General features: G+C 45.8%; 1 protein-coding gene across 2 annotated transcripts; it reads right to left on the bottom strand.

Moving 5' to 3' along the window:
- Positions 1–14061: 14061 nt before the first annotated feature.
- Positions 14062–18938, bottom strand: EOMES (eomesodermin). Of its 2 annotated transcripts, none has more exons than XM_039709094.1 (6): positions 18135–18938; positions 17465–17619; positions 17080–17201; positions 16506–16664; positions 16354–16415; positions 14062–15845 (listed from the first exon to the last, which is right to left on the bottom strand). In XM_039709094.1, exons 1-6 carry the CDS (start codon positions 18884–18886, stop codon positions 15110–15112), a joined length of 1986 nt encoding a protein of 661 aa, XP_039565028.1. In that variant the 5' UTR covers positions 18887–18938; the 3' UTR covers positions 14062–15109. The 2 variants fall into 2 exon arrangements, with proteins under 2 accessions (XP_039565028.1, XP_039565038.1); XM_039709104.1 differs by having other exon boundaries at positions 14062–15788.
- Between the last annotated feature and the right edge of the window lie 42010 nt (positions 18939–60948).

Raw genomic sequence — 60948 nt, 5'->3', positions numbered from 1 at the left:
AACCAAATTATTGCAATGAAAGGCAGTAGAATTTAAGGGTTTCCTATGGGGAATCAGGATTAAACCACATCAAGGAAGTGTTAGGCATGATAGTCCAGAAAGAGCTCGGGAAATCCTTAAAGCTGGAAGCTCTCAGGAGAGCTATCAATCCATAACTCTTACACTGTCTTAGCTGCTCCAGGGACAACGTGCTGCCCAAGGCAGACTCTTGGCCTAATGCCACATGACCTCTGTGTTCCTGTGCCCCACCCTGGCACACAGGAACCCCAACCACACTGATCCTGAGAGATGATCCAGCAAACCACACCAGGCCTTCAGCCTAGGTCACTACGCCTTCATCTAAACACTAACATCAAAGCACAAAACTTCCAAGCATCTTCCTGCTCTTAACATCTTTCCTGTCTCTCCTTTTATTTCTCTGTCCCACTTTTTCCATCCCTACATTACTGAAAAATCCCACAGCTCACCAGCTTGTCTTAGGCAAGGTTTCTTTATGCTGTCTTATCCTAGCAGACTCAGATTAAAAAGGCAGCTAAAAATCTATGACTTTAGCAACTGATATCAATTAAAATTTGCCAGGTCTCAGAACATCTAACAAATTCTTAATTTATTAGCAAGATAATTAGAAAGCCACCTAGTCATAACCCCTCTCTTTCCTGTTCTTTCTTCTTTCCTTTTACACTTCTGTCTTCTGCTGCTGCTGTGAAGCAGAGCTGGACAACAGAAAGCACAGCGAGTGCTCAGCAGACTTCACCTAATAACATGACATGTGATACCATCTTTATGCCATATAAAAATCAACCAAAAACCTCAACCACAAAACTGTCTTTGAAATAGAACTGCAGATTTTTTTTTTTTTTAGTTTAAATCCTCTGTGGATCTAATAAAAGGGAAGTAGGGGATATTGGTACAAACTTTCTTGATACTACAAACATTTATGTCCCTCCATATCTCTAGAGAATTCAAAGTACTCATTATTTGACATAGCATTTCACAGATCAGTATCTCTGTTCCCAAAATGTCAGTTAATGGTTACTTCTGCATGGTGACAGTGCCACATAAAGATTACGAGCTCTCAGAACCCTTTATTCCAATTTAAAAAATAACACAGTAGATGACATGGAATCAGATGAGAATTTTTAAAATTCTCAGCAAAGGCACAGCCATAACCCATATCTGGTGATCCACCCCTAGATTTCCTAGACTTTATCTCCCACCTTTTTGTGCCCAGACACAGCCATAAATTTCTCCTGCTTCCACAAAGATCACCTTTTGTGAATGGCAAAGTACTTTGCTGCACTCAGTGCTAGCATTATAGCACAGAAGACTTCCCTATCCCTGAACCACTGCAAACAATACATGTAAGGTTTGAAAAGCTGTTTGTGTACAGCCAGTTCTAACATTTGCTATTTACAAAGACAAAACAACTATAGCAAATTAATTCTACCAAGATCCTTTGCACTAACCACAGGAGCACTACAGGTGCATTTATAAAGCCAAAGGGCATAGCACTAAAACAGAATAATCCCTCGTGACATACAAAAGCAGTGTCTGATTTGCTTCTGTCATCCAAAGACATTTGCTTGTAGCCCTGCGCTACCTAAATCTAAGGTGTTAATGTACTAGCCTGACTTCAGAAATCTCAGGAGTTGCTCACCCCAGGCAAAAGATATGCATCTTTTTGGGGGGCCTACTATGGAATATAACACATGAAAGCTCTATTTCTAAGAGGAATAAGGCAGCACCTTACCTAACATCTAAAGGAATAGATTTTTTTTCTCCTTTTCTAGGCTAATTCTTCTCTTATTAGATTAGTAGGAAAAATATTCATGTTGTTCTTCCACCAACCATCCCCCACACCTAAAGAAAATCTGCCAGAACAAAAATCCCAAATCCCCTCAAACCAACAACTCTCAGAGCCAATGCAGCACTGGACCATCTCTGTTCACATCCATTTTAAAGAGCTACAATTTTGTGTTACTAACCTAGGGCCAAATTCAGCATGTTCTACTCATATTAACTTCAATAGTGATGCATGAATAAATAACATCCAGTGAGACTGGTAAGCACTACCTATCAACGTGCAGACTGCCTTATCCAGGCCTTTGTGACCCTGCCTCTCTTAGCTAGTCTGAAGGCACCCTACTTTAGGAAAGTCTCTAATTCCAGCCAACAATTTCAGAAACATTCCCACTTCTCTGGGAAAAGTTTTACTACTTGTATCCTACTTTATCTTTCTCCCAACTACGCTCCCTTGCCTTTTCCAAGCTGCATGTGAAAGACTGCATGCTAGATCATTATGTATGTACTCATCCTTTGCATATTTAGGAGCATGCTAAAAACATACCCCGTTTGCTGTGACAAGTGTTACATTTGCAGTCAGAAATGCTGGAGAGCTGCAAGCCCAGAGAACAGGTCTCTATGAATTACTGCATGGAAGCTGACACTATTATGTTTATGGAAGTTAGGCATATCCCTCAAGGCTGACACCTGGATCCTTCCTTCCTCCACGATGGGGAAGCCTTCCTCCTAGGGCTGTCCTGTTTTAACTGACGTGGTAGTTCTTACAATTCAGGAACAGCCCCACAATTTGGAGATTGCTACAATGCACCACAGAGCAGAACTCAAACCAAGTTAGAACATCTTCAGCAGTGAGAAACACCACGCACAGGTGCAGCAGCTCCTCATGGGTCTGGAAGTGTGCTGATGGGTCCAGCTCTAGTGCTGAAAGGAAGTCAGCTTCAGAGCAGACATGCACAAAAGGGATGTAATAGGGACTAAAACACTGCACGAGCAACAAGAATCTGTGTGCAACTCCTTCCCACTTCTTCCTGATGTGACTGTGCTGGGCTCCATGCTGCAGAACTGGACTTCGTTTTGTGGAAAGAAGCAAGAAGCTCCAACTTGGCATTTAAAAGGTACAGCTCAAGGGCTGTCCCTGGGAAGTGCTGACCACTTGATTTTTGCTGCAGTCAGTTCTTTTTTTCAATGCCCAACAGCCTACACCCTCTGCAGACCCACACTCCTCCTTAGGGATTTATGTCCAATTTTTCATCAGGAGCTCAGGCAGTGAAGATACCTGACTTACTCAGAAACAACTCTGAGAAAAGCATGAACTTCAGAGCTCAGCAGCTCATTGATTTTGTCTGATCCACAGAAAAAAGCAACAGATTGCCAGGACTGTACAAGAAACAAATAGGGAATTTCTCATTTGAAATGGAAGTGGTCAGAAGTGTCAGAATATGACATTATTACGTAGGAGCCAATGAGCCAGCTCCTACGGATCCATTTCAGTGAAAGTTTTGCCCTCATACAATGCTGCTCCTAATAAACAGCAGTGAACCCAAGATACTATTTGCTCCTGAGTGCTGTCAGAAGGCAGCTAGCTAAATATACTTTTGCAGTTGTAGGCTGAGGCCATAAAGCAAGACTGCCTCAAAAAATTTATAAGTAGTACAAAACATTCAAAATTATTTGATCTGAAGCATTTTGGACACTTTTGGAAAAAAAAATATGAGTGAAAACCGTCTGTTTAAATTCAGCCTGTCTAGTCCCATAAGAAAGGCTACTGTGTTCCAACATGGCAGCAGAGTATTTCCATTTAAAAGACAGCAGAACTCCTGCTTTATTCATTACATTGCATGGGATTTTGGAGCAACTGCTGCAGCACAGAAACTTCAATGGTATTTTCAGAACAAGTAGGACACTAAATACACTTATTTACCTGACAGATTGGCACCTCTCTTTAGAATTTTGACTCTTTTCAGCAATTTAAAGCACTGGCTCAAGAAGATATTTTCTTTATACTAATCTTCTGATACTACATCATAATACAACTGATGATGAGGCTGCAATAATTTATGGCATTCTGTGAGTTTCCCACACAGTTGCAAAATAGAAACTGAAGGTGCATTTCACTTATTAATAGTAATAGTAGCATCCAAAATTCATACTGCATCAAACACGCCTGTGACAGTGATAATTCTGTGACTGAGGGTTAAGCATGACTTCCTAGCAGTTACCAACACTTCACTTTTAAAACTGAAATACAGTGTTTATCAACACAATCCCATAAAATGGTAATTCTGGTTATAGGGCACTTACCATCAGATTTTAAAAGGTGAGAGAATCACATAATATAAATCACTAAGTTTCCATGAAATCATTTTTCTTGATGAAAACTCTTCAGCTAAGACTTGAAAGGTACATAAGAATCCTGGAGGGCGTCTGGAAAAAGCCTCTAAGATCACGAAGTCCAAGCCATTAACCATGCACCACTGTCATGTCCACCACCAAATACTATCCCCAAGAGCCATGTCTAAACATTTGGTGAACACTTCCAGGGACAATGATTCCACCACTTTCCCTGGGCAGCCTGTTCCAATGCCTGAGCACTCAGCAAAAACATTTATCCTAATATCCAATTTAAACCTCCTCTGGTGCAACTTGAAGCAGCTCCCCCTTGTCCCATTATGTGGGACATGAGATTGACCTCACACCTGGCTAGCTCTCCTTTCCGGCAATTGTAGAGAACAATAAGGTTTTCCTGAGCCTCCTTTTCTCCAGGCTAAACAGCCCCACCTCCCTCAGCTGCCCCTCATAACACTTGTGCTCCAGGCCCTTCATCAGCTTTGTTGTCCTTTTCTGGATATGCTCCAGCTCCATTCTTCCAGCAGGCTTTGTTTGACACTTATCACATCTTCACCCTGGCTCCACAACTGACCCTCCTCAGATCTTCATTCTGCACCTTCCTCCTCTGCTCCCAGTGCTCAGCAGTGCATGCCTGGCATGCCCTTCAGTGCTGATCCAGGTCTCCAAGTTCTCTCTTTCCCTTGTACACCCACCAGAGTCAGGCCTCCCTTCTGCTACTGACCCACCCCATCAGCTTCCAGCCTGCTGATCCAGGCTCCATCCTTGTGCAGGCTGCTGCTGAGGACATGGAACTGGGTCCCCACACCAGCAGCAGAAGCACCCTAAACCAGCACACCAATCATGAGAGCATCCATGCAGGATCCCACCGCCACTGCCAGGCCCTGCGAGGACTTACTCCATCTAGCACTGCCTCCAGAAAGGAAACTTCCCAGCACGGGATCTCAAGGTGATGTAGGGCTAAGGCTCGACACCTCAGGCAGGCTTCCCTCATGGCTCAGAGCAGGAACAAGCTCAAGGGCTGCTGGAGTATCCAGCTCCTACACTGCCACCAAACCAGCGCAGTGAGAAACTAAAATGCTTTTAGTACTCCCATTTACTTGATGAAAAGAGACAAGAACAAGGCATTGCTGAAAGAGGGCTGGGCACTGAGGTAGATACAGAAGGAGTGAGAAAAGGGCAGCTCCAAAAAGCAGCACTCACCCCTGAGGATCTGAAATCCCAGGGACTGTGACAAAAAAAAATCAAAGAGGAACATAAGAAAGTACCTGCAGTCTGAAAACAGATGAAAAAAGGAGATTGCTGGGTGGCATCTCACAGGGTTATAGGATCACAGTGGGACAGCTCACATGGCTGGATTGTTGCTAGGGATGAATACAAGCTCTTGAGAACAAACACACTGGGAAGGTGAGGAATATGGATGACTTAGAGTCCGTGCAAAGGGCTGGCTGCAAGACACACTGCTTTGCTTTGAACAAGTGACAAGTGAGTCCAGACATGGGTGAGGATCAGAGGGTGAAGTCCAACACTGATGACTTTGTACCAGGGGCCTGCTACCGACCTCCTGGTCAGGAGGGGGAGGAGGAGAAGCCTTTGTTTGAAAGCTGAAGGAAGCTCCATGAGCTGGTACTCCAGAGCTCTGGTCCCCATCAGTACTCAGGATGAGAACCACCCTGATATCTGCAGGCAGGGTAATGCACCTGGGCAGGCAAAATCCACATTTCCAGTCTGTGTTGATGGTAATTTCTCTGTGCACATGACTTGTGAGTCTTCTGGAATTCTTACAATGGGATGTAAAGGGCAGCTGTAAGATTGTGATTAAAGCTCTGAGAAGTGAGAAAGATAAATAATACAGTTACAAACTGACACTTCAGAGCAGAATTCAGCTTAATTCAGAGTTGTTCTTGGTTAGGATCCCGTGGAAGACTGCTGAGGGAGGGAAAGGAAAGCCTGTGAGAGCTGGCTGGTCTTCAGGAGCAACCACCTCAAAGCATGAGAAGCCCATTCCTGCCTGCAGGAAGTCTAGCAGGCATGGAGGAAGGCCAAAGGGATGAACAGAGAGCACCTTACTCTTGAGTTCAAACACAAGAATGAAGTATGTGTGTCATTCCTGAATCAACAGTTCTGCACGACCAAGTCAAGAACTAAGGATCTTTACTGCTTTTTGGGTTTTTTTAGGACTGAAGAATTACAGCCCCATGTTCCTGAATGCATGCATCATCTTTTTGAAATAAGACAAAGATTTGTCAAATTATCTGTGCCTGGACAGTGGCCACCACACAATTCTGCACTCTTCTCTTTCTCTCAGGTGCTGTTGGCTGGAATTTCCAAGTGTCCTGTGAGATGACAGCAAACATGATGCTGCCTATGCAGCACAACATGGACCACATCTTAATCAGCCAGTCCATAATAATGAACTTCTAGTTTTCCAAATTAGCACAGCCTGCTACTCATACACTGGATTTTAGCTTTCTCCAATTGTACCTTCCTCACAAAGATAAAGGAAACATTTTCCACTGCCAGAGCCTGATGCAGAAGTTGTGAACTCAGTGTATATCTCCTTGTTCATAAATTAGTCCCAGGAAATCTATCCCAACAGGGATGTCATTAATTGTAGCTAAATTTGGGAGATATACAGGGTCACCAGCCTGCACAAGGAAAGTCACACAATCAAGCAACATGTGCATTACTGTGTTCCCTGACATCTCCTCCTATCTGATCCCCACATTTCCTACAGCCATGGTACAGTGAGTGACTTTTCCCAGGACTTTGGCCTTTCTGGACACTCAAAAGGAACAGAAACGCATGAAACATTTATCCCAATCACCTGGGAAAACACCATTTAATCTGAAGGAGAGAATTTTGTCTTTTTGAATGATAAAGCTGCAATTTCACAATTCACAGTATCACAAAATAAACCAACATAAGGCCACACCAAAACCAGATCCTGCCCTCTCCTCTGCACTGCCTCTGCTCTTGTTGGGCCTCAGCCAGCTCGAGAACCCAACTCGAGAACCCCACAAGATGCAATTGTCCTTTTCTCCTGGATGCATTTTCTGCCAAATCTGTAAAATAAACCGACTCACAGAGAAACTGGATGAGCCCCACAGCTGGTGCAAGGCAAGAGATGGACCTGCAAGCCAAGCCTAAAAAGGAAAGACTACAGAGAGACAGTTCATATCTCTTTCTCACAGTCAATGAAACCATGAATGAGCTCAATCCCCCTCCCACAGATTCACTCTTCCTCTTCAGTAAAGACATTCCATAAGAGAGCTTTTAGTTTTAATGCCGAAGCTGAGAGCTTTGGCCTATTATGACAGGGAACGTTGAAAGACAAAAGAGAGCTAATCTACCTGCTGTCCACCAGGATTTTTTCTAGGTGTGGTTAGGGTCAATCTTTAAACTTTTCTATGGAGTGTTTTCATTCTATATGTCAGTGATCTTTAAACGCGATGGGCAGCCATTAGCACCTCTCAGCAGAACAATATGAAATATCAGCGTGGACAACGATGCAGATCAAGCGTGATGAATGTGAAGAGGGTGGAGGAACACAATTTGCCTGTTTCCTGCTGCTTGTGCTCTCTCTGTAACTCCTGGTTTGGAGAACATCCCACCAACGAGAAAATGGATCTGTGAGTTTGGGTTTTTTTGAATTTCCAGTCCTGAAGTAGGCTTTTTTTTTCCACCTCCAGTCCCAGGCTGGGTTGAGAAAACATTAACAAGGCACTGTGTCTCATTTTGTATCCTTCATGCTTCTCTACAGAGACTAAACACAAGTCAGAGCAGAGGGAGACACCTTAACCACTTACCAAAAACACCCACAATCCAGTCTAGCAGAAGTCAGTCATCACCCCAGACTTCAGAACAATCCTATCAATGGCTGTGGGATCTATTTTTTTAACTCTGTGGTGAAATACTACACTATTTTTTGCTTGTTCATTTCTTGTATAGTGTACTAGAACAAAACACACCCCTTGTTCCAAGCCAAATGTGAAATGAAAAGCAGCCTGCCACAGAGCATCCATCCTTCCTGCAGCTCCAGGAGACACTGCCCTGAAACTCCTAAAATTTCAGCCCATTTCCAGGGGAATGTATGGCACCTCCTCTAAGGTTTCTCAGTCAGTGGGAATGTCAGAAACAAGAACTTAACCCACATGTTAATCACAGTTTTTGGGAACAGAAACCACATTCTGGCTGTTACACATTCCATTATACTATGCAACAACTAAGCTTTTTGTGGTACAGCAAAAACAGGGAGCTCATGTTTGCTGATGCCTATGGGAATGGCTTTCTCTTCTTCTCTTCCCAGGGTTGGAGTGAGGAAATTGCTAGAAAGACCTAACCACAGTCAAGGAACCACAAAGTAAATGGTAGAACAAGTGCATGCCCATGGACAGCTGTTCTGGGGTATGAGAGGTGCTCTAAACCTGCATTTCACCATATGCCCACAGATACCTAAATGCTGTGATTGTACCACTGTGGCATCTCCACTCTATCCAAAAGTCCTCTCACCATTTTCCAGAGAAGAGTGTTTACACCAGCCTGCTTAAATGCTTTTGAAGGTCAGTGCCTAAACTGGCCAGGCCAGCACGCAGACATTCACTGTCACGTGCTGCAATTGAGTGGTGAGGGGTGGTATGGAAGAGGAAAAGAAAAACCATTACAAATACTGCTGCTTAAACTGCTGAAAGCAGTCACCAGCACCCCTGGCAGGAATATGCAAGTTTTTCATTCTTACATTCTGCTCCATTTCTTCTCTCTGCTCAGTGCCAGCATGAGCATTTCTGCTGCTGCACAGTGAAGTAGAGAATTGATGTGACTGAAAAAAAACCCCGTTGTTCTCTCCCCTATGCTGACAGCAGGCATTTCCAAAGTTTTGTTATGCACATATAACTAAAGCAGATGAAGTAGAGAAATATGCTGCATATTTGAAAGAGAGATGTACAATGCAGATTTATCTGCTATTCAGGATCATTACTGGCACAAACTTTAGAAACTTAATTTTTCCTCTGAGTAAAAGTAAGACCACTCAAATGTCACAGATTTTGCCAAAATCTTTCTTCTGGATCAAAGATATTTTCCCTCAAAACAAAAAATTTACCGGATAGATCTTTTCAAATAAGGAGACCTGCAAAGGAGCTGAAAGAAAGGCAGCAGAGCTGAATCCTGCCTTCACTGGAAGAAGTAACAGAAGAGTTGGGTTAACCATAATCTTGCAATATACAACACAAAGTTAATGGAAAATGAGCTAATCAAGGTATCAGAAGACACCAGGCTGCACAGGTGAAGCTTTGTCTGTCCTATCTGGAGCAAGAGATAGGATAAAATTTACATGCTATTGTGAATAGTTCCTGAAGAGATATCTTTGCACTGACATGCCCTCTGCAGTGTAAATTTAACAGGTCTGTTTGCTCAAATCATACCTTTATCAGGGCAGGAATATCATTTTAGAGTATTTCTACCTGGAATGAGAAGTGAGGAGAGGAAAGCAATAAAATTTCTGGTATTGAGAGCTTATCACTAAAAACAACAACACTCTAATGTATTACCAAACTATTTTGTTTCCTAATAAAGTTGTTTTCTTCTTCAAGGGAAGTATGCAACTATGCCAAGCAATTTACAAGAACTACATTGCTTTGTGGACAAATGAATAATAACTACTCCATGAAGTGTAATGATCAGTGCCCTACCCACACCACAGAAACCTAACCCTGCTCCAAGAAACCCAGGGATAACAGAACAGAGCCCTCTGCCCTCCTACTGTGTGCTGCCATATAAAACCACAGTACAGAGGAACCTTAACACGAAGTTTCATTTTCAAACCTGCTAAAATGATGCTTCTTTATGGGGCACATACTTTAGCAGTGCCTACTTCATCCACAAGAGTCCTTCTACAAACCAGTGAAACTGCAGAGCTCATACTTCAGCAGAAGAGAATATGGACACACATGGAGCTCCTAATACAGATTTGTTCATGGATGCCCCACTCCACATGTCCTTTCCTCATTTACAGACATCACACCCCACAGAAAAGAGAACTGACCTTTTTTTTTTTGGGGTGTGGGGAGGGGGTCTTTCTATGGAGAACACTCCAGGAAGAAGGAAATCACTTTGCTTTTTGCTTGAGCTCAAGCTCAGAGAGAGAACAAGTGACTTTGGAAAAACTCTAAAAACACCCGATCAGATTTGGGTCTCAGACACTCAAAGAAGTCTGACAGTGAGCAGATGAAGAATGCAGGCTCCTTTTCAAGCTGCAAACACCATCACTGTATGAATTTAGGTATTCATTGCTTTCATTCATTTTAGTGGTGTGAGCCAAAAAGTGGCACGTGCTCGGAAAACCCACGTGCTCAGTGCCTTCCCCAAAAGCAAGATGGATGAAGAGCAGTCAGCCAGGGTTTAGTGCTCTTACAGGAACCACATCCTCTGAAGCCCTGTCCCACTCATCTCCTCAGACCATCTTTTGAGGGGCACTGGTCAGAACAGGCTGGAAATTAACCCTTTTGCTAATAAACATCAGCAAGAAGGCAGTTCCCTGCAGCGGATAGAAACTGAATTGCACACAGCAGACAGAAAAATCAATTTTGCTCTGCAGTCTGGAACTAAACAGTCAAAGCCTGGGTAGGAGAAGCACTGTCCCTCCAGAAACAGAGACCTCCTGCACCTGACTAACATCACTCACAGGTGGAAGCCCTCTGCAGGCAGGTAGTGACTAAAAAGCTAGGCCTTTATTTTTACTCACCAGGATCAGAACTGCAGATTTACCCCCTTTCCACCCAGCACTCCCTGTGTTTATGCAGTCCTACAGGGCAGGCAAACCACACAGCATTCCATCATCTCTCCTGTATTTCTCCTTCCTCTCCTGCATTTTATCTGACTCTGAAATGAAAATGGGAGAGAGGTTAGAGGGAAACCTGCAGAGGATTCCTCCTTCCCAGATTAGGATTTAATTGTATTCCTAGTGAGTCCCTTCTGGTTGCACTCGGTCTTTCAGATGAATGTTTCATCAATATGATTAGGATCACATCCCTCAGTCTCCTCTATTTACACAATCGGTTCTGACAGCTCAGAGTATAGTACTCCCTAAAGGAAATATTAGATACCACCCTATCTTTTTATTCAAATCATATTTTGCACTCCACACTTTCCAGCTAATGCCATTCTCCCCTGGATTACATATCTGTGATACCCAGAAAGCACTAAAATCCTCCCAATAAGGATTTAGATTAATATTTATATTAGCCATACTCGTATCATTATGATCACGGCTGTGAAGATCTGGGGAAAAGGATGAGTGGGCTACAGAGCTCAGGGGGCTGGGGGATTCGGCTTGAATGTATAAAACAATGTAGGGCAGAAATAAATAATAATAATGATGATAATGATGATGATGATGATGATAATAATAATAAATACTACATAATTAAAGTCACAATTTCATGGGGTGGCGGACATGAGGGAAGTGCCAGCAGGCCCCGTCTTCTTCGCCTCATTCCCCCCGCCTCTACTTTCGACCCAGAGCCGAGACCCCCCAGCCGAACTCGGCCGGCACGGCAGGCCAATATTCCCGTCGGGAAGGGGAATTTCTGAAACATAACGGTACCGCAGGAGCCATCGGGGCCCTATTCCCACTTCGGCGGCCGCGGCCTCAGAGGCGACCCTGGGCGGGGGCTGTAAAAATCACCTTTCCCGGGAAAGGCCCCCTCCATTAACGCCGCGCTCCCCTCCGAGAGGAGGGGCTGGCAACACGCGAGCAGGTGTTAATAAGGCGGCGAGGAGGAAGGTGGGAGCGGAAATTCAGACCGAAAGTAAAACCCCATCCCATTGCTCGAAGAGAAAGCATACCGAAAAATATCTGCTCCTTCCTGCCCGGAGCGCGGAGCCGGCCGCCCTGAGGAGGAAGGAGCCCTTTCCCCAGAGAGGGTCGGGCCGGTGCCGTCGGAAGAAAGAGCTTCGGGGTCGTTTCCTTTCCCCGCCCGGGTGTGAAGCCAGGGCGATACGGTTTGGGGCGAGCAGCGAGGGATGAAGTTTCGTTGGAAAAAAATTACCAGAGGGTTGTTCTCGACGTGCCCGGTCTGCTTTAACGAAAACACCGCCAAAAACCAGAGACTTCGGCGAGGAACGGCCTCAAGCCTGTCTCCGCTGCCTCTATTGCCCCGCCGGGCGCTTTTGCTATTTAAAAATCAGAGCTACGCACCCAGAGCACCGCACCGCGCCCTGGGTTCAAGGGAGGGAATATCCCAGGGAACTGCTCACTCGGGGGGAGCGGACCCAGGGTGGGTAGCCCGGCTTCACGGCGCCGGAGGAAGGGGAAAGGAGCCGAGCCCCGAGACGGGCAGAGCCTTTGCCCCGCCGCGGGTCGGATTCCCCCCGACCTAGAACGAAGTTTTTCCCTCTCCATCGGGCAGGGCTCTCACTCCCCCTCCCGCCGCACGCCACCGCAGCGGTGCGAACTACTCCTTATTTCTTTATTTCGCTCTAGCCCCGCCGTGCCCGGGCAGCTCACGCTCCAAACTCGAAGGCAGCTCTCATGCGAGAGCGTCGGAAGTGGCGGGGCCGGGGCCGCTCCCCGCGGCCGAGGCGGTGCCGCATTTCCCGGCACACGCCCGCCCGGCCCGGGCGCTGCGGAGGAAGGGGCGCTCACCCTCAGGGTGTCCCCCTCCCTCCAAAGCCGCGAGAAAAAGCCCGGCGAGGCGAGGCGGAGCTCTCCGCCCGCAGCCCTTTGTTTGTGGCAGTAAATCACATTACGAAGCGAAGTGCAAGGGTAGTTAACTTTATCTTTTGTTAATGTAAACAAATAAAAAGCATTCAGTTCCTTGATCTTTATTTAAACCTGGCGTTGTTTATCAGTGTCGTCCTATGAAGATTAATTAGATACCTTTATTCACAATTTGGCGTCTGACACCCCATTTTAGGAATGCATTATAATCACAAGGTGTTAATTGGGGCCAGCCAGGCACTTACGTTTCTATTAAACAGTGTGAGGACTTTTCACAAGTATTAACTTATTTTTCACTGCGCGGTGCAAAAATATACAGCTTTTAATAACCCAGCGCGGCGGAACCGTGCTGTGTAATCGGTGGGGACGAGGGACAGCCCTGCCCGGGGGCTTTTCGGGAGGGGGTGGCCACAATGATTAATTAAAAAAAAATAAAAAAATTAGGAATAATATGCTCGGTCTTTAGTTTCTTAAAAACTGCCGCAAGCCCCCGTCCTGTTCCAGATGGGGTCCTGGGGCAGAGGAAGCTGACAGGACAGCTTGGCAGGGCGCAGAGGAGCAGCGCTGATCGGAATCCGCTCGGACACCCGCCGCGCCCCGCCCCGGAGCGGGGGAGCCCCTGCCGGTGCCCCCCGATAGCGCTGCCTCCCCCGGGGACAGCCCCGGCCTGAGCCCCGCGTTTATTTTGTTTGCAGCCGGGAATCGTTAACAGCTTAATCCCATTACTGCCTGCATATCCTCAGGAAAGGTCCCGCTGCCGCGGGAGCTGGGATTCAATCGCTCTGCCAGAAGCTTTCCCCTCAGATAAGCGGGCAGGGGAATTTCGTGCCTTGTTCCGGGAAGCGGAGGGGGTGGGAAAGGGGCTGGGCTCACACCTCGCCTGTCGCGGAGGAGAGGGATGGGGCATGCAAGGGGACAGGAGACCGTCGTATTTTGGAGCGAACAGGGGGCTCTCCCAGCTTCTGCAGAAGATGCAAAGCAAGAGCCAAGAGACTTTAAAAGAAAATTAAAGGAAAAAACCCACACACAGCGAGTAGAACAGATAAAGTGCCAGCACTGTAAAGGATGGTTAGATATAAAGACCCATCCCCTAGGATCGTGCTCCCTCCTCCCCTTTTGGGACACCCAGTGGAGGCAAAGATGAGGCAGAGCCGTATGGTCTTATGCCTGGCACCACCACATTTATTAAAAATTATTGCTATGTACATAAAAAAACCCCAAAAAAACAAACAAGTTTATTGTGAGGGAAAAAAGTTTGCGGGCCAGTTGCTCTGGGGCAGTTTAAAATGGCTGAAAGTATAGGCAAGAATGGGTAAAGTTACATCACTTCCAGTTTCATACAGGGCAGCTGAAAAAGTCACTTGACATACACATAAATAGAAATCTCCTTTTGCAATGTCATATGCTAAGTTTGATTAATCAAAAAATGCCTTTTGAACTTCGAACCACCACCGGATGTCCTTCCAACTGAACAGCTATAGGTCAACTATTTATACATTATTCCACAATATTCTACAGTGTACCTAGACAAAACACCAACTGTACACTTTGTTTTTGGCCGCCTCAGTAAAGGTTAGGCTTTTGGGATGGAGGCAGGGTTTTTTAATGCAAGTTCTAAGCTACGAAAAGTCAGATTTGTCATTGTAATCCCGTTGGCAACAGGACCTTCAAGTCAAAATCCTGCCTGGCAAGCAGGCCTTATTTTGGCATTTTCTGCCAAAAAAAAAAGCTGTAGCTGAGCAATATCCAGCTCAGCCAACTGTGTTGTGGATGGGCTGAAAAAACCAGCTCAGTCTAAAACAGAACATAGCATTTGTGCAGTTCCCTGCAACCCAGTTCCCTTTTATCAAAAGCAGGGAAGGACATGAAATTTGGGATCCCACCCCCTCTTTCCTTGCTCAGGAGTGCATAGATTTGATCAGGACTCTGATCCAACCCAAACTGTATACTTTAGTGTCTCCAATAAATATGCCACATACTTAGACACTAGAGTACTCCTTACAGCTTCTGCATATGGTTCCTTCTAATAAAGGGGAAGAATTCTCCCACGGTTTGCTCTTTCCCTACTTTGTTACCTGCAACAGTCAAAAAGCTTTGGCACCTTCTTTAGAATTGCACACAACAACTCAAGGTGGAAGGCAAGAGTCTTTTTGGCAATTGTAATGCAAAAAAAACCCAAGGCCACCCTGAAAAAAAAATAAAACCCAACAAAAACCAGCCAATTGTAATAAAAACAATGCTTTAAGAACTAGCATAGAATGCATAGTAGCCCATGCCTTTTGAAGTGTCTTTGTTGTAGTCCTCGGCATTAATGTCCTCACATTTCATTGTCGGGGAATTTTCGTTGCTGGAAGTGCTAGGGGAAAGCCGTCTTCTCTTACAGGCACCTGTGTAGACCCCAGAATCATTTGAATCTAGAGACTTTATAGAGGGTGGAGTCTCTACCCAGGACGAGCCAATTTCTTCTTTCACCTTGTCTTTGGAAAGCTGGTCTTCCGTGAATCCCGGAGGACTCGTTCTCGAGGGCCAAGTTAGTCCTGTGGACATTTTTCGCTGGTAAGAGCCCCTGTTCCCCCAGCCTGCCATGGACGGGAAGGTCGGGTCGGGGTAGTATCCCAGAGCGTGGGATGTCTGGAGCGGGAGGGATTTGATGCCATAAGGGAGCAAGGTGCTGTGAGAATACTCCGTCTCGTAGGAGTTCATGTCCAGTTTGTTGGCGCTGGGCTGCTGCACGGGCGTCACAAACCACCGCTGAGGAGAGCTGGCCACCTCCTCGTTCTGCTGCGGGGACAGCAGCCCGTTTGTCTGAGGGACAGTCCTCTCACCGTTGTAAAACCTGGCCGGGGGCAGGTTGTTGACAAACTGTTCCTGGAAGAATGGCTGCATGCTGTATCGGGCACCAGGGACGATCTGGTGGGATCTAGGAGAATCCGTGGGAGATGGAGTTAATCTGTCATTTTCGGAAGCTGTGTACATGCTACAACATAAAAGAGGAATACTGAGTGTTTTTTCTTTACAATTCCACTATCACAGTAACACAACACAAAAACACAAACACGAAGAAACTAGGTGTTTCTTAATTAGAATCATAACTACAATTAATTGGATTGCTATTTTAATCTGATTTAGACTGTAAATTTTCTACTATTGCTACAAGCAGTAATACAAGTGAAGGTGAAAAATTACTATTAGGCAAGTCTTCTGCCTAAAGAAGCTGTCTATGCTGTGGAGACACCCAATATAGTGCTGCCAGTAAAATCTGCAGGCCACCTAGGTTCTGCCAACACAAGTTTCCTACCAAAATTCAGAAGGCAGCAGAAAGACAGGTCATCTAGACAATACACTATTCAGACATTTTAACATAAGCAAAATCGCCAGTAGAAGTACTGGTGCTGAATAACAGAATTAATGACTACAGACATTTCAGGCCAGAATCATGCCTCCTTAACTGACACATCTGCAAAAGAAAATAGAAGTATACTTACGAGTCATAGTTGTCTCTGAAGCCTTTCGCAAAAGGATTATGGTCAATTTTGAGCTGTGTAATCTAAAAGTGAAAGCAGAATACATTAACATGAGATGGTGAACCCACAAGTAAATTTTGTTCTTAATTGCAATTTTATACACCCATACTTACATCAGTGTTTTGATATGCTGTAACTGCTATGAACTGCGTTTCAGGAAAAATAAAAGTTTGAGTTTTTGATGAATCATTCAGATCTTCAACACCATCTTCAGTCACTTCCACAATGTGAAGTCGGGGCTGGTACTTGTGTAGAGACTGAAGTACTATCATCTAAAAGAAACCATGAAAGAGACAATACCTTTAGACAAAGTGCATCTAACATTAAAAGACCTATTTTACAGCATGACATTTTTCCCTGTAAACTAATCTCTTGGTATAGAAAAGGAGCCGTTTCAACTGTTATCAGGAGCTGAGTCACAGCCCTGCTTTACTAAGAGCTATCAACTCCCCTCCCACTTTTTGAAAAACTCCAGGGGATCAATATAATAGCTAAAACAAAAGTAATTCGCACATCGTATCCCTACATTTTCAACTATTCATACGGCGAAACAAAGAAAACAAGCTCCATGACCCAGCCTCAAGCACGGCGATCTAGCGGCTCGATGACGTGATGTAAGAGCCCCAAAACCCAGGGCTGCCCCGCGGAGCCACCGAGAGCCCCTCAGGCCTCCCTCCCCCTCCTTACCTGGGCGTTGTTGTTGTTGGCACCTTTATTGTTCGTTAGCTTCAGCTTCCCGAAAGAAATCTCCTGCCTCATCCAGTGAGCCCCGGTGTTGGGCGACTCGGGGTGAACGTAGACCTTGTTGCCTGGGGAAGAGGAGCCAGTGAATCGCGGGCTGGGCGCGGGGCTTTGTTCCCCCTGGGCCCCCCAGGGCCGCCCTCCCACAGCCCCCGCACACCAAAAACGCCTCGCGGCCAAAGAGCCGCAAGGCGACCTCAGAAACGCCGCTCGTCCCTCAGCAGGACGCCGGGGGAGACCCTGAAGGGAGGGGGAGGCAAACTGGGAACCCTTTCCGAGAAACCGACCCGCGGGGAAAGGGGGCGAGGAGACCCGCGGAGCCCGCACCCACCTTGCATGTTGTTGTCGGCTTTGCCGCAGGTCACCCACTTGCCGCCCTGGAAACGCCAGTGGTTGGGGTCCGCCAACACCACCTCCACGAAGACATTGTAGTGGGCCGTGGGGTTGAGGCCGGTGATGTTGAAGCTCAGGAAGGGAAACATTCTCCTGGGGAAAGGAGGAAAACCACAAGGCATGCTGAGGCGGGCCGGGGGAGGGGGCGCGGGCTCCGGCGGATGCTGTAGGCGGCCGTGGAGTGCCCTGTCTGTCCCGGCACCACAGCGACTAAGGAAGCAAGGGGCGAGCCCCAGCCGACCCCCGCTTTACCTCCGGGCCTCCGTGTGTGGGGAAACAGGGGAGTAGTTTCTCGGGGGAAGACATCCCGGGGCACCACCGACGGACAGAGCATGCACCTCCCACCCGGGGGAGCGGGCAAGCGCCACCCGACGCGCGCCGTCCCCAGCCGACCCCCGCTTTACCTCCGGGCCTCCGTGTGTGGGGAAACAGGGGAGTAGTTTCTCGGGGGAAGACATCCCGGGGCACCACCGACGGACAGAGCATGCACCTCCCACCCGGGGGAGCGGGCAAGCGCCGCGCCCGGGGGTGCCACCTCCCCCCCTTCCCCCCATTCCCGACCACCACACCACTTCCTTCCATTTCCACCACCCCCTGCGCCCACTTACCGGCCCTGCTTGGTGATGATCATCTCCGTCTGATGCCGGTGGAACTTGAGCCAGAGGGGCCGGTTACAGAGGAAGACCTGCGCTCGCACGCCCGGGCCGGCGGCTGGCACCCCCAGCGCCCCGAGCCCGCCGCAGGAGCCCGACGCCGGCGGGTAGGGGCCGTAGAGAGGTCCGCCGCCCGCCGCCTGCCCGTACTGGTACCCGCCGCCGCCTCCGAACTGCGTCCGGCCGCCGGGCGGGCACACGGCACCCGCGAAGCCGCCCGGGGACAGCACGGAGCCGTAGGGGTAGCGCGGCCCGCCGGGAGGCTGGTAGACCGTGCCGTGCTGCGCCGCCGGCGGGTACGGGAACAGCGCGCAGGGCCCGCCCAGGTCGGCCGCGGGCGGCCCGGGGGACTGCAGGTAGTAGCGCTCGGGACTCAGGCTGTCCATGGAGTAGCGGGCGGCGGCGGCCGGGGGCAGCTCCTCGTCCCCGCATGGGGTGGCCTTGCGACCGTCCGGCTTGGGGGCGGCGAAGGGCGGCTCGACGGCCTCCGCCTCGCCCAGGATGTTGGGGTTCGTGCTAAACTTCTTGGGCATCTTGTCCAGGTCGAGGTGAGGTGGCGATCCCGAGCCAGGCGGCCCGCGGGAGCCGCCAGCAGCGCCGGTCCCAGCTCCAGCTGCCGCGGCTCCGGCGCGCCCGCCGCCCTCCAGCGGGTAGAAGGGGGCGCCCGGCAGTGCCCCCGCCGTCAGCAGCGGCTCACCCAGCTGCATCCTCGATGGGCGGTGCGTTCGAGCTCCCACTCAATCCTGTGCCGACCCGACCTGTGGCCGCGGAGACCTACTGCTTGGGCTCTGCTCCGCCGCGGCAATTTATACCGGGCTCCTCGGGCTGCCGGGGAGGGGCTTGCGCCGGGCTGCCTCGTCTGCGCCCTCCACCCCCGCCGGCCCATTGGCTGGGCCGCGTGATACTAATTTAATTAGACAGCTACTAATTGGAACAAGTCACCTGTGACTTTGGTGCGCGCCCCGTCCCCTTCCATGCCCCCTCCCCCTTCCCGCCGCCGGCTGCCCGAGGGGCTCTGGCCCGCTCCGCGCCCCCACGTCGCTCGGACTGAGGGGAGCTCCGCATCACCCCGCGGTGGCTGCGGTGGAGACCCTGGCTCCCCCTCTTCCAAAAAAAAAGAAAAAAAGAAAAAACCTTTTGCTGAGGTGGCACCGTCCTGCCGCTCGGGCGCATAAGGAAGAATCCTCGGCGCTGAACGAGAGATGGGGACGAAATGGAAAGGTTTGGGTGGGAATGCCGGCACCCGTCAGGTAGGGAGGGCGGCGATCAAGCGGGCCGCTGAGACGGGGCGGGGGACGCTGGCCTCCCGCAAGCTCCCCGCCGGCCGCCTCGCCGTTCAGACAGTTCGGCTTGTGTCTCTGCTGCGTCCCACAGCCTCCTTCCTCCCTCTCCCCTCCCTGAGCAGCATCCTTATCATGGGGTTAACGCGTTTCGCCTTATCTGTGGGAAGTGGCGGGTTCGGTTCGCAATTCCAGTTTTCAGAACTCGGCAATCGGTTTCTCACAACCCGCGTTCCCCTTAAGCATCTCCCACCGGGAAGGCAGATTTTGAATTGAGGCGGGTGCCAGATCTGTTTGGCGCTTTCTCTCAGTGCAAATCCCCGAGCCTTTAGCCTCAAAAGGCTAGGGAACAGCGCTTGGGAAGGGGTAGATGCCCGTGTGATTTTGTGGAGCGGGCAGAGCTGGCGTGAATGATTTGCAGCTACAAATCCGCAGCCCCTCGCCACCGGCCCTCTCGCGGGGAGCTCTGCAAGCACCTGCCAGAATTTTGAACCAGACCCGCTGAGCGGCCAGGATTTCGTTGCCTGGCGGCGGGATGCGGCCGGGCCGCGCCGCGCCGCGCCGGGCAGCGGGATGAATGGCGAGCAGCCGGCCGCGGCCGCCGAGAGGCGGATCGAGGCGCTGCCGGAGCCCCGCCGGGATGCGCATCCTGCGCAAGCCGGGCGGCGGCAGGTGCGGGCGGCGGGGCACTGCCGGTGGTGACCGCCGGGGACGGCAGGACTGAACCCCCACCCCGGTGGGAGCCGAGAGACGCGGGAAGCGGCCCCCGCCGTGCCCACCTCTGGCTGCGGCCACGCAGGTGGGAGCCTGGGCTAGGCTGCTCGCAGCCGGCAATGAAATACCAGCCCCAGCCCTAACCACGCTTCTCTCCGGGTCAATGTTTGCCTCAATTTTTTGGGTGGATCTCGTTCGACCGAATAAGACAACAAAAATGCGTCGGGAAAGTCCGACGCTCCAGCACGAAGCGGACCAGGCGCTGGAGGCGCGGGGTGCGGAGCGGAGCTCAGCCGAGCTGCCCTGCTCTGAAAGCAAAAGAAGCCGAGGAGCGAGCGTCCTGCCGGGCGCTGCCGAGGCCGAGCCTGCGCCCCTTGCCGCGGCCGGAGAGCCCGTGAGGCTGCTCTCGGAGCTCCGGCAGCCCTCCCTCGGGTCTGCCTCTCCCCGGCTAGGGCACGGACGGAAGATTTTATAAAACCACTATGTAGGTTTTAAGGGTTCATTTTACGGTTTTACAGACTGAAAGGGTCACATTATTTCAAACATTCCTTCGGGTGCCGCGTAGTTCAAGGCTATTGCGGGATCTTTTCCCCCCAAAACTCAGGTGATCTCGCGTTCATTTGGGCAAGGTAGTAAAGTTTTCGATGTTGCTTAGGTTTCTTGCGGATTGCACCCCAGAGGAGGGCATAAAACCTGTGGCTATCCCGGGAAAGGGAGACCCTTCCGTTTTGGTTCGAAATACGCCCGGGGTGAAGCTCTCCCTAACGAACGAAGGATTGGTAAATCCTTCTCAAACTTTGGGTTATTTTCAGTTCAGCTCGGGAGAACAGCAGCCTGGCTTCCATCCCTGCCTCGTATTCCGCAGGTCCCGCCGAGCCGGGGCAGGCCGGGCTCGGGGGTCCCGTCGGAGCAGACTGCCCGCAGACCTTCAGCGGCGCAGCGGGAGGGAACCCCGCTAGCGCGGGGGCTTCTTCACTCACTCTGTAGCTGAGGGAATTCACCCCTCCAGAGTCCCGCAAATTAAAGTTAACGCAGTCACCTTACCAAATCCTTGGCACCCAGTATTTGTCACTCCTATCGCTGCCCATCTACCGTCCCTGGGAATCAAGGGGGCAACCGGGCGAATGCCCCCCCCCGGTCCCTACAAGCCGTCTCCATCCTTACTCCCTGCCCCGGAGCCCGACGGGCTCTGCCCAGGAATACATCAGGAATACATCCTTAAGAACTTGCGGGATGTTTCAGTCCTGTGGGACTGGAGATTTCTGAATGGGTCCCGCATCCCTTGGCTGTTATCTTAAAGATAACACCGCAGAAACACCAGAGTCTGGTGAAGCATGTTAGGTTTGGAAATCTACCAAAACAACTTCTAAACCACACACACACACACAAACCCCCACCCCAACCCAAAAAAAAAAAAGTTTTTGAAAGGAGACATAGGTCTTTGAAGAGTTACAGTTATCTTGTTTCGTCGGGCTTTATTCAAATAGATTAATAGAGTTTATTCAAATAAGGAGCATCTCTGGCTCTAAATAAGCTGTTCCAGAAGAGCTTTTTTTTCTGCAGCCCAAGTTACAGCAGTGGCACACTGAACTGAAATATTTAGTACTTTGCTTTTGGGCTGGGATTGAGACCTTTCCTTTTTCGTCAGAGTATTGGAAAACAGCTTCTGCTACACCAAATTGCTCGGACTCTTGTGACTGAAACTATACAACTAAAGCACCTGCTCTGGAAGGCCTAAGAGGAGAAACTGGGAACAGTGGGATCTATCAGGCTGTCACACACTTATATTTGTATGTATGTACATATGGAAATCTACATATCACCATTTATAGCCATATATGACCTTTATTCTTATAAATCTGGATCTGGATACATACACACACTCCATTGGGATCTATATGGACACTTTAAAAATTTGGTTATTACAATGACCTGCCACACTATTCCATTGCTGTATTCTTTTCCTGAAGTTCTGTTGCCACCATGGCAGGATTCACAGGTATTTTCTGAATGCCACATCTGTATAGTTTAAGTGAGGTTATTTTTTCTTTGTTTGATTTTGGTTTAAAACTATCTGTAAGTTTCTGGATATCCTTTTCAATTTGCTAGCATCTGGTTCCCAAACGGCTTTAATACTTTCACCTTTATGTCCAGATTGTGCAGATTTTCTTTCTATTTTTCCAGTAATTCAATCTGTTGGCTTCCCCCCCCACTTCAACTTACACGCAGAGTATCACACTGGGTAAATGAAGGAAGACACTTTTCACTTCCACTCTTTCACCATGTTTCAATGGCATTTTTAAAATCAATAAAGTTGGGATTTTTCAGATGTGGCCAGTCAAATATTAGTGCTTCCTTTTAAAATTCTCAATACTTTTCACATCCACAGTCCTTACTGCACTCAGAAAAGGAAATCAAGGAGATATTACTAGGGCTGTGCAAGGCTTGGCATTTCAGCTTGTCGCTGAACTATAGGGGCTGTTTTTATGAGGAAGCCAGCTACACCCTTTCAGTGCCCAGGGACTTTCTTCTGTCACATGCAGTCAATGTCCATCTCTTTCATGGGAACGTTAGGAGACTGAATTAACTGAAAATGCTCTTTATTTTCTGATGAAAACAAGTCCTGCTATAGCTGCAAAAACCACCAATCCATTTTATTTATGCCAAGTGGGATTTTCAGTGTGCAGACATACACAGCCCTGAAGAAACAAGTGTAGCTTAAAATCTACTCTGAGGCTGAGAAAACTTGAATCCAAAAGGGTTAAAAACTAGAGTCAGCTCTTGTTGAAACATATATATATGGACTTTAAATAGTGGAAATCAATAGTCCTACAAAGCCGAAGAACTATCATCTTTAATATTGACCAGGAAAGGTGTCACATTAACAGCAATTTTACCTCTGGTAATGATTCAATTTAGCTGCCACTTTCTTTAAAAAGACAGCATACAGACATACATATTTTTAAGAAATGGCCATATGTGTTTATAAGCCCCATAATAAAGGCAGGGTTAATTTATAAAAATCAGATAGTAAAGAATAGCCCTTTCCACCCAAGATATACAGAACAAAAAGGACAGACAGAAGTCAATGAAACAGGACCTGGAAGAAGCAACTCAGGATTTGAAAATAAAGTGGTATTCAAAGCAACTTCATCAGTCTCTTCCTTTCTCCTCCTTCAAATAAAATAGCACCTAAAAAATCTTTAGCTGTATTTTTAAATTAAATGGAAATGCAATGGTTAGTAAAAATATTCAAAGTCTGATCCTAATGGGTAAAATATGGACAGACAAGGGTAAGCATATTCAATGCTTGAAGTGAATTTTTTGCAATGGCTAATTTTGCTAGGTAAGACCACACAACAGCTTTCTGTCCTAGGGCCTATGGTACCCTATTGGCTAAAGAAGGAAAAAGAAAGTGTGTTCAAGAAAGTATAAGTCTTTGTAAAGTGAATGCCTTTGTTTCTTTGACAAATATTTGGGAAATCTATAGTAAGGGAGATGGGAAAAGTATTAAATTGTCATTGGCTTCCAGATGACTTTGCTTGCTCCAAATGGAATTGTAGAAACTTAGTGAAAGAAAGAGTCTGAAATTAGGATCACAAACACAACCATAGCCACAACCAGATTTAATATTTTTAATATGGCTCATGGCTTGGGCAGGTGCACACTCTGCTGGGTGAAAAAACATCTGGATGGCCAGGCCCAGAGAGTGGTGGTGGTCTGAGTTACATGCAGCTGGCAGCTGGTCACAAGTGGTGTTCCCCGGGGTGGTGTTTGGCCCAGTCCTGTTTAATACCTTTGTTGATGATCTGGATGACAAGATCAAGTGCACACTCAGCCAGTTCATGGATGACACCAAGCTGGGCAGGAGAGTTGATCTGCTGGAGGGCAGAAAGGCTCTGTAGAGGGATCTGGACAGGCTGGATCAGTGGTCCAAGGCAAACTGTATGCGGTTCAACAAGGTGAAGTGTCAGGTCCTGCAGCTGGGTCATGAAAACCCCACTGAACACTACAGGCTTTGGGAAGAGCAGCTGGAGAGAAGGAAAGCAGCCCAGTGGAAAAGGACCTGGAGGTACTGGTCAGCAGCTGGCTGGACATCAGCAGGCATGTGCCCAGGTGGCCAGTGGCATCCTGGCCTGTATCAGCAGTAGTGTGGCCAGCAGGAGCAGGGCAGTGATTGTCCCCCTGTGCTCAGCACTGGTGTGGGCACACCTCAAATCCTGAGTTCAGTTTTGGGCCCCTCACTTCAAAAAAGACATTGAGGGGCTGGAGCCAGTCCGGAGAAGGGCAACACAGCTGGTGAAGGGTCTGGAGCAAAATTTATGCAGAGCAGATGAGGTAGCTTGGGTTGTTAACCTGGAGAAAAGGAGGCTCACAGGGGATCGTCCTGCTCTCTACAACTGCCTGAAAGGAGATTGTATCGAGGTGGGGGTCAGTCAAGTTCTTCTCTCAGGTAACAAGCAATAGGATGAGAGGAAATGGTCTCAAGTTGTGCCAGAGGATGTTTTGTTTGGATGTTAGGAATAATTTCTTCTTTGGAAGGGTTGTCAAGCATTGGAACAGGCTGCCTAGGGAAGTGGTTGAGTCACCACCCCTGAAGGGACTTAAACAAGTCATAGATGTGGCAGTTGGGAACACAGTTTAGTGATGGACTTGGCAGTGCTGGGTTGGCAGCTGGACTACATTATTTTAGAGGTCTTTTCCAACCTAAACAATTATATGATTATTTATGTATAGGTATCTCCAAACAGCTCTTCATAAATGCTTGCTTTTTCACCCTTCAATAAATTTAGTGAGGGATTCCTAGCACCTTTTCCCTGGTTTTAAAACAAAATTGCCTAATCACATATAGATTTGTGCCCATAACCATCCTGACAGTCACACAATAGAGATGTGAGAACATAACAAGGTCCATGTCATGGGTGTGACAGCCACAGATCTGGGCAGATTGATCCTATTTGTATTTACAGATCTGTTACAAACAGTTTTAAAGAGCTAATTTTGGCTTGCTTCTCCTGCTTTGTATGAGAAATGACTATTAAAAAAGCATGGATTCAGCAATCACAGTAATTAAAGTTAGCAACTCAAATCCAGTAGAAAGATGTTCTGCTTTTTTTATTTTCTCGCTTTAAAAAGTACAATTTCATCATGTGAAGGCCCTGATAAACTTCATGCTGCTCAGGGCTTATGATGTCAGAGCTATGAAATATTTCCTGCTGATAACATAATAGCTGAGAAATATGAGTTTTGGAAGGTTTGGGGTTTTGTTTGCTCTCTGTGCATTTGGTATGAGGCATACAGTGGGAAAACAATTAACTCTAGGGGCTGAAAAAGCGAATAGCAGTGGGCTACAGTGTAATTGCAGAAACAATGAGGAATTTCACCTGGTATTATTTGTGACAGCAATCAAATAGCAAGGCCTAGCAGGGAACCACATATTAAATAACTGCCGTGACGGGCGAGTCCGCTATAAAAACAAGCAGAAAGCAGAACGGGGACGACATATGTACTCTCTGGGAAGGTGAGAAGATAGCTGTAGGGTTCCCCTCCCAGGGAGGGCTCGGGCTTGCTAGCTGCCCGCCCCGGTTCCCATCAGCATCCCACTGCTACCGGGGGCGGGATGGAGCCGGCATCTTCCCTTCCAGCCGGTCCGCACCTTTTCTCGGGTAGCCGGGCCGGGAGGGGAGCCCAGCGGAGGAGGGACCGCCGGGGGACCGTACCCCGAAGGTGCCCCGCAGGCGGGCGGGGGTGCGGGGCAGGGCCTGCGGGCAGCTCCGGCCCCGCAGCGCTGCCCCCGGGCGCTCCCGGTTGCGAGGGCCGGCAGCAGCCGCCGGGACGGGGCGGGGCGGGGAGCGATCCCGGCCGGGAGCTCTGCCCGAGGACAGCTCCTCTCACGCTGCCCCGCAGGCAGGTTCAGCCTCGGGGGTGGTGGTGGAGGGGGACGAGGCGACATTCTGACCTCCGCCTCTGTCCCCGCTCTTTTAACCAGTTTCGAAACAGCGCTGCCAAATCTTCCGACCTGCGGAACGACCGGGCACACCTCGCCCCCCGCAGCTGCCGCGGGGAATCCCGGCAGAACCCGCTGCGGCCCCGCGAGTGAGCCCCCATGGCATCCCCATCCTCATCCCCATCCTCATCTCCATCCCCATCCTCATCCCCTTCTTCATCCCCATCCCCATCCTCATCCCCATCGTTTAGCGCGAGATCCGGCGGGCGATCCGGCCGGATTAACGCCGGGCGCTTTGAAATCCGGGTGCCGCAGTGATCCCGGGCCGGGGTGCTTAGGGCTCCCCTTTCAGTTGTTAATTCCCACTAAGCGTTTGTAAGTACCTGCGCTCACAGACCTGTGCGCCTTCAAAACAAGGGCATGCACGCAAATAGCTCCAAAATTACCCATCTGGGTACCGGCAAGACCAAAGGCACAAGCGAGCGGAGTCGTTAGAAAATAATTGAGGCAAATGGGCACTTTCTTTGCCACGTGAATTTCAGCTGGGAATCCCGTTGGCAGGAGCGGCAGTTTCAAAGGTGCCCGCACCTGCGGAGCCCGCGCCCGCGGGAGCGCGGAGCCCGGGGGGTCGCCGGGCGGGGGGCGGCGTTGGCCCCCCGCTCTCTTTAAATGGAAAAAAAAAAAAAAAGCCATCAAAACAACTTCCATCAGAAAAAACATGATCTAAGAAGGAAACGGCTGTGGACACCCCGGTGGGACATCTCCTCTCCTCACTCCGGGCAGGAGGGTTCCCCGCCATTGGTACCAGTCCTGCAGAATTGCCTTCCTCAGTTTTGTTTGTTTAGCAGCTGAGATTTAGAATATACACAGCAAAAGGAATTATCTTCCATTATGAAGAAACAAAAAAGATGTGTGACCTACATCTTCACCCCCGAGTCCACCCAAAACCCCCCACACCCCTTGCAACGGAACCACCACAATTTGCTTTTCGGTGACACAAGGACAATGTGAAGTGAATAATCCTTGCACCACTTTTCTCCAAATAAGTTCAGCGTGAAGTATAAGCACTGTGTTTTCTATCACTGATGACTGTGTGGATTCCTAACACATTAGTGAAGGAAAATTTTAGCTAGAAGAATTTGAATTTTACAGATGAGTACAGACAAATGAGCAACGTCACGGAAGACTCTTAAACCATATCACAAATGCATATTCTTTCATATTGCTTTTTTTTGTTTTCTGTTTTTCTGGGGTTTGTTTGTTTTATTTTTACTATTTTTTTCCTTTTTCCACTATTCACATCTCAGGCAGAAGATGTGGCAGAATACTGGTTCTCCTGTTGCTCACTGCTATGGATTGAAGGGCAGAAAATGATGTAACGAATAGGAAAAGGATTTAAATTGAAATACAGTGCCCTTAAGGTACGACCCATTAGAAAGTAGCAAGGAACTTGGTCTGAGCCTGAGTCAGACCCTGATGTCCACATGGTGATGAGGCCTTGGTAAGCACAACGTTATCATGGCAACATTTCTGCCTATTTTACACGTTATTCGGCTCTACTCAGGCTAAAATCCCACCTTCCAGTTTCTCTCATATATAGCCTAAGGCGTAGGGTTTGACAGCTGGGGAACAACAGGGCAGGTAAAATACAGAGCCTCGGGACGATGACAGAAAACAGGGACCCTATCCTTCCATCCTGCAGATGTCTTCCTAAGGCTGTGTTCCTGCTGCATGCAGGGTGGATGTCCTCGGTTCCCGAGAGAAATGCTCGCCTCTGCTGCTCCTCCGGATCTCTTCCCAGCCTCTTCTCCTAAACGACACGTGAGAGTGAGTCAGAGATAAGCAGTCGGCTGTGAGGGATCACAGCAAAGCTCAGGACACGCTTTTCCTTCGGCCCAGGAAGATACGGGAGCAGGGCTTTTCACCCGCGGGGCAGAGGGCGGCCACCAGCTGAGCAGGGCACGGGCCTCGCCTCCTCCAGTCACCCACCCTGGAAAAAAGAGTGGGACTCACTTTTCCAAGTGAGTCTGTGCTGTGGTGACAGGAGCGGTCAGGACAGCGAGCAGTGATTAGGGAGTGGCAGAGCCGGACCCAGAGGAACTTCACAGAGCGGGTTAAGCTCTGTTGTGTTTGCATTTGAGCCATTGGCTGGGTTGGGATACTGGCGTGCTCCTGCCAGGAAAGTGCTCCCAGTATGCAGCCTTCACCATTTATTTCATCACCTCTGCATGGGGTGTAGTAGGTGGGAGGTTCCAAAGGATGGATTTTTAGTGCGTTGCCTGTCTCTGAATGCTAACAGCTCTGGGGACTATTTGATGAAAGGTGGATATTGGCAGACCCTGAGTAGAATAAACACTGTTTAGAAATCCAGATTTGAAAAAAAAAAAGAAAAATCCTGCTGCAAATGTGGAAAACCATCCCACCAGGCAGCCATTACACAGGTTTCAGGAAAAAAAAAAACCCAAACCAAACCAAAAAAACACAAAAAAAAAAAAAAAAAAAAAAAAAAAAAAAAAAAACCAAAACAAAAAAAAAACCCACAAAACCAAACCAAAACAAACAAACAACAACAACAAAAAAAAACACAAACACCCCCCTCCCAAAAAACAAAACAAAACAAAAACAAAAAAAAAAACACAAAAAACAAACACCAAACCTGGGCAAAGCAAGCTTGCATTTCTATCTGGTAGCAGAGCAGCTCTGGAAGTAATTGTCCATTTTGTTTCACCTTTCTCCTCCTGACGTTTTGGGTCTTGCCTGTCACATTTCACCATCGAGGAGCCCTCACTAAGGAGTTGTAGGGTGGGTGGTGCCCCCGAAGACAGGACCCACGTGGGGAGCAGCACCAGCATGGGCTGGGGGACACCAGTGGGCACCACTGTGAGCCGCTGTCCCGGTTCGCTGAGCACTCCGCCGGTCCCTGGGGCTCCCCGATTCCAGAGAAAGTGGCCAATTATTTTTCTGTCTGAAAGAGTCTGTGATGTGGCAGAGAATGACAGCTCCAAGGGAGAAAACACCTCTTCATTAAAAAGTGCTGCTAAGCACACTGAATATCCAGATCCCAGCACCCAGTTGCACAAAGGTTAGGACGAGAGCCAAGGAATTACACATTTTCACAGATATTTTTGTACACACACATATATGTGTGTGTGTACAATGTACATGCAGACACAAACACACACACACACAAATATCTACAGGCTCACTTTCAACACAGGGTGGCCAAAATCCTTTAAGTTCCTATGGAGAAAAAAATTCCTGCAGAAGTCAAGTTTTGCTATCAGTTTTGGTGTGCTAGGAAAAAACCCCAATTAAGCTGGTTACCAAATGCAAGAAGAGTGTAAGCTTCATGGAAATAAATGATTAGGCATTTGTTGAAGAAAATATTAAACAGAAAAGAGAAAGCAATAATCTCTGTTTTGCACACCTCTCTTTGAGAGATCACAGGAAGAGAGGGCCAGGGTGCTACGTTTTGTACGTTTCATTTTATTTAATTTCATTTTGGTGATTTAATGATTGCAGGAATTAATTTTAATGAATCAGAAATATTTCTAAAAAAAGACACAAAACACATATGAATCATGCAACAATGAAGAATTGGGTTTCCTGGTGAGGCACATGGTGTTGTAGAAGAGAACCATTGATACCAAAGAAAGATCAAAATGGAAGCTGTATTTTAACAGCTTTCTTTTTCTTTTCCTTCAGAAATTGTGAAAGGCATTTTAAGGAAAAGGTGGGAGAAAAAGCGGTGACATCCATGGCTACCACAATTTAGCAAGGTAGGAATAATCATTTCCACAATGGCTCTGTGGAAGAGTTCAGGCTCCAAGAGAAACAGAAGCAGCCCTCAGCCTTACCCCAGCTCCTCATGGCCCAGCAGCTTTCCTCAGCCCAGGTCCCTGGCTGCCTGCATTCATGCACTGAGCTGCCTGGGCTCAGCAGGATGCTGCCTCTCTCCCTTTGCCTGCCCCCAGGAGGGTGGCCCAAACAGGATGCTCAGAGCATCACACCAAGGTTGTTTCACAGTTGAGCCCCACTCCCTCTTGCTCACATGTTTCAGCAAAGCAGGAAACAGACAGAGTGAGGGCAGGGCAGCAGTCGACCCTCCAGTTATGGCTATCCATTTTTATAGGGGGACATACTGAGATAAACCACCACCAGTTCCATCAAATCTGGGGGAATATTCCAGCTGAACTGTAATCCAGGGGCACAGTGATGAATAAGGAAGGAGACAGATTCCCATATTTGTTGTTCAGAGCTGGGCACTGAGAAATGTGGAAACCCTGTGCTGACAAAAGGGTTAAACCCCTATGACTTTGAATATGCTGCTATTTACTGACTTGTCAGAATCACTAAACAACATTTTTCTAACCATTCCTGCAGTTTTATTTTAAAATTTCCACCTCCCTGTGTCCTCTCACCTGACCAGACAACACAATGCCTTCCTCAGCATCCTAAAGAAGGAATCTGCATCAAGGTGGAAATATTTGAAATAGAATAAATAACTTCTTCTCATAAACAATTCACAGAACATAACCATTTGTTTTCAATAAAGGTTTAAGCCACAATCACTTATTTTCAGTAGAACTTTAAATTCTACAACAGTGTATCTTTGTTCCTATGTTGCAATGCAGAATTGCTGGGGTTGATTCTGTGATATTCAAATTTGATTGTTTTCTGTTTTAAATGTGTGCAAACATAACCATAACATGATAGTGCTTTTCCATGCTTAGCATATTCATCACCTCATCTTCCTCTCAACTTCTTGATTTGCATGCAAGAAATCTGTTGTTAGAGAGAATGCAATCTGCAAGCCAACAAAATCCTGTCCCATGGGGGGAAGGAGTCAAAGTGGTACACGTAGCTCAGATGAAGAGAATGAAGCATGTACAAGAACCTGATTCTGCATCATATGAAAGGTCTACAGTCTGAGTGCAGTGTGCTAGGTAGAGAATAACTATGCAAGAAGACTCTGGTTGCAGTCCTACCAGGTATTGGCTTTATTGACAGGAGCACACCATGAATTCTCCAGTTCCCTGGTGGCTGCCTGCCTAATCCTATGGCTCAGGTCTCTGCCCCTCAATCTGTATGAACATTTGAAAGTTTGGGCTGTAAATAAACTTTGATAGTAGTTCTACTTAATAACTACCTCCTCCCAAAAAGAGTGTGATTTTAACCTTGATTTTTTCATTTGGTGATCAGTGCAATCTCACCAACAGCTGCATCAGCAAAATGAAGACAACGAGCAGCATTCCAGGAACAAACCCAAAACTGTAGGGTAGAAACTTCCTCCACTGGTTTTGCAGGCAACCCGTTGAACCTTCCCTCGCAGATGAGCAGGGGCAGGGGGGCCAGGTTGTTGCTGGTTGCCTGCCTTCAGCACAAGGGCCAGGGCTCTGTGCCCAGCAGGTCTGGATCTGTGCACTGCTCAAGCACCCATGGTGCTCCTCTGGCCCAGTTTAGGCTCAGGCATGTGGTCACATTTCTGTCCAATGGGTCCATGCACCCATTGGAGGTTTAGCCCTCTGTAGGTGAGGGGGCAGCACCTAGCTCAGGGCAAAGGCTGCTGGTGCACAGTCAATCTGTGGTCATGTTTTGAAGAAATCAGAGCCCAAGCATGAGTTTACTGATCAACAACCTGAAGCCTACAGTGCTTCGGATTTAGTACTAAGAACCTTAAAACCAGATTTGTGGAACCATGGTCTGGTGGGCTTGCAGCTCCTGACCCACTGTAGCATCTTAAGGCATATGGAGATAAATTATAATTTTCTTGCAAGTGTTGCACCCTTTACTCTGGCTGTCTGGCAGGTCACAGCACAGGCAAATTTATGGCAGGGGCTGGGGCAGTAACATTGTCAGGCCTTCTAGCTCCAAGCAGAGCAGCAACTAGAGAGTTAAATCAGTCAGGACTGGTTTTTCTCTCCAGATTTGATCCCAAACACCCAGGACAGAAGCAATTGCACCTCTCTGAAACAGCTCTCCACTGCCTGCCTTCCTCTATATTCACTTGCATAAAACCCAGAGTCAAAAATTTGCCAGCCCAGAATAGTAATAGGCAGTGGCAGATCACGCCTAGTTGCACTTTCTGTCTCTCTCACCAAAGTGTAATCTAGTGGTATCTGATATGGCTAAGAGCTAGAAGGATGATTTACTATGCTTGGTTAGCATAAAGCAGCTCAGGCTGCTGCAGGTTCACAGCATTTTGCTTTGGGGCATGCCCTTTTCATCACTCCTGTTCCCAACTGTGGCCTTGTCAGGTAGGCTGGTCCAATCTTTGATGGGCCCTCCTTGTCAGCCAGAAACCTAAATTAGTGCTTAAAATTCATGATCATATCCCAGTCCACATGTGGTTGTGCTAGGAGTCATATGCTATGCTGCAGGGGCCAAAACCCATCACAGAGGGACGAGGTGACCCCATCAACCCCCATGACCACTAAAGCATGCTGAAAGCACAGCCTTGCAAACTTCTGTAGCTGCACTTTGTGTCCATTACCTGAGCAAAGCCTTTGCCAAAGTTGACTTTGAATTTGCTCCCTATTATCCAACATTTCCTTCCAAATAAGTATGAGTCTGCCAGAGACTTCTTATTTCTCTGCAAAGATGCAGACTCTGTACAGTGCTACTCAGATGAAATTTGCCTCAGTCTCTTTATTCAGCTAGTGGCAGGTCTGTGGGAAACTCTTTAACTTATTGCAGAGCCTATCTCACTAAGCACCCATAGTTTTCAACTGATACATCTAAAGCATCCCCAAAATCTGACTGAGAAAAGTATGTTGAGCCATATATTATCTTCTGTAAAACTGCAAGAGTTTCAGTAACATATACTGTTTTTAAAAGAATATGTTGCTGTTTCCACAGAAAATATTCAAAGGTCTGTGAATTAGAAGATGTGCTCAACTCTGCTGTAGTGAATCCCTGAAAGGCACAGGTGAACAGCCTCCAAAGGAAAGAGGACCACAGTGATGTCTATTAAATCCTGACTGAATACTCAACTTGCCACAGCTTGCTGCTTTTGGAAATTCTGACTTAATAGAACTTGCAAACAGTTATAAAAAACAAGATGTAGAAATTATGTTTGTAAAAAGAAAATGCTAAAAAATGCTTAGCATAATACCACTACAAAATTGAGTTAAACAAAAATATTATATAAAAGCATTAAGTATAGCCAAACTGCTGTTAAAGCAATCTGCTCTGAAGCATATATGCAGGGGCATTTGAACTGTGACAGCTGAAAAAAAAATCACAATTACATCAACTTTTCAGGCTGAACTGTTACTATCATTCACAGGAAAATAAACGAGTGAGTAAATGAAAAAAAAATTACAAGGTTCCCCCCATCATATTTCTCAATAGCAATGGTTGCGGCTCACATGAGCTTGTCAGAGATTTACTGGGGTTGAAATATCTCTGCTAAGTTTAGCCACTGTGTTTTTCCATGCAGCCCCATCCCAACCCCCTCTCTCCTATTGCCTCAGCAGGTTCCACCCCCAGCATTCCAGCTTCACCTTTTCCACTTCTGGTTTTTCAGTGTGGGCAAGTGTGTGGTGTAAGCATCCTTACTATTGACTCGCCTGGTCTTGCACTACCACAAGTCTGTCCCAGCACCCAGGCTCTAACCTCTTTCCCACTTTCCCAGCAGTACTCTGGATCTGTGTCCTGCTGTCCTGTGAGATGAATTGTCTGTGTGTCCCTGCTGGGGGTGACCAGGGTGGCTGCATGCTGACACAAGCCCTAATGTCATCCCACAACTGCTGGTACCCATGCATTGCCCCATCAGCCTCTCAGCACATCACATCCAGGGAGCTGGCTTATCTGGTGGTCCATATCCAGCTGGGTTTCCTGTAGCCAGCACTGAAGTACCCCAGGGTATACAACAAGCTTTTTATGGTCTCAACACTTTAAACTTGCACTGGAGGGAAAACAGAGCAGATGGTGCCCGGACTGGGAGCAACTCACCTTTGACGTCTTCTGAAAGCACAGCCTGGCCAAAGGCCACTAGCAGTTCTAAATAACTTGAGCACCTACATATCAGTCCTTTCCTGCTCTTACTCTGGCTCTTCTTGTACCAGCCACATGAGAGGTGTTCAGCCATCAGTGCTGATGCTCTGGAATTGAAAATGCCTAATGTTAGAAATTGATTATGCTACATTGCAGCGGGCAGGTGCAGAAACAGTCATAGGTTGAGTTTGGCTAAATTACCTGTCTTGGCTACAAAATAACTTGTCCTTCTTAACACTGAAATAGAGACAAATCTTACTAAGCAATCTTATAGTTAAATATGTTTTTGGGAATAGTGATGGCAGTTGAAATACAGCACTAAAAACCCCCAAACTCTTGGCCATGTAATTTATTTAGAAGAAAAAAAAAGTACAGGTTTATTTTCATACATTCTCCTTAACCCCTACAGGCTGTGATATCACATGTGTAAATTCAAATTAACACTTCTCCCATCTGGATTTCTGTATATTTAAATTGGAAGCTTGGGATAACATTTTTCTCTTTAGAACAAATGCTTGTGAGAAGCTACCATGTTTGAAGAGCAATGGGTTGCTGACCAGTCTAGTGTCCTAGGAAAACAGAGCCAACTCTGAAATTACTTTGTCAAGTTGTTTTCTTTTTAATGTTTAGCCTTCACAGCCTGAGGAGACATCAGTGTCTTTGAAGGCAGGGCACATTAGCTGATAAATATTTTTCTGCAACTTTGTTAAGCCCTTACTTTTACCATAGGCATGACCTGCTATCTCCACATTTTTTTCCCTCAGTCCCCTGTGCAGCTGGGCACTGCCAGCAGCATCACCCTCTACCTCTGGGGCACCCTGTCCATGGGGGACCATGGCAGCTGCTCCACTCACTCCTCACTCAAATCTCCTCTGAGGCAGGAGGGCAGGTGTGGGTATAAAGGGATGGGTGCCCCGATGGGAAAACCAAAACCCCAAGAAGAAACCTCCCAAAACATCCACTGCCTCTGGGGCAGAGGAGAGCATCACCAGAGCTGGGCTGCATTGCCCTGCTGACACCCTTCTTGAGAGAGCCAGCACTTCTACCTGCCCCTTCACCCTGGCAGATGGGCTGAGCCTGAGTGAGAACTTATGATTTGCCAGCACACGCTTCACTCAGCTGCAGAAAGGCGTTAGAGTGAAGTCCTCAAAACCAAAAGCACCAGTAGGAAGCACCAGCCTGTCTCTCTCTGCCACACTTTTGCTTGCAGCTTCCCCCAGCTCATCCATCCCTCACAGCAGGGCAGGAATCAGAGAGGAAACTCTGCTTTGCAATTCCCAAGCAGATGCTCTGCCAGAAACACCAATGAACAGAAACAGCTGCTCTTCAGCTTCCTCCTTGCTCTCATGGTGTCTGAAGAATCTTCTCCATGTAGAGAAACAGGGAGGAAGCATTCCCTGGGCTCTAGATGCCCCATCCCTCTCTTCCCTGGTGCCAGCACAAAGGGCAGGAAGCAGCAATGCTCAGCAGATTTGCCTCAGCTTGTTTTGGCTGGCTCAGGGGAGGAAAAGCCTCAGAAGTCAATTGGCACAGCTTGAAAGGAAATCCCAGCACCCCCCACTCCACTCCCATCCTGTCTGGTCCAGACTCCGATGCCTGTTCCCAAACCCAACAAGCTCTGCTGTAGTAAGTTGAGGTGGTTCACTAGACTTCAGCTGCTGTGGGTCCCTACTCTGTTCAAACAAGGGTAAGGGCAGAGCTGGACTTCCTGGGACTGTCCTGAAGCATGGACATGAGCAGCTGGAGGAAATGCTGCTGCTAGTGCCGGCTGGTCAGCATGGGGTGCGCCACAGTTTCAGCAGGAGGCTGGGGGAAGTGACGGGCTGTTTGCTGACATGATCACAGCTTTTAAAAACAAGCTTATGCTGCAAAAGCCAGGACATCTCAGATAATGCTTTTCAGCATGCTGCTGGCTGGTATGGCAGCTCCCAACAAGTGCAATTCAGAATGGCTCCACGTGAAGCCACACACGGACCAGAGAGCAGCTAGAAACCTGGAGCAGGATGCTGTAGCCCTTGGGCCAGAGGTGAAGCTGTGGGTGATGCACCAGGTGACAAGATAAACCTATGGGCTTTCAAGGACTCTCCCTCCATCCCTACCTGCAGCAGCCACACACATTTCACTTTTCAAGCTGCAGTGTCATTTCTTGCTCTCAGGTAAAGTTGTTACCTGACTGGAACTGGTGCCAGGTCCTCCCCAGCCTGAGCTGGTGCCATCAGGCCAGTGGGAATCCAGTCTCCTCTCTTCAATGCAGAATGAATCATGAATGGCTGGTGTTCCTCTCACTCCCAATGCGTCTGGAAAGGCTCCTTCAGCTGACCAGGTGGCCATGCACCAGTGTCACAAAGCCCACTTGTCCCCATATGCCATGGGACAACCACAGGGCAGGCAAAGAGTGCAGTGTCATTGTGGGCACAGCAAAGACTCCAGCAGCTCTCACCCGTGCTGGGTCTTAGCCAACAGCTGCACACCTGCAGTGTGCAGAGCCCAAGGTCTTGCCTACTTTCATGCAATCAGGGAACAGGAATATGGATAGCATCACCAGTGGGAGAGGTTGTAACCTTTTCATAGTGGTATCATTACCTCTAGAACATATAAGTTCCAGCATGTTTCTGTACAATATGCAAGTAGCCTTTTTTCCCCAAAAGTAAAGCTCCAAAAGAGCTGAAGTTGATGAATTTCTGCCTCAAGTGGTGACCTCATTCCTCTTACACTCCACTCCTCCCTTTCACTGTTTTTGTCTCAATGAGTCCTTCTCACACTGAATTCCTGGTTGTTCATGTGGTCCTTTAATTCACTCAGCTGATGGAGAATCCTCAGTATGATTTTCCTGTGGCCATTCACACGAAAATCTTGATTTACTCTGTGTTAACATTTTGCTGAGTTGAGTCACAGCAGGGTCTGAGGAGCAGACTGGGCAGGTGGAGAAAAAGAGGGACGAGCAGAAGGAAACAGGACATCTCCCTGTTGATGGCAGAGACCAGCACAGTTGCATTACCACAATTCCACTGATTAAACATATTTTAGAGAAGCAGCTTTGTTGATTTAAAAAAAAAAAAATTTAACATTAGAAGATCAGCTTTCCAGACACTTTAACTCTTCCTTCAAGATCTGATGTTTTCCTCTAGAAAAATGCTCTTGCTCAAGCAGAAAGACTGTGCTTTATGCAGGACTGACTAACAAATCCTACAGCTTGTGTTGCAGAGAAGGGAGGTTAGAGGCATTCAGATACCAGTTTAGCCAGCCAAAGGTACTAGGTACAGGTATAATTCTCCTGGATGTACTCAATGCTTTGCCAAAGCCAAGACCTCCGTGTCCTGCTCTCACTCGCTGCACACTCTTACTGCTCAAAAGAAGTGACTGCTGGTTTTCTTGAACTCAGATAAGTCTTTCTGTAGTTAATCAGTAATACCTCGCACTTCTTGAAAGATGTGTTATTGTCAGCACTCCTGCCCTTCCAGCCGTGTTTCCAGTTCCTGTCTCTGATTCGTTCTTCATTTTTGTCAGGGGGATCTGAGACAATAAATGTTAAGTACCGCAATTATTGTGTGTCGTTACTTATCATGGGCGGTTACTGTGCATTGTACTTGGAGAAGCCTGAATCCCCAGGGTTGGAGGCACCTTTAAAAACCCAAAACAATCAAGCCCATCAACAATTTATCTGTATGTTTGTTAATACAATGGAACTTGATCCAAAATAGCATACAATGAAAAGACCATATGTCTTCAAAAGAATTTCCTTTCGACCACACACATAAATGTCAAATTATTTGATTAAAGGAACTGAGATTCTGCACTTAATTTATTCCTGGCCTACTGCATGTTTCATCACATGCAAATGTTGGGGTTTTTTTTGGTTTTTTTTTTTTTTCTGGGGACAAAGGAAAAGGTTTTTGCTGTGCTGTTCTATCTACTATCTCCTTAAACAAGTTGAAAAATCATTTTGGCTTTGCTGGGACTTTGAATCAAGTTACACAAATCTGCTGACTTTATTGGGCAGTTTGGGTCTGACAACAATTTAAAGCACCTAACAAGGTTGCCACCATTGAGTGTTGTTCATGTAGCACATTTGGCATATATGGTGCTCAGGTCTGAACTGGTGACAGTGGGCTGTAGGTCCAGCATTGTTCGACTGGCTCTTACTCCAGCTCTGGGGAAGGCAGCTGCAGTGCATTCAGGAGCAGGGAACCCACGGCAGAGCTAGCTGAAAAACAAGCAGAGAGGTGGGAAGGATCAAGTTCATGGCATAAGCAAATACTCTACAAATCATCAAGAGATTAACTAGATGGCCACAAAGAGACTTTTGTCGAGGGTTTTATGCAGCTAAAATCAATTCATTCACTTCATCTGTTTTGAACATACTGGAGATGCAGCTAAAGATGTCACAAATGGTTAGAGTTGCCTGGAAACCTTCAAGGTGTCAATTGACCATATTTTTAGGTGCAGGAATGTTACATGGACACACCACAATTTCACCAGTGATTTGTTTAAAAAACGAATGGAGTCAGAAACCTACAAGGGAATAAAAATATCAGGAGAGTGAAGCTGAGTTGAAGCAGGGTAACTCAAAATCAATATTTTGCTTTTAAACTCTTAAGGGGAGGCCCAGGAGGGCTGCACTCATTTTGTCCTCCTTCCTTATTGTCCTCGGAGGATTGGCTGAGAAGTGACAAGGCTGCTCCTTACTTACTGCAGGACATTCCTCACTAACAAGCCACTTGTTAGAGTATTCGCTTCCCTGCCCAGGGCCCGGCTTTCATCACACAATGGTCAAGCCAAATTTGAAACTAGAGATGGAAAATGGGCTCCTCTCCTTTTGCCGTAGGAATGTGTTGAATGTCCCTCTGTCCACAAACTCTGATCTCTACACGACAACGGGTCACTGCATCTCCAGCATCTTCAGCACAACCCCGAGGGTTTGCACTCAGGGAGTAAATTCAATCTGAGGTTGCTCCAGAGACTGAGCTTGTGGTGAGGGGAAGAAGTGGCAACACAACTGTATCCTGCCCCTTTCGCCCGTGGTTATTTTTCTGTGGCTTTGTCTAGCACCACTGGGGGGAAAGGAGGCAAAAGTTTGTAGGTGTTTTTCTAAGCAGAGGTGGACAAAAGGCCGCAAAACTTCTGGGATACCATTTTCTCTAGTTCTTACAGTGTAAAAAGAAATGTCTAGAAATTATTATAAGGTCCTTAGATGCTTGACTCCCAGACTGGCTCCTTGGGGCCACACATACCCAGACAAAGCACAGCCACACTGAGGGATGGGTTTCAGGATGGCAGGTTCAGACAATTCACAATGGTCATGACAAAGATGCTGCATTGAAAAATTCAGAATCTGTGATCTCATGTGGTTGTGTTTGCTGGACTTGAACATCTGAGAGTGAAGTACCCATCCTTCACCAGGGTGAATGAAACAGAAGCAGATTTTTTTTCCTCCCTTAAACAAGGAATATTTTAGAGATTAGTTGCTGGCCAACTGAAATTGTGGATGACCCATCAAAGACGTCAGTTTACCAATACCCACCTGTGCACCCCTCTCACCTCTCCAAGACACAGAAAGGGGCCTGTGGTCCTGCAAGCCTTGTCCTTGGCATCACAGGGAAGCTGTGATCATGGCACAGCCTCTTTCCTGACCCATGAGGCAGCAGACACACCATGAGCAGAGCTACTAAGGAGAATGGGGGACAGCAGAATAACAGAGCATGTAAATCTACAAAGTCATCCAGCACCAAACTTCAAAAACTATTTTATCCAAATCCTAAGTTGACAGAAGCTGGGTGCCTCATGACTTTCAAAGCTCTGGACCTAAATCCTTACAGAAAAGTGGGGCAAGCTCTCAGCCATCCCTTTGAACTCTTTGCAAGCCAATAAATCAGAATCAGCACAAGCAGAGGGTAGAAGAGTCATGGTCCTTGTCCCTGCTCTGCTTGGTTCACAGCTATACAGTTCAGTAGGAACTTTGCCTTGCGCTCAAGATCACCTCTTGAAGGAACATTTCCAGAAACATCTGTTGCAGAAGGTACAAATATTTGTGGATCCTGAGCCTCGAGATCAACACCAGAGCAGGGTGTGAAGGCTGTGTAGTATCTTGGGAAGCCAAGGTTCCTGTCTCCTTTCCCTGTGATGGCAAGGCCCTGTGAGGCAAGCAGAGTCACAGACAGAGCCATGGGACTTAGTTTCTGCAGAAGTTCAGGCAACATGTGAGCTTGCTGATACAGCTGAAGCTTGGAGCTACACAGTCTTTATCCATCCAAACCATCCCTAGCCGTGTGTAGCTCAGCTGCCCTGACGACAAATGAGTCTGGCTTTCCTGATGGGAGCCCTTCAGCCAGTGCAGGCTGCAGTGCAATGCCATCGGGCATTTTTCACTCACTGTGTCCTGGGGATGGAGGGGTGCCTTGGGAGCTGGCTTCTGTTTGCAACAACAACAACAAAAAATCCAGTCAGAGGGAGGATTTACACTTTTAGTCTTTCTGTTTCAAATGAGTTCTCCCCCAGTGGTGCTGCCCAACTGGAGGTTTGATTGACCCAGACAGTCCCCTCTGAGTTGAGCTGCCAAGGAGACCATGTGCTGGACTTCAGATCTCTCAGAGAGGTCAGATGTGTGCCTCAGTGCCACCTCATTAACTCATTTGTTTAAAGCCCCCAAACAATCCACTTCCATGCAGATGGAAATCCCAGCCTCCCCCTTTTCACTTGGATGTGTATTCTCCCACAGATACGGCAGATATGTGTTGATCTGCTCAGTTAAAAAACTTCAAACCCCTAAAATTCTGGTCTTTGACCCTACCCTAAAACTAATTTGAACTATTCTCAGCTGATCTGGAGTTGAAGGAGATGGCTTTTGACTAGAAATACCTTATCTCTAGACAAGTAATCGTTGTTAATTAAACCAGTAAAAAGACATTAGCCTCTGCTTACTTAAGTTTCAGCCAGAGAATTAACAAGCAATCCACGGTGTCCTTTTAAATAAAGAGGTTCTGGAATAAAAAGACAATCCCAGAATCAATGTCCTTTTCCTGCGAGATCTGAAAAATAAACCCTGCAGCATAGACTGAGAGTAATTTCTCCTGCACAAAGCAAGCATTTCTAGAACTTGCTTTCTCTCTGTAAAACATACAACTCCTTTCTCTCTTTAAGACATACAACTCCTCCAATTATTTTAGAAGTAGTAGATAAAAATCTGGAACCAGTTGCTAATACAGAGATCACCATGTGGAAAAAAAAGAGGGTATGCTTGTGCGTGTTTGTACATAGAGCCTTCCCTCACTGGAATTTCTGTGTGAGTAACAACGAGGAGGTACTGCAGTTGTAACTGCAGAGAGCTTGACAGAAGATGGAAAAGAAGTAGGCACAAGGTTTGACAGAGGAAGAAAAAATATTTACAGTAGAATACTTCACATTCTATAAAAAACCTCATCTGCTTCACTGTTTACTTGCAGAAAGACAAGGATTACTGCTGTGATAATTGCAAATATGGTGATAATACACTGAGAAAAGCTGCTGGGGAGATGGGAAAGGGACTGGAACAGCCCAGGTAAAGCACACCCAAGATGGTGCTGCCAAGCACATTCATGTGATACAGGGAGCATTCCTTGTTTAAAGCGCAGCATATGTACCACTGCCAGGGAGAGGACAGATGGATGTTTGGACTGATCCACTGATGTATACCCATCCCCCCTATATAAAAATTCTCTACCTGAGGTTTGAGTCTCCTAAGTCATGTGTCTGTGTCAGCCTTTAACATGGGCCAGAGCCAAACACCTCCAGTGAGGTGTTATGGTTATACTTGCTGATCTTCAGTGTCCACAGGCTGGATTCTCTGTGTACTGTCTTCTTTAGTGTCCTATGCACCAGGGGAAAGTGATGCCAGCTGCAAAATGCCAGCACTTGACACTTGTTTGCTATCAAAAACGTCTGTTGCAGTGTTAGTCAATAGCAAACTGATTCCACAGGAAGTTTTCCCATTGACTACAAACTGGAGAAAGCCACATACAACTTAACAAATTCTGCCTGTGAAATATCCTATACAGAATTATATTTCTCTTTTTGCAAATTAATCTAGTGGTCCTAGATCGCTCTAATCTCTAGAACCTTATTTGGAGGTTTAGTCCTTCTGTAGAGTCCTGAAAAAATACAAAAACCTCAAACCTCCATCTTTATATTTAAAATTACCATTTCCCTATCAAAGGGTAGATTTTAAAAGGTTGTGAAAGCTGGAAAAAACATTTTGTCTGCACAGAGAATTGCAACCACTTCAACCACCTCAACCACCTCACTTTGTAATGAAAAAGCACCAATGCATCACAGGCCAAGAGAAGCTGAACTTTTACTACTTCACAGAAGTTAGTAAACTTGCTGGAGTTTCTTCCATCCAGTTTTCATGGCTATTCTCCTTTCAAACAGTATCAGTCTCTTTTTCCTCTCTCCCTCTCTGTCTGTTGCATGCAAACACAATTCTTATTACTAAATCAAACCAACAGAGGTACAGTACATTTTCTATGTCCTAATTAAGGTTTAAAATTGATTCTGAAATTTCACATATACCCAAAAACCTGAACGTGATCCTCAGCTATGATGTAGTCTTCCAGAAGAGCCTGTCATTTAAGGTACTGAGGAAAGATAAAGAGCAGATAGAAAGAGATCAAAGAAAAATTTTCCTCTGCCACTAAACCCCCTTTGTGTTTCTAGTTACTGACTTTCAATGTCCCATCCAGTATTTGCTAAAGAAAGCTACCTAATGTCTGTTTTCCCCCTCTTTACCACCTTAGCTACAATGGGTGGGCACGTGCTTAGGGGACAGTGGGATAAAACAGGGGGCAACCAAAGCTTTGAAGTGCACAGACTGGCAGCTACAGCTGAGACCTTGACCTGCCAGTTCCAGTCAGACAAGATGTGACAAGGAGACTGCACAGCACCCTTGCAAAGGACACCTGCACCCAGGACATGCCTCTCCTTTTACCTAGGAGCCATCACAGCAGCAGGATGAGGGAAGGGGCACAATCTCATCCCCCCAGATCTATCAAGTTCACAGAGAAGAGAGACATGTATTAGCATTTAAATGGGATCTGCAGCATGTTTGTTGGTTTTTCACATCTGGCTCAGGGAGGGCAGCAGCTGGGATGACTCCAGACAGAAAATACAGACTTCGGTGCTTCAGAGTCCCAAAGCCTCCTTCAGCAAGTGGAGTTCATAAACCTCCTGGCAGCTCCAATTATGATATCCTCACTCATAACAAGCAGTACCTTACTCCAGGGGAAATCTCTTTGATTTTTAATTTAGCCTAAGTTGTCACATAGGTGTAAGACACCAAGACTCAAAAGTTCCTGGAGAGTTGGAGAATACTGGCATTTGCATTTGAATCTCAGCTGTTGGCTCCAAGCGTGAGGGAGGAGAAGGGGCACAGTCTTCTCTCTTCTTCCTACTTACACTTCTTGCATATGTTATTTTGGCAAGAAAAGGAATTCTGGAAGAGCAACAAATGCTGGGGTAGGTCCCAGTGTTTTCAAAGGCTGTCATATTAAAAATGAACTTAAAATTTGATACTTTTTTTTTTTTTAATTCTGGCATTTAATTCTTTATTTGGGTGACTTTGAAGAAGTGTAGTTACATTCTGTAATGAGTTACAGAAGAGATCCCTAATACTTTTCTGTGCCTTTTCTGCAGCCAAATCTCCTGCAGAGCCACTGGTTCTTGCCATTTTAGCAAGTAAACCCTCATGTTAAAGATAGGAAATGGGGCCATCAAAAAAGTCTCACCACAGCCAGTAAAAAAGTCAGAAATAGCACCTTTGTCCTGACTGCTGCCTGTTTTACCCATCAAGCCATGATTCTTTCTTGGATGCAGAGAGAAATTTTGCTTTTTTAAGCTTAGCACAAACTCTCAATTTTCTGTTTTACCCATCAAGCCACGATTCTTTCTTGGATGCAGAGAGAAATTTTTGCTTTTTTTAGCTTAGCACAAACTCTAAATTTTCTCTTTTAGTTTTACCACTATGTGGTAGAGCCTGTGGTCTTCCTTGTGGTGCGTCCTTCATTCAGCCCCACTGCACCCATGTTTTCCTGCCTACAAACATCATGTAAAAGCTCCTGCTGGTGACCCAGCTGCAGTGGAGCTGTGTATGGATGGGGTGTCTGTCCAGATGTCACTGCTGGACAGACACCCCACATTTGTCCCCCACATTCATTGTGAAGGGTCTGAAGAATTTTCTATGCTGAATGCAAAGTGGAGAAAAATTAAATTAGTGCAAATATTAAGACACTAGTGTGATTGCATGAATATTTAAGAGCGTGTGTGTGAATTTGATGGCTAAGTGGCCACCAAAGGAAGAGAGAAAATAAACCCTGACTACACTGCATCACAGGCTGTAATAGCTACAGATGAGAGACTGCTTTGTATTCCAGTTTTTCAGAGGGTAATAAGGAGCCACCTGTTTGAAAAGAGATAAACATGCTGGATCTTCAACCATCCCATTTGGGAACATTGATGTTTAAAGTGAAATGTTTATTGGCTCTAATGAGGTTGATGCAAAAGGGTGTTGGGTATTTACATACCAATTTCTAAACCTCCAAAAGAAAGGTGGTGATGTCTGAAAGCATAGAATGACACCCACAAGCACTTCTCTGGTTTCAAAGTAACACTCTTTAGAAAAAAAATGACATCCCAGATATTTATTTTTTTTTAAATGCAAGAGCAAAGAAATTTGCAAAATAATTAAGAAGCAAATAGCCTAAAACCATCAAGGAGAGTAGATTTTTAAGAGTTAAAATGTTGTTGTAAGCTTCTCTGTACAACCTACCATTAGCATTAAAAAGAAGAATTGGTCACTTACATGGTGGCAGGCAGAAGGAGCACAGTTCTTTCCTAGACAGTGAGACATACCAGGATAGAAACACTTTGACATTAGAGCATTAACAAATCTGTGAATGATTAGCCAAGAAAAGAAATTTGGCTGATTGTTTGTCAGTTCATTAACCATACACTGCAAAGTATATGGCTATTGTCTCCTTGCAGTCAGAACAGGGTGATACAATACAAATAATAAAGATAACAGATGATTAGCCAAGAAAAGAAATTTGGCTGATTGTTTGTCAGTTCATTAACCATCCACTGCAAAGTATATGGCTATTGTCTCCTGCAGTCAGAACAGGGTGATACAATAAAAATAAAATAAAGATAACAACCAGAAGACCTATTTCACTATGTGGATTGTGCACTTGGTCTTGTAAATCAATTTTTGCATACCTGGTCTCTTTGCAAGTGATATCTGCAAGGTGAAGAGACAAAGTGACACACATCTAAAATAAATTGAATTAATCTGGAAAATAGGCTCACTACCATTTTTTTGATCCAGAGCTTACATAAGACAAAAACTAGCCTTGTGTCACAATACAAATGTCAGTGTTTTAACTTTTCTATGCACAACTGAAATGAATTTGATTTGGCTAAGCATGTGCCCAGCTTTAGACCTGTGCCTAAGTCCTGTTTTTAGCAACTAAACACTGCTTACAGTACCTTGCTGAGTCAGGGATTGGATTCAGTGCTCCCATAGATAGGCAGCCATATGCCGGGCACATTGTGGTATACAGTGCTTAATTTCCCAGGGGAAAATAAACCTCGCAGAAATTTTTCTTCATCAGGCCTTTTATTAGACACTGCTAGATCTGAATCCCAGGAGAATGTTTTCCTTGGCTCCAATGGCATGTACCCTCCTAGAAAATATAGGAATTGCCTGGGCACACTAGCACCAGAACTGGTACCAATGCCAACAGCAAACCAGATCCTTGCTTGCATGTTTATTAAACAATGATCAGGAAAATATGTGATCACTACCTATTCCTATTTAACTCAAGGAAAAACCAAACCCACTTCTGAAAGGACACTGCCTATGATCTTCTTGCCTTGAAATGCCACTCTCCCCTTCCCACTGGTGAACAGGCAGTTGCTGCTGGTGTAGGATGATATACTTGAGGGAAACTTGCTGATTGCTGAGATATAGGTGACTGTCCCACATCAAGGTCACCCTTCTCTTTTCTTTCATCTTCCATCATAGATGTGTGATAATATTTTTTGAGCCAGGATTTCTCTTGCCATATTCATGTGTAGCAGCTACACTGGGTCATCATGACAGATGGGCACCAGAGACAAAATCCAAACCAGTTTAGTTCCTAATGATTTATTTCTTACCCTAATGTTGAGAAAAATGTCTTCCTACTTTTCCACCTTTCCTTAACTCATCTTGAAAAGAATTAATATCCTGAGATACACTTGCATTCAACAGGCCAAGGGAAGGGATCTCTGTCATAGACCACTTTTAACACAGATTATTATTACTGTAATTTTCAACTCCCAGGCATTTTAATCTACAGATTACCTTGCTATGCCTTACCTGCCTCTCAGAAAGTGATACAGATGACCAGAATTTTCAAGTTTCTTACTGATTTTCCAGTAAAAAGTAATTTACACAGCAGACTTTGCTTATCACTTATACATGCTCTATACATAATTAGCTTTCTTATGGTTAGTAGATTCAAGGCAGAAGAAATCTGCCAGCTGAAGACAAATGGAATGCAGCAATAAGGTAACAATCAACTCACTGTCTCCAAAAAAGGCTTTGGAAAGAGGCATCCACTTGTGAATGGAGAAAAAAATTCACCTTAAATATAGGAAAGCATAAGCAAAGTAAAGATTACCCTTAGAGGCAATGGACCCTTGGGTGATAAAAGCCCTGCTCAGTCATGACTAGGAGCTACTGCAGGGCAGGACCAAGCAGCCAGAGGGGAAGAAAGTGCTGCTTCAGTCCATTTTGCTGTTGGGAGAAAAAAAACCATCCATGGAATCATTCATCACCAAGGAGGGGGTTTTAGGTGACCTTCATCCATCTGAGAAGACAGGACATCCACCTGGGACTGATCATAGACCAAATACAGACTCTGTATCTATGCAGGCTCCTGTTTCGCTACACACCCAGGTGTGGAGGAATTAAGGCCTGATCTGCAACACAAAGTTAATCACATACTCAGTCTTCTTCAAAGTGTGGAATTTTTCTTGCGAGCTCCAGGGTTAGCATAGTCCAAATCAAATCATTAATAAAATTTAGTACTAGTCCTGAAAACATTGAGCATCTCCTGTTTTGCCATGCTCCATACGGCTGTGATTTCATCATACATAATGTCTGGCCACAAAACAGGCTTGCAATATTGCTGGAATCCAATCCATGGCTCTGCCCTCCTGTTCCCTCCAGCTGTGGCTGCTGATTTCTGCTCCTATACTGGGAAGAGATAATCAGGCTGGGATGTCAGAGGACACATCAAACCATGTTAATATGACCACTATCTTCATGCCTAGATGTTGCTTACTGAACCAAATGATTTATGAGGAAGAAAGAAGCAAGATGCTCATGCAAATAATATCAACGGAAAAACAGTGGCACACACATTGCAAAGAAGGTCAATGTATTAGACCAAACAGGGTTCTTGTCTCCATATCTCAAATATTTTTAATCTAAGGCTTTATAAAAAGATAAGCCTGCTTCATCTCTTCCAAAACAGCTTCTTCCAACACTGCAGAGAAAAATCCCAACTTTGAAAAAGAGTAACACAAATTAAATTGTATACACTGCAGGGATTTATCAATCTGTATCATCAAGGGAGAAGAAAAAGACAGACAAGCCATCTTTGTCTAACATGCTGTAGTGAGAGAATTGTCATTGTCTTTGGATTCTTTTATAAATAAAATAAATATAAAAAGACAAGTAATTTTCTCACCTAATTTTCCTGTAGAACTGATAATTAAGTGTTGTTGGCTGCATCACCAGCACACATTTGTGATAGTTGATTTAGTGTCTTTGCACATTTAAAAGCTAAAAATTTTCTCTTTTCCTGAGTAAAAATACTTGTTTCATGGCCTTTTATCTCCTTCAAGTAATAAGTCAGGTTTATTTTTTATAACTCACCATCAGTGAAGTGTTGCTTTTTCAGAAATCTTTCATGTGTCTAGGTCCTTGCTGAAAATTAATTATTGTGTATGTTGTGGAATGACTCTCAAATATTAATAAAGATGCAAGATGCTAATCCATACATTTTTAAAGTATACATTACAAAGACAGTAGCTTGAACACAAGGTCAAAGTTGAGAGGGATAAACCTCTGATTGGGTGGAAGTCCTTAACTCACTGTGATGTTTTGCACATCCATTAGTTTATCTTCTTAAGTGGGAAGTGTTGAAACTACAACTAAGACAATACTGGACATGGGAATAAACCATCACCTATGTGGGAAGTACTTGAGGCTTTCCTCACAAATGTGTCCATCCTTTTAGTGTGGTTCATCCTTCCCACAGCAGCAGCAGCCTGGCAATATTGTATTGCTGTGTCAAAGCTTCATGTCTCAGAGCTATGCAAAAAGAAGACAAATAGTTTGGACACAAAAAGGAGAAGGTTTAATTTAAGGTGCCCAAGCTGGAAATAGACAATCAGAGTCTTTGACCAAGAGATTTTGCACATTCTCAGAATTAGGTGCAGCTAAGAGAACTCCTCTGTCCTTTCTCAATGATCTCAGCTCTGGCTCTGGAAGACAAATCCTTCACACTGTGATGTTAGAATGTGTCTGGATGTGTCTGACACTCCTCTCTGACCACACTGACTGACAGGCTTTCAAGAAAAACAATGTCTCTATGTAAATCAAGGGCCCCAACACCTGTGCCAGGGCATCCAGCACCTTGCTTGCAGGCACACACCTTTCATTCAGTTCCACTTATTTTGGTACAAAAAGAAAAAATAACCTCCCCCAAGAGGTGACATTAAAATAAATTGTGTTTAAACTGAAAGAAAGTACTTGTACAGTTTTCCCCAGTGTGAAACCTGTTTTAAGTTAAACCATTGAAACTTTCCTGAGTACACGAGGCTTTGAAGAATGCCTACATACTACCCATGACACCGCAGATTTCAGCACTAACCCACAGTAACTCCCACGTCATGCACACAGTAACACAGTGCTTGCAAAATTGTTGTCATTTAGCAGTCTCTGTACCTAATCAAAGCCTGCACACACACATACCAAACTATGACCAGAGCTAATGATATGCCATGGGGTCATTTTTGCCACCCTGAGTTGGCAAGAGACATTAAAGGAGACATTAGAAGAGCCTCTCTTGAAATGGCCATGTAAGAATAGCCATAAAGGTAGAAAAATTACATCATGTGTGCAAGTTTTCTCAAGAAAGAAAGTAATGAGATAGGACCAAAATCCTAATATAACTCTCCTAGCAGGATCAGTGTTGTTTCTGCAAACTCTATTGCCTGAATATCGCACTGTAAGTCCTTGACTTATTAGCTCCTGCAAGTCCCTCTGGGGTGATTTAGGAGGTTTATGATTGTATGTCTGTATATGGAGGCCTTAGAAGAGATGGGAATTTTATGCAAGCTTTGCCACCACAGTTTGCAACCTGGAAAATTAAACATCAAGTGCACCTTCTGTTAGTATTCTGGCCCTTGGCAATGGTATTCTGAGTAATCCAGTATTTACATACATATATAGTTTTCATTTTGGCAATTAAACATCAGGGACCCTGAACTGAAGCCCACAGCTGCCTCAAGGACAGAAAGCTATTTTGACAGCAGCAACTGGCATGGGCTGAGCATGGCAGCACTTTCTCATCTGTCCAGCTTTTACCTGTGCTTGCCTGTCTGCCACTAAGCCTGAGTGTCAGTGTGTGCAAAGCCCTGGCAGCAATATAATATTCACCAGTGATGCTTCAAAACTCAGTCTTTTCAAGACTAACTCTGGCATCTTATAAATTCCAGATAACATTTTAAAAGGCATTTCTAATGAAAGGCTTGTTATTTCCCAAGTAGAGACAGGCAGCCCCAGCTTTCTCCTTTCTGTGTCTTGCCTTTTTCCTTATCACCATTGTGTAACAACCCAAAAGATACATGACATTTATCACAACACTTCTCATCCATTCACCTGACAATTAGAAATGCCCAGTGGATGGGCCAGAGGCCTGGTATTTATGTTTGTATTTTCGAGTTTCAGCATTTCTGTAACCCTTTGTTACCACTAGCAGAGCCAAAAGTCAGCACTCACCTCATACAGCAAGCACATCCATATCACTAAAACACAGGATGGAGAAGGAGCTTGGATGTGAACTCTGGTTTGTGTAAAGAAGCACTCACCTGTATTTTCTGCCAGCTGTCACATCACAATCAGTTGCACTTATCACCAGGAAAGGTTTGTCACAACCTCCTCTCCCTCTTGGAAGACAGTCCTGAGTGTGGGGCAGTGATGAAACCTGCTGTTTCTTTGCCCATGGACAGCTAAGGCCAGATCGTGCTCACAGCAAAACCAGACTGCTACTGTTTAAGAAAACACATCCTGACTACACTTCTAAACAAATTATAATACTCTATTTTCTTTTCATACCTGGAAAATTTTATTGGCCACCACATCTCCCCACTGGTGATGCAACTCCATTTGCAACCCATTGCTCATGACCATCCTCCATTTTCAGGTGCATCACATGGGCACATCTCGCTCAAGTAAATCAGGATGACTAGAATTTAAATAAACAGAATTATTTAGGGCAGAATTTAAATGAAATTATACAAATTATTATGTGTTTATGGCTAGATCTAGGGCCAACTGAGCTACTAAGATCACTACTCCTGAATTTATTTGTACAATAAGTAAGTATAAGAAAAGCAGGTTCTTGCTTAGACATGTCTGCAAATAACAAAACATCATTAACATGCAGAAGACTTGTTACATTTCAGTGCATTTGATTTTTGAGCACCAGGCTGGGTTTCTTGCTTCCCAGTCTCTGCAGCCCTGCCATCACCACTAGTTGCAGGAGAGGCTGTTTTGCAGGCAGTGGCATTCCCCTGCAGAGGCTGTAACACCACACTGCCCAGAGGCACAGCGTGTTGATTGAAGCATGGTCTCTATGTGTCATGTGTCAAGGATGATATGTCACCAAATCAGCCTTGCATCTCCACGCAAGGTGTTGAGATAACACTATCAAATCATGGCCCCGTGACTGTTTTTTAGTGTCTAATACAACAAATGACTATAAGCTCACTCTGGATTAATGTCGGTGTCATGAATGTTTACTAATGCATATCAAAGCCGGGATCAATGCCAGGAAAGGATTTTAAGTGTAAGTTTACAATGAAACACAGACAGAGAGCTGTCTTCCCCCCTCCAGCACAAATTACAAGCAAGTTTACACTACATTGTGCAAGGGCAGAGGGCAATATTCCTGACACATTATTGAGAAAACAAAGCTTCCCTTCCTTCTTTCTGTGAAAGAACATAATTTTGGTTATATTGGCTTACTGCTTGAAATCGTAAGATAAATCACATTGTGGGCAAGATGTAAGCTCTGGCTTGCCAGTGGACTGGTTACACATGTACTTACAACTCTCACTGAATGACCCACACCATCCAATTGGACATCATGGTTTTTTTCACTTCTCTTTTTATCACGTTCCACAGCTGGACATGTCTTCCTAGACCCTTGAAAATTGTCCATGATGTGTCCAGTGCTGGTGCAGCAGATGCAGCAGCATTCCACCATCTGTACTCACAGAAATTCCCACCCTCTTTCTGCAGGTTCCCCCCAAGCAGCTGCTGTTTCACAGGGTCCCATAGCTCAGGAGTGAATGCCAAAGGATGCAATTTGAAGGCAATATGCTGTTGCTTTCAGTTTTAATATTTTGCCCTTGCTGCTTTGAAGGGCTTTGAAAGCTTGACTTTCAAATTCTTTTCTTCATCAAATGGCAATATTTATTTTAGCAAAAGGGTTTGGGGCAAATAGGTTAAAGGGAGAATCTTCCACTTGTAACTCCTTTTTCCTAGAGGAAAGGAGGAAATTCCTACTTCTGCACTGGAGCCTAAACTCTGTATGGGCAATTCCTGACCTGCTGGACATCATAGTCTGCTACACAGGGCCTTCAGCCTAAGCAGGCGGGAGCACTGTGGGGTGTTTCATGGGGCCAAGGCATATGAGAGACAAAGGACAGACTCAAGCCTTTCCTCTTTCATGCACCCTCTCTGCAGCCAGGTCATACATCCTTTTGCACGTGCTGAAGCTGGCCCAAAGTGGCTGGGACCCCTTGCCCAGCAGCATTTGGTGGGCAGTATTGCCATACATCATGTCAGGCTGCATACAAGTAAGGCAGTGTCTGAGCCTCACACACATCTGTAGGAACCTGAGCACTGATATCTCACTTCAGCCTCATCCCAGATATGTGTTTGTGCACGTATACATTTTCACAGCCTTACAAATGAACAGAAAGTATGGTTTTTTCAAGCGGTGATAGTGTCACAAGGAAGTGGCAGACTTGGGGCATCAGCTCCAGTCTATCAGCCTGAGAAGCCCCTGCCCTGTGCATCACTACTTGCAGCTGATCTCAACAGGTACATGCCACTCTCCTCTTGGGTCCTCACCATTGCAGCAAGTCCAAGAAAACATGTGTAAGCTGGACCTCTGGGAATTACAGACATCTGAGGCACACTGGGTGTTGTAGGTGTTACTGCCCCTGCCTTTCTGCTCTCACCCCAAAAGCAGGCAGCAGATGCTGACTCACACCTCACCAGCTCCCAAGTTACAGCCACTGAGGAAGGAGAAAATCAGCTTGCAGGAAGGGGATGGTGTGTGAAGTGTGGCTGCAAATACTGGCCTCAACCTAGCGCTGCTGTGGCCAAGGAGCCAGCCAGAGCAGCGGAGCAGGACAGCAGCAGCCTGTGCAGCCCCACAGAGCTGCGGGCAGCTCTCAGCTGTGTCAGAGCTGGGGCTGAAGCAAGTTTCAGGCAGGTTTAAGGCAAGGTGGTGTCGCTGTGGCTGAAGGTCCTGGCTAGCAGTGAAGCCGCATGCTGCTCTGAGCCATCATCTGGCCTGGCCAAGCTTCCTTGCCTGTTGCTGAGTAATGCAACAGCCTGCCACAGCCCCATGCCTTGGTGTTCCCATCTGCAACCCAGAGTCCATAAAACTTCCCTTCCTTCATGGAACATTGCAAAATGTTTGGACCCAAAGCTCTAGCTAAGAGCCAGCATTACTGGTGTTCAGCTGATGATGCTGAAGGTAAAACTACAACAACCTTGAACTTGGGGAAAGGAGGAAGGAAAGAAAACCTCTTCATGTGGACTCATGCCAGCACCACAGCTGAACGCATAAATGAAAAAGATATTCATTTTGGAAAGGGTGGGCACACTGAGGCCATTGCAGGGCAAAGCAAAACAGCTGAGCTGTGACCAGCTAGCAGCCACAACTGGCAGCCACAACTTCCCCACTCACAGCAAGGCACTCTTCACCGAGAGGCAGCGGTGGCTAAATGGCTCTGAAAGAATCCAAGAAACAAATTGTGAGTGGACAGCCAACCTCCTTTGCTGTGAGCGAGGCACTGGCACAGGAGGAGCTGGCACCTGACGGGATGGGCACGTGGGCTGGGTGCCTCCACAGGGTAGCAAGGGGAGGGCAGAGCCCTGCTCTGGGAGTCGCCAGGATGAGAAATGACTGCTTGTCCAAAGTATCACTACTACCACTTAAGCCACTCCTCTCTGATGTACTGTGGTTTCTTTATCCAGCACCTGAGTACACCAAGCACAGGAAGCACCAGAGGCTGCATGATGTTTTTAATCTATTAATCTGTCCTTGCAGCAACCCTGGGTTTAAAGCAACTTAACTTTTGATTTCTAACAAAACCAGCCGTTTACAATCCAGACTGCCCGAATCAGAAGAGTACAAAACTTGAGCTTCAATTCCCCCCACCACCACCCCTCGCTTTAATTTCCTTCAGCAATTTATCACCTCTTTGCAGCTCACACATACAGAACAACCAGAAAAATTTCTTAACACCCCTTTGGCAACCCACACGGAAGCAACTGCCACAGTATTTTTTTCATTATTGTTTTCAGAGCCTATGGCAAAGAAAACCTTAAAAAAAGAAAAAAAAAGCACACAAACTAAACTAAGAAAGAAAAAAACCTAAGTACTTACCTTCCACAGGCAAGACGTATGCAATGAGTGTGAGAATCCACATGAAAGGGCAAAATATTTTTTTTTCAAACAAAATTTCCCTGGAAAATATATTGAGAATAGGATCATTTCCAAATATGTATTTACACTACCAACATACATTTGTGCTTGTCCGTGCATCTGCTACATAGTTATAGAAATTATTTTATATGTAGTAGAGAAGGTGTTGCTTCAAGTTTCACATAAAAGCAGGAAAATGGGAAGTAAAATTCAGTCCCTTCTCCAAATCCACTAGCACTGCATATTAATTAAATATTTTTTCTATTCTGTTGCTCTGGTCTTCCATGAAAATCAGACCAGACTCAGGCAGCCTGTGTAATTTCAGGATAGATGGAATTGCCCTTGTTATTTCCCATTCACACAGCAAAGGATTCTCTAATGAGGTGAATACTTGGGGCTCAGGCTTTCCACGGCCCCATAGCCTATATTCTCATTTTACAGTGCTGTGAAGTGGTGGTAAAATGATGCCTTACTAAATGGTAGTGTTTTACACCCACTAACCCAACTCTTCAAAGCGGCGTTAATGACTATGCAGAGTGCAGAGCCAGAAGAATCAGACCGTAGGTGTTTATGGCCAGGAAAAGTGAGAGCAAGCGCAGCTCGCTGTCCTTGCAGCGCTGCAGCCCTGCCACGCAGAGGCTTGTGCAGCTCGTTCAGTTCTCTGCATGACCTGCTTGCAGCCAAGCAGCCTTCTTTGGACTGGGGTGGTAGCTATGTCTTCTCTAATTTGCTGTTTCATTGACACGTTTTGTGGCCAGGATTTGATGTCAAAGGCCATAGCGCTTATTCAAGAGCCATCTTCCCTCACCATGCCCAGCTCAAGGATACATTTAAACCACATTAAATGCTAGAAACAAATCCAGCCCAGCTTCGATACCACCATACAACAGACCTGTTATCGCCTGTCCTTTGGGCTTGTAACCCTTTCATCATCGAGATTCATCCCTTGCATCCCACACAAGTGTGATCAGGTTAATTAATACCCTTCACTCGCCCTTATCATTGTTAACTCTGTGCTTTGCTGAGATGCATTTCCATGAAACTACATCAAAAAGCAACAATATTATTCCCAATCCATATTTCTTCATTAGGTCTGCTGACAGAGCACCAAGCAGAAGCACCCCACTGTTACTGATTGTTGTACAGACCTGTGTCTCTGTTCAGAGCTTCTTGTCTGACTTTCAGATCACAAGTTCTCCAAGGTTCTGAGTATCTTTCTGTTGGGAATCTGCCAGTCTGCTGATATAGTGGAGTCCCGACCTGAGAGCAAACACAGACCAATCTTTTATCTCTTATATAGAGAGCATGTAGAAGAAAAGAATTCTGCCCAAATAAACTAGTTTTCTCTGAAAACTTTTGTTATACTGCAGGGTGAATACTTTACATGGGACAGGTAATGGTTCCCATTACCCTTTGCTCCTGAGACTCTTTTCAAACACCAGTCTATTGCAGAGGAAAAAAGCATTCATGTGGCTGCATTTTGCTCCCACAACCTCTCAGTATGTGTCAAATCCCCTTTCTTCTATCTGTGCCCTTGATGGGCTTGCAGAGCCCACTGAGAGGAGACTGACATGCAATCCACTAAGTGCCAGCATTGCAGTTCCCTGCTGTGCCCTATCTCCTGCACACACAGAGACATTTGCCAGCTTGGGGCAGTGGTGTGTTGGCACTGGGGTATCAGTTCCTCCTTTCAGAAACAGGAAATATAATGGTCATGTTATTTTTCTATTACTGATGGCCCTACAGCACCTTTCTACTGATGGCCCTACAGAACTGTTAATGTGCAATCCAAACACTGCCCACTTTGCTTATAGACGAGTTTTCCTCTTAAAGCCCCATGTGCTTTGTACCAGAAATATGTGTGTGCATGTGAATTTCTACTGCTAATACCAGAGGCAAAAGGGAGTGTACATGTGTGCAGGTGGATGATGCTTGCACAGTAAACCTTATGCAATCCAGAATAGAATATGGTACCAGTCAGTCATTGTGTCATCTGCCTTTTTCTTTTCTTATACTACACATAGTACATTTCCAGAAGTTCTTCCACAGCCTCTCCTTCTCCTCTTCTTGGAGAAGGAGAGGGCTTCATCTACTTAGGCATCTTATTAAGACTTCTAAGCTACCTGCCTTAAATCCTCTTTAGGAAGTATTCTAAACTTGGTTTATTTCTGTCTTCACTCCAGGCTGATTTCAGAATAATTATTATTCCTGAGTTTAGAGTGAAAAATCAAGTAATGTAATTTTGCTGCAATGCAAATTCAGAGTAACTGACCCCCTGGGGCAGGCTTAGTGAGGGATTTGATCCCGTCCACAAGGGAAGAGGGATAGCACCAAGTGGCCAAGTGGCAATGGTCATGAGATAAGGTATGGAGAGGCAGGAGGCAGTCCTCAACACCTCCGGGTGCTCAGATCATGCCCATCACTGCTGTTGGCAGGAAGGGTCACTGGAATTGACACCAGTTTGGGAACAGACAACTCTTTACAACTACCCAATGGAATTGATGCAAAAATGGCTTATAACCAAAAATTCAGTAGTGCTGCAAAAGGTGGATAAATTTGCACTAGAAGAAGAAGACCAGGTAACATTGGCTGTGCCCTCTACCCAAGGAACTGCTTCTGCCTACACCACCAGGCTTCTGACAGGGCAGCTCACAGGGACACCCCAAACTAAAGAAGCTGCACTGCTCATTGCTTTTACTTTTTCCTTAGTGTAACTGCATCCAAAAAAGGCTCTTGGTAGAATAGAACTGCTGTTTAAAAAAAATCACACTTCAAATCAAGAGTATTTTTCTGGTAAGAGTTGCTGGAGTGTGATCTTTAAAGCACTTTACACTTGTGATTCTCCTCTGTCGTGCTCATCCCGCACCACAGCACTGCAGGAATCAGGAGCACTCACACAACATCAGTAGGCAATCTTCCCTGGTCACAGCATGTGCCCAAAGTGTATATTAAACACCCATCAATATTTGGCACGAGGACACTATTTGCCATCCCACTGTCACCCAAAGACATTTCAGCTTTAAAGCCATACCCGTACAGATTTAAATTAAACCTGCACCTATACAGCTTTAAATTCAACCTGCCAGGGACTGCTTTTGGCCACTGAGGCCAGCCAGCACAGTATGGCCTGTGTCTATGCTACCGGCTGCTCTCCTTTTCCAAAACCTGCCTCCGGTCTGGTCACTGGGAATGGCCCGTGCTGGCTCCCAAGCACTGCCTGCGACCTGCTGGGAGGGCTGCTGCCTGCTTGGACCAGGTAGCAGCACAGATGACTGAGTTCCCGTCCCAGGGATTTTCCCTGCCGCTGTTTTTTGACTCAGATGGACGCAGACAAGGTGTCTGCACAGACTGCAACACGTGCTGAAGATCTGCGCTTACGTTATTGCACAGAAGGATCAGGACTCCATAGGTTCGGGTCACTAAACAGTCTTCACAAAGAACAGTTCAGCACAGTCTTTACACATATGATTGGCTATGAGTCAGGTAAAATCTGGATAAAAAATCCTTTTTCTGTGCTTTTCTATAGCAAAGTGGAAGGCCAGTAGGAAATGCAGGTCCTCTGGATGCCCCCTGCAGCTTTGCAGCATATGTGTGGTACTCATCATGATGTCCACACAGTATTTAACCAGAACCTGCCCACTTTGAGCATGAAGATGGTGTCCCTGCAGGTCTCTCATGTCCCCTCAGTGACTTGACATATCTCTCAGTAACTTATCAGCTCTTCAGAGATGAGGAAATGGAGAAACCACAGAAAAATACAACAGCAAGGAAAGCTCTCCAGGGGAAAATAATGATTTTTACTAGAGCAATTAAGACAGCTGGAAATAATAGATTTAAAAGAAAATAATTTTGAAAAATTGATGTTTCTGAAAGGTTATCCCTTTTCCCCAGCTATCACTTGACCTAGTAAAACAAACTGCCTCCTCTTGCTATTTTCCATAGAGCCGACTAGCTGTTACTGTCAAAATTAATCTCACTCTCTGCAGAGGAGCAGATCACCTAAAAGAACCACACCTGCTGCTTCTAGACATGATGCAAACACTTCATACCAGTGCTAGAGCAATCTGCCTCCCTTTCCATGGCATAATCCCATGAAATCAGAACAACTTGGGGAGTAACCAGCCCAGCTATTAAAACCCCCATGTCTAAAGCAGGGAGTAACTTCCCAATCCATTGTGTGGGCATCATGTCTGAAGACAACAAAGTCCTACTGGCTGGACACACATGAGATTAGATTAGATCAGATCAAATTAGATTTGATTAGATCAGAATTAATTCAAGATGGGTGCTTTATTATCTCTTGACAAGGTTCTTGCTCTCCTGCTGGGTTTTAGGGAGCCATGAAACATCTTGAATGTTTAGAAAATATAAATACATTTGTATTCTGCACAGACTTTTTGATTTTGTTATTATTAAAGATTTAAGAGGGGATTGAGGCGGAAAACCAAATTTTAATCCCATTCAAGAGAGATGTACTGTATTACCAACAGTGTTGGAAGTGCTAAATGCCAATATCACATGGAAAATTTTTTAGCTGAGGAAAGATGCACTTGCAGTTTAAGAGACAAATAAACAGTGCATGTTTAAAGATTCTCAGAGCAAAAATAAATACCTTCTGAATACAATGATTCCTCTCTCAGGACATGGCTATTTGTTTGCACCATACAAAACCAACAGCAGGGTCTGAAATAGCTGCTATACTTCTGTTCTGAAGGTTATTAGAGCAAGTTTTTGCGTATCCTCAGACTTGATGCATCAGTGAACTACAGGAAACTTCCCTTATGTTTAGTATTGTGCAGACTAAGTGTTGAGTTCTTATTTACTTCATGACAGGATTCCTCAGCCTCCCCTTGCTCTCCTTTTTTCTGCTGAAGTAAGGGCTCAAGTCCAGGCACCCCAGGTTCTCTCAGCAGGCCTGGAGGCTCTCACTACTCTCCCTGCATATGAGGGGAAATGCCATGCTTCTGGTTTTTGCTTGGGAGCTGCCAATGAAGAGTTGAGGGAAAAGGCAAAGTGCACACTGCTCATTAGGGGAAGAAGGAACACTGAACTTTCTGAGGAAGTTTGCTTTACATACTTTATACACTTTTAATGCACTTTTAATATACATTATATACTATACAGCTGGATTTTTAAAACTGTCACATATACACATGTAATAGCTTCACTCTTGTGTTCTCCATATCTCCTTATCCCTGAACAAGTTTTCCAGAGTTGAATAAGAAATAACTTCAAGGCTCATCCACAAACTATCTGTTCTATCAGGGAATAAGGCCATTAGATGCATGTGCAGAAAAGCAGAATGAAGGACATGGCTGGAAGGTTTTCCAAATATTCTCAGGCTCCTTACTGTCTACAGAGGGCATCAGAGAAACAACTTAAGCCACTTAAGTGACTTAAAAGGCAAAAGCAAAATAAATTCTTCAAATACCACTGATGTACAGTGATGGGGCTATTCAATCAAGTCATCAGTGGCCTCAGGTTTATCCTGAAGGCACATCAGATCCAATCAGCTTCCTAACTATCACTGGCTTTTACAGATTTCTTACAGGAAACAAAATAATTAGACCATATTGGTGCTGAAACTATTCTTTTGGGGGTTGCTTCTCATGAATTGTTTAAAAAGTTAACTTCATGGTACAAGTTGTTTTTCTGTGTTCTTGGAAACCCATGGTCACAACCACAGATAAATTTAAGTGAGTTCTAAATACAAAGGCACATCCACATTTGTGTGCTAAGAATGGTTCAACTTAGTAAGAGGAAAAAAATTGAACCCAATTTAAGATATTCTTGGGTTTTCTTCTGTGCTTTATTTGTTTTGCTGGTTGCAGTGCTCCTTCACCATTCATTAATTTTGGAGTGGGTGAGGCAGACTGCACCATCACTCAGTCACATTTCAGGGAAGTCGCCACTGGGATGGCACACCTGAAAACATCCCTCCTTGGGCTGTCTCTTCAAAACCACTACAGGACCACAGTGGTTTTTGTGATGTTCAAAACAGTTTAGTCTCTTGTGAAAAAAAGATGGAAGAGGAATGTGAAAGGCAGACACCATCCAGGACACATACCAAGCAACATCCAGAGGCTTACTTTGGATTCTCTCCCCTGTCCTGCACAGCATGGTTCACATCCATCAGATACAACCTGCACACAGCTCTGTCATCCACACCACATTTTGACTGAAGCTAGTAATATTTTTAGGAACTGGGTATTAACCTGCATTTCTATGGATTTACCTTTTCCTGCAATTCTCGCATCCTCTTGGATAAAAGGAGAAATAATTTTTGAGAAGAATTTAACCATTTTCACTGTTCTTGTGAAATACTGCAGCCAGGTGCTGCCCTTCATATCTGTGTACAGGCACTGACAAACAGCAGCAAAGGCAGAAGTGCAGATATAGAGATAACATATGGTCACCTCAAAATTTGGCATCACTATTGTCTATTGAAGCCACTGAGATTGCTTCCAGTGAGTGGGCAGAGGATTTCAGATATGACATTTAAAAGGCACAAGCGAGAAGCTTTAAACTATAATGTGTTACTAACAGAGTTAAAGCAGTCTGACAGCCCCTAGCAGACATGAGGCAGCCTGGGAGCTTTGTCTCAGCTGCTTTCCTCGGCCTCCACCTGACAGCAGCAGCCCCTGAGCCTCAATAGGTACAGACACAGCTCCTGGGAGACATTACTGGGAATGTGTTTTGCTTTTATTCCTGCTTTAAGTTAAACTCTTTGCCTTAAGCAGCCATGGTGGCAGGTGACAGGTTTCCCTTTATTTTGCCTCAGGTGAGGGTACCAACTACTA

Source organism: Passer montanus, unplaced genomic scaffold, assembly GCF_014805655.1.
Source record: "Passer montanus isolate IOZ18808 unplaced genomic scaffold, ASM1480565v1 scaffold10, whole genome shotgun sequence".
NCBI classification, from domain to species: Eukaryota; Metazoa; Chordata; class Aves; order Passeriformes; family Passeridae; genus Passer; species Passer montanus.
The sequence above is the reverse complement of the archived record's forward strand: the minus strand, read 5'-3'. Positions and strand labels throughout refer to the sequence as shown.

Bases quoted from the DNA above. Each gene is read 5' to 3' on its own strand.
- EOMES (XM_039709094.1), bottom strand. From the start codon at position 18,886: ATGCAGCTGGGTGAGCCGCTGCTGACGGCGGGGGCACTGCCGGGCGCC. The intron at 17,620-18,134 runs GTAAGTGGGCGC...TCCTTTCCCCAG, and splicing joins ATCATCACCAAGCAGGGCCG to GAGAATGTTTCCCTTCCTGA. The intron at 16,665-17,079 runs GTAAGGAGGGGG...GGTTTCTTTTAG, and splicing joins CCAACAACAACAACGCCCAG to ATGATAGTACTTCAGTCTCT.